The following is a 72,089-nucleotide window of genomic DNA, read 5'->3' as shown; positions in this document are numbered from 1 at the left end:
TTTCTTTCTTTCTGTTCCCTATTTGTTTTTGTATTTATTTCACTTTATAGATTAGTGTTTCTTTTTTTTAAAAAAAACCTCAAAATATGTGTCAATTTAGTTCAGTATAAATTCATTCCTTTATAATTGTACTTATTTGCCTTTCTTGTGTTTCCACTGTTTGGGGTGTGTACAAGTGGAACATTCTGCTCATGTCTACTCGGGAGTAGAAACATGTCAACTACTTCTCTTTTGTTAGTTATATATCATTTTATGATTAAGCTCAGTTATGCAGAGTTTGCCATATTTAGTTACAACTTGAGCTCCCTTACTTTTTGGCATACATACATACTAATACTAATCTGTAACTCTTTTTCATTTTGAAAGCTATTGGGCTAAGTGACTTTCCCAGGGGCACAGAGCTAGTGTCTGAGGCTGAATTTGAACTCAGGACTTCCTCACTCCAGGGCTGGTGCTTTATCCACTGTGTCACCTAGCTGCCCCCTAATCCATGACTCTTATGATACTTATCACATTACACTTTGAGCTATGGTTAGTTATGTATATGTCCTCTCTCCTGCTGGATTTCATCCATGTGGGGTGTGATTAGAACACAAACCTAGTAGACTGTTGTGCACAGAGTGATTGCTTGATGAACACAATATGTCCTTTAAAAATGTTGTGGAGATATTTGACATAGTGGAAATGGTACTAGATTTGGCATTAGCAGATTCACATCCCAAATGAATTCAAATCCCAACTTTGCTATTTGCCAGTCATGACTTAATCTTGATAAACTTCAGTTTCCCTCACTATAACAGGGAATAATGGAGTTTGTCGTATGTACTCCTGCAGGTCTATCATGAGAATCAAACAATATGTGTGTAAAGTTGATGGAGAAGTGAAAGGTTAAACCCAGAATTACCCAATTGGTCAATATATGACAGAAATGGATCTTTAACCCAAGTCATCCTGACTCCAAAGTCAGTTCTTTGCCCACTACACCACACCATCTCTTGTGTATGTATATACACAAACACACATACATTATTTATTTTCCTTATGAAATATACGCAAATATACGTATTTATGTAACATTGAGCTGTTAAAAAATTTCTTTTTGGATGTAAAGCATGAAACTCCTTTATCCTATGTATCTTCTTGTCACTTGTCCTTTGCTTTTGAAGAGGACCAATAAAATCATGGTGTGATGTTTGGACTTTCTTGTGAATTGGATTAATTAATGAATTTGTTCATTTATTTATTTATATTTTTGGAGGTGCGTGGTGAGGCAATCCACGTTAAGAGGTCACACAGTTAATGTCAAATGTCTGAGGTCAGACTTGAACTCAGATTCTCCTGACTCCAGGGATGGTGCTCTCCACTGCACCACCTAGTTGCCTCTGAATTGGATTTAAGTAAGGCAGAATTGCACAAAGTCATCTGCCTCACTCTCTCTTTCAAGAGTCATTGAAGACCAGCAGTGGAACAAGTCAGAAAGACCAGTGAGGACATGAGATGTGTGGATGACCTTGGTGACTTTGATGTCTGACCAGATTCTAAGCACTCCACAGTGCCTGCCTGACTCATCCACCTTCATGGCCATTATGACCTAATCCACGCGTTCTGCTGGGGGAAGTCTTCACATGTTTGGGCAGACATCCCCCCACTTCACTGACAGGTCTGAGGACCGTTGGTTACCCTTAACCTGGTTTAGCCCATCTGCTGAGATGGTTTTACTGGGATGTACTAGCTGTCCATGTTAAAGAACCCATGATGAAAAATGCTATCCATCTCCAGGAAGAGAATTGATGAGCTCTGAGTGCAGATTGAATTATATTTTATTTTTCTTGGTTTGTATATGAGAGTGGAGGTGGGGTGCGGAGAGTTTCTTTTGCAACATAGCCAATATGAGAATTTTATTTGTGTGACTTCACATATAATTGATATATTACTGGCTTTTTCAAGGGGTGGGGGAGAGGAGAGAGGGAGAAAATTTGGAACTCAAATTTTTTAAAAAAATGAATATTAAATTTTTTTACATGTAACTGGGAAATATTTAATGAAATAAAATATTTTTTAAATAATGTGCTGAGATCTCAAGATCATGGTTCTAAGGTTGGAAGGGACCTTAGTGTTCATCTTGTCCTATACTGAAAACAATATAGGAGGCAGATTATTGTTAAGATTTACATATTCACGGTTATGGGTGGTGACCACAAGATGTTGAACTAGAGACACGGCCCCATCCCCGCAAATTCTCATAACCATCCAAACAAAAAGGAATTACATGACAAATGTATAACACTTATGCCTGAATCTACAGAGAGGGAAAAAAAGGAGAACCCCGACGAGGCAAAATTATGAATTTTCAGCAGGGAACACTCATAACTACAGCGCTCCCTCAGCACCCCATGCCCATCACATTCTACTCTCCCAGCAGGCACCCACACACTGACCTGCAGGCTTGTGCCAGGGGGCCATATTGGGATTTCCTTTTGCATCAGAGACTTTGCCAGCATTCCTCAGTTTTGCCTACCTACCTAATAATTTAGTGACAGACGTGGATTCTATCCAGTCTTGGGAGGAAAAGCAGTGGGGAAAGAGATGTCTTTTTGTCTATGGCCACTTCTATGTTATGGACCCCCAAGCCATATTAGATACTGTGTAGAACACCCTCCCCATTATCCTCCCACTCTTCAGCTCAGTGAGAGAAAATGAGAGCCAGCACAATGACTATAACAAGCCTGGAGGAGAGAGTGATGAAAGCAACGTAGGGTCAGTCCAGTTCCAGCAGAATCTACAGAGGGAAAGGATCAGTAGAGAGAAGTTTAAATCCCCAATGTAGGAGGATGCTGTGGCAGCTTTGTAGCCCAGCCTTGGAGTTATACCCATCAACAAAGGACAGAAAAATCAGAAGGTGAGTGATGGGAGAATATAAAGGAAAACTAATTTGAAATATTAAAGATTTCAAAAGGGAAAAAAAAATGAATAAAAATCTAGAGGATAAGCAAATGAAAAGTGGGTATCCTAAAACAGAAAAAGATTACAAAGCTCTCCTGACAAATATTACAAGACAGAAAAGTTAAGGGGTGGCTTGGTGGTACAGTGGATGGTGCCTTAGAGTCAGGAGGACCTGAACTGAAAAGCAGCCTCAGATACTTGTCACTCACTAGCTGTGTATGTGACTCTGGGCAAATCACTTAACTCTGATTGCCTTGCCAAAAAAAAAAAAAGTTAATCTGTGCTTGGTGACACAAAATCCTGTGGAATACCAAGAGAATATGAATTCAAAAGAGAAATAAAATCCACAAGAAATTAGGAATGATTATATATCAGATTATTATATAGCTCTCCTTGCATAAATAAAAAATGGGCAGATCAGAAAAATAAATTAGTTTTGTGGTAAAAATTTCTCTAAAAAAAGTGAGATGAATATATTTGATATACAAAAAAATACCAAAGGGAAGGAAAACCTAAAAGAAGAGAAGCAAAAGATAACCGTATATATGTATATATATTTAAAAGATGACTTCTACAAAAGCTAAACCTATTAACCTCAAAACACAGGATGTGCATAGAGACGATTTAAGGATCATAATTCTCCCCTCAAAATAAGACAAAAAAACCATGAATACTAAAACAGGAGATACTACAAGAAAACCACCTGAGATTTCTGAATACAGAAAACAATACACCAGTCAAAAAAAAAAAAAATCCACAGATTATCTTCAGAAAAAAAAAAAATACCCTCACTTCAAACTCCAAGATTTAAATGTGCTAAACTAAGCAATTCTAGTGACAACTAATCCTGAAAGTGGCCAAGAGGAAGAAATTTATAAATAAAGGAAAAAATTCAAATAGCACAAGATTATTTTTCACTCACAAGATACCAGAGAAAGATGTGTTGGTAGCATGCATACATACACATACATACAGATACACACACAATACATATGTATATTTATACTTGTATATGTATGTGTGTGTGTGTGTGTGTGTGTGTGTGTGTGTGTGTGTGTATGATAGTTCTGTCTCTGGCACCTACTGGCTATGTGATGCAGAATAAGTCACTTAAATTCTCAGTGTCCCAGGCACCTTTCTACAACTCTTAAGTTTCAGAGAAAAGTGTTGACCTGCACTGATCATGGGAGTTTCTTCACCCCATACCTTTAAAATTACCCGTCTAGCCCCTTTTCCTTAATAGAAGGACCAAACGCATTGATTGTGTTTACTGATGCAAGAATTTTTTTGGTACTTATAATTTTTCTTTGTGTAAATGTGCTTTAAATACAAATAATTAAAATAAATATTAAAATTTTACTTTTAAATAGTCATTTTTATCCTACCATCTCTAGTCTAGTGTAAACGCACTGTGCAATTGATGTAGCTGGTATTTTGAATTATTGTTAAATTCTTATCCGTCTAGTTAATACGCAGAACACCTACCTCACAGGGCAGCTGACGTTGAATGAGATAATATATAAAGTACCTCAAAAACTCTAAAGTGTTACATAAATGCCAGTTGCCATCATCATCATCAGTAGGCCCCATCACTGTTTGTGTTCTGCAAGTCTAGGTTTTGAGAACCCATGGACACATTGATATGGAATAAGAGCAGGGCTTTAATAAAGGCCTTGTACTTATTAGAGATTTAACAGATGTTTGTTGCTGAATTCCCACCTGGGAGAACTGGGTTTATCTGGTGGAACAAACACTGGACTTGGAGTCAGGAGACCTGGGTTCATAACCCACCTATGCAATTGGCTGTGACCTTAAGCAAGCTCATTGATTGCTTGAGGCTTTTATTTTGTCATCTCTAAAATGAGGTTCTTAGGCTGACAGTCTCTGGGGTCCTTTTCACCTCTGACATTCTGGGAGGAGGATGGCATCTTGAAGGATGGGTGGGATTTTGGCAGGGGGAGGTGGTAGAGTGATGGGTATTCCAGTATGAGGGAAAGGCAAAGAAAGGGAGGTAGGCAAAAGTGAGCTTGGCTCAAGTTCAGGATATATAAAAATGAGACACGGCCAGATCAGGTAGGGTCTTGGATTCTAGGGTAAGGAGTTTGCTAAAGTGCTAAAGTGTTGATTTTGTCAGGCAGCTATTACAAAGGGGACAAGGGAGGGCAACTTAACCCCAGGATATACCATGAACCTGAAGAACTTCATAGCTACATAGGGAATGTGGAAGTCCATTGATCAGAAAGAGGATTGATTGATTCTCTGTGGGCTTTGTTACAAGTGCTTTGTATTTTCTTGTTAGGTTAGATAGAACTTGTCCTGCATTTGTTATTTTATTGGCCTGGATACTTAATGGGAACTAAAACGCTTTTGCTTTTCTCATGGAGGGCTATGGGACAGGGACAGGACTTGTTTCTCACTGGTTTAGGGTGAGGTGAGGAAACTCCTTCCAGTGCATGTAATGCCTTACCTGCGATCTGGAATCTTAGAGACTTTCTCTAAGAAGTTAACTGCCTTGTCGAGAGTCGCCTGGCCAGGCTGTGTCAGGAGCAGGGCTTGAACCTTGGCTTTCCTAAGCCATAGACTGAACCATACTGATTTTTCCTACCGCCATGAGATAAATTCTAGGAAAACCCTGATGAGGGCAAACGAAAGCCAAATTCTTATGTTCCTAGGGGTGGGAGGATGAAAAAACAACAAAAGTATATGATGATAAAAAAGCCACCAAGACTGAACCTAGTCCATTTAAAGCCAGAGAAATACTTTCCTGCCATTCTAGGCCATAGATTACATTTCCAGTTAGTTATGTGTTCAAAATGTCTTTAGCATCAAAAAAGCTAAGAATACAAAATTTAATGAATAAGCTGAGCACATTTGCAAGGTGCCTGGACTCTACTGATGTGAGTTTTCCTGCTCAGTAGCGGGATTTAACTTGTACCCCTCCCTCCATGGACTCCCCAGAATTTACAGCTTCCTTGCCCCCTACCTTCATCATGTGTGGTGTTGGAGAGGCAGCATGGAAGGAAACTCAGTGAACTAAATGATTTCTCAGAAAATGTCTAGGGCTTCCAGAGTAAATCCAGTACAATATAAGCTCCTTGAGGACAAGGATTGGTCTCCTTTTTGTCTCTGCATTCCTTGTGTCCAGCACAGTGCCTGATTTTAGAACTCATATTTAATAAGTGATTTTCACATTCAATTACCTCCCTGCCTTTGCTGATTTGATCCCCCTTCCATGCCACTGGAAAGGGCCCGTCTCCCACTTGTAGAGCAATCGGAGCTGGTGTGCATTGTGTTCACATCACAATGGGACTTGCCCATTTAGGTCACTTCTTTCCTATATGTTTAATAAGAAAATGCTTGCCCACCTTTTCCCCCTGTGCCTACAATTGTAGGTTAATAGTTGTTTAGCAAACACCCTGAATGAGCTGTACTCACCCTGTTCTCTGGCCCCCAGATTTCCCCAAGAAAAAGCAGATTCTTGAGTAACTTTGCAGGTACACTGACTAATGAAATGGACAGGCAGGGGAAGCTGTGGGGTGCTCCCTCCATTCTGGCCTCTGGAGTGTTCTAGCCTGGTCTTGCTTAAAAGTCCCAGCTTTGTTTTACCACAGTTGTTTCCCCTCCAGGGACACAGAGCATCTTCCTTACAGAGGAACTCGTGTTTGCAAGACAATGCTTGGGAGGGTCCCAGGTGTACACATAGATAATAAAGGACTTGAGCATGAAACAGTTCATAGGCTCACAGATGTAGTTCTGGAAAGGTTCTTGAAAATCAAGTTTAATCCACTCATTTTACAGATGAGAAAACTGAGGCCCAGAGAGATTAAGGGACTTACTCGGAGCAGTATGGGATTTGAGGCATGTTTTGAACCTAGGCCTTCCTGATTTCAAGTCTAACATATCAGTATGATCACTAATGGAAGTGAAAGGAATCTTTTAAAAAAAATGTTATATTTGTTTTCAGTTGTCTACAATCACTTCTACATAACTTAGATTTTCCCCCTCCCTCCCTGAGATGGCATGCAATCTTATGTAGGTTGTACACATACATTCTTATTAAATACATTTTCATCTTAGTCATGTTGCATAGAAGAATTAAAATAAATAGGAGAAACCATAAAACAAAACAAAATATAACACAAGAGAAAATGGTCTGCTTCATTCTGTGGCTGAATTCCTTAGTTCTTTCTCAGAACGTGGATGGCATTTTGCCTCGAGTCCACTGGGAATTTTTTAGGTGTTTGCCTTGCTGTGAAGGACTAAGTCTAACCAGAAAATCGCACACTGTGGTTGTGGCTGTGTACAAAGTTCTCCTGATTCTGCTCCAGTGAAAGGAGTCTTTGAAATCATCGCATCTAAGTCCCTCATTTTTTTTCCAGTTTATTAATTTTATTTATTTTTAGTTTTCAACATTCACTTCCATAAGTTTTACATTTTCTCCCCCTCCCTCCCCATGACACATGCAATCTGATATGGGCTCTACACATATATTCTTATTAAATACATTTTCCCATTACTCATATAAAGAATGACAGAAACCACAAGATTGGAAAACAAAACAAAAAAAGAATAGTCTTAAGACCTTCATTTTTAAAGGTGAAGAAACTGAGACCCCGTATGGGGAAGAGAGGAAGACAGAAAAACCGAAAGAAGGCTGAAAATGAATAGAGGAGAAAGGGAAAAAGAGGTGGAACAAAGAGAATCTAAGAAAATTCCTGCCTGGTTCTTTGCTTAATTTCTTTCTTGACATAGGTTTGAAGGCATATGCCCAGGACACTGTAAATTACTCTTATAGCTTTTTATTTTTTTGTAAATTTTTTTTAGACATGCATATTACAGGAGTAAGGTTGCAGCCAAGCATACCAAAATAAATATGTTTGAATTTAATAATCTTGTCTAACATGAGGATAGTCATAATGGATTCCCTTTAGGTAGGGCCCTAAGGCTTACCAATATTTCACCTACATTGTCTCATTGAAGTTCCGTGACAGCAAAAACCTGAAATGTATCTCCCAAGGCTGTTGTGAAGCTCAGATGTCTAAGGTATATACTCTCATTTTGTAGATAAGTAAACTGAGGTCCAGAGACAGGGAGTATTTGCATACAGTTCCATAGCTAGTGAGTAATGTTGCTAGGACTTTCACCCAAGCCTTTGGATTCTCTCCTGTGCTCTCTCCATTGTATAACTCTGTCTCTATATCACATAGAAGAATGCTCCCTATGATCCTTGCTGGAAACCCAACTTAGCATTTTCTTAAAAATTCTTATGTTTAGATTTGTTTTAGATTAGATTTTTTCAGCTACTACAATTAATATTTTTTTTCATACATGTCCTTGGCAAAATGAAGCCCAAAAGGTATCATAACTGGAGAAAAATAAAGAGATAATAAATAAATAAACAGAAAATAATTAAAAATAAATAGAATTAATGTACTAGAGAAGAAACCTGATAGGGCAAGGAATTACCTACATTTTGTTTTCGAATGGACCTACTTATCTGACAAAAGGCCAGGACTGGTGTTCAATTGGACCATGGCATTTGACACAAGGCTATTTTCTTGTGTATTTTTTCCCACTTTCCCCAATTTGGGACTCAGGAATAGCCTGATTCATAACCAGAGCTTAGCACAATGCTTGGTGCATAGTAGGATCTTTATAAATGCATGACTTGACTTGAAGTAGAACAAGCAGCTGTCTGCATTATAAGGTCTGATTCCAAGAATGCTAAGAAGACCTCTCCTCTCTAAGACTCCTCTCTCACCTGTCCACTGATTAAACTTTAATGTTTTGCCTTAAATATCCCCAGAAGAAGTCACACCTTAAGGTTTGTCATTCGTCACCACAATTCCTCAACAGCCAAGAGTGTTAGAGTTTGGAGGTTCTAATATTTAAAAATACTCAAGAGGAGACCCAGAGAATTGAAGCTACTAGCTTAAGGCTACATACTTGTTATGTCTTTTTGATACTTTGGTTAGTTTTGCTGAACTATTTTTTCTTTTTAAAATTTTTTTTGTTATAACGAGTGTTGCAGGGAAAAGGAGACAGGAAGGATATATTTAGATAGGAGTAGGATGTCAAAACAAAAGATGTCAATAAGATTTTTTTTTAATAGTAAGTAACTGTAAAATTTCCACTTAAAAAAATGATTCCTATCTTTTAGTTCTCACTCTTTTTTGGTGTCAGGACCAGCCCCCTCTCAAAGCTGCTTCCCACTCTAGACTGGTCACCTGATTCCAGATGGCCTGTTCTCGATTAATTCCTGACTTCTGGATATGCTAGATCAAGGATGGGGAATCTGCAGCCTTTAGGCCACATGTGGCCCTCTAGGTCCTCAAGTGTGGCCCTTTGACCAAATCCCATTCATTGGGTGAAAGGGCCACACTTGAGGACCTAGAGGGCCACAAGTGGCCTGAGCTGCAGGTTCCCCAGCCCTGTAGACTCATGAGATGGGATCAAAGATAAAATCTTTTGACTTTTAAAGTCTTTCACAATGGGATTCCTTCCCCCTCATTTTTTTATCTTTTCCAGTCTTTTACCTTACTCCCTCTCCTACATATATACTCTAGGATCCAGCCAAACTGGCCTTCTGACTGTTCCTAACACCCGATACTCCACTGAGCAAGCCCAGGCCTTTTCACTGGCTGACCTCTATGTCTGGAATCCTTCACTCTCCTCACCCTGGGCTCTTTCAAGACTCAGCCCTACTCTCCCTTCCTGCAGGAAGCCTTTTTTCTTCTCTGCCTCCCTCAGTCCTCTCTACCTTTCACTTATACTGCACATATCTTATATGTGTAATTATTTTTGCATGTTGCCTTTCCCTGGTAAAAAGTGATCAAGGACCATGTTTTGGCCTTTTATTTTGCATGCCCAACATGTAGTGCTCTGCCTAGTCCATAGGAAGTGCTTAATAAGTGCTTGCTAACAGTCAACAAGCATTCTGTTGTTGTACATTTTATTTAGTCGTATCCAACTCATCATGATACCATTTGGTGGTTTCCTTAGCAAAAATGCTGGAGTGGTTTGCCATTTTCTTCTCCAGATCATTTTACAGATGAGGGTTAAGTGACTTGCCCAGGGTCATACAGTTAATAAGTGTCTGAGGCCAGATTTGGACTCAGGTCTTTCCTCCAGGCCTGGCAGTATGTCCACTGCACAACTTAGCCATCTCCAAGAGACATCTTTTTAAGCAACCTGTTAAGTACCAGGCATTTCACTAAGATCATCCAGTCAAAGGACCTTAGATTTAGAAATGGAAGGGGCCTTACAGGCCATCTAATTCAATTCCCTCATTTTACAGTTGAGGAATAGTGACTTGGCCAAGGTCACATGGGTAGTAATCATCAGTCAGAACGTGAACCCAGATCCTCTGACTCCAGAACCAGTTACTTTCCGATGCATTATATCACTTTCCAGAATCTGATTTCTTCTCATATGAAATTTTTATTTAGATCTTTAGATCTAATTATTTATTTAGATTTTTTATTTATATCTAAGGATCTCCTAATTAATAATTGCTAGTGCTTATAGGTTTGCAAAGCACTTTACAAGTATTATCTCATTTGATTTTCACAACAACCTTGGGAGGTAGGTACTATCATTATCCTCATTTTACAGGTAAGAGAACTGAGGCAAATAGAAGTCAAGTGACTTCCCTAGGGTCACATGGCTACTAAGTGTCTAAGGCTGAATTTGAACTTAGGTCTTTCTGATCCTAGGTCCCACACTCTACATACTGTACCAGGTAGCTTCCTCTACATTCTAATTCAGACAGCTATTCAGTCATTCGATGTCCCAATTCCTTTTGTCCTCTCTGCTGAATCTGACATCATTCCCTTCTAAAATTTCTTCTTCCTTGACCTACACAAGGCCATTATACTTACCTCATATTCCCATAATTTTTTCATGGCTCTTCTCTTTCTTCTTTCTCTGACTCCTCTTTTTCCTCCCACCCCCCAACTGTAGGCTATTCCCAAAGCTCAATCTGTGACTCTTCTCGTAGACTCATAGGATTCTAGAGGGACATCAGGGGCCATCTTGACATCCTATGGACATTTTCTTTCAGAAATCTTATCCATGGTGCAGAAGGATCTATGTACATAGGATATGCTCAATAAATATTTGTTGGCTGAATATTTAGATTTAAACAGTATATTATCAACTTAAATTGATATCATAATGATCAAAAGTGAAATATGACCTCATTCTTTGGTGAAATTATCATTCCAAACCACGAAACACATTATGTTTTATTGTATGCTTTCTGCTTTAGAGAAAAATAAATTTTGAAATATCATCTTCCTTTGACAAGGCAAATAGTCCCTTCAGATACAAAATTGTTAAGACCATTAGGCAAGAATCAGAAATTGTTGTCAATTAATATTGTGGGCATCTATTATATGTGCAAATAAATCTTTGAGCTGGGTTAAAACTAATCTGTAAAAGTTTCTGGATAGTGTAAAAATTCTGCTCACATACTAGAGAAATGGGATATTTACTAAATTTTCAGATTTTATTGGGGGCTTAATTTTCCCTTAGATTTCTTTTTGGGCAAAAATAAAGACATTATTTAAAGAGTCGTAGTCTTCAATTAAATATGCACAGATATTATGAGTTAAAAGATATATATCCATCTCCCGATCTTATAGCATGTGAACTTGCTGTGTGACTTTGGGCATGTCACATAGAGTCAAGAGGCCTTCGTTTCCTCATCTGTACAATGAGGAGGTTGGGTGAAGATGACCTCTTAGGTCCCTTCTAGCTCTGGGTCTTTGATCCTATGGTATCAATTCTCTGAAAAGGAGTTGGCAATACTTCTGGATGCTACGAGGTAGAAGAGGATATGGAGAAACTTAAGAGTATTTGACTGCAATGGATACCATCAATTTTTAAATGTAGCAGAAACAGATAAAAGAGTATGGTGCAGGGAGCAGAGCACTGAACTTGAAATTAGGAGGCCTGAGTTTAAATTCCATCTTGAACCCTTACTAACTATGAGACCCTAGGCAAGTTATGGGGCAGCTAGGTGACACAGTGGAGAGAGCACTGGGCATGGAGTCCAGAAGACTCATTTCCCAGGTTCAAATCTGGCCTCAGGTACTTACTAGCTGTGTGACTCTAGGCAAATCACTTAACCCTGTTTGCCTCAGTTTCCTCATCTGTAAAGTGAGCTGGGGAAGGAAATGGAAAACCACTCCAGGATCTCTGCCAAGGAAACCCCAAATGGGGTCACAAAAAGTTGGACACAATTGAACAACAGACAATTTACAGCTTCTCTTGATCTTAGTTTTTTTTTATCTGTAAAATGAGGATTTTGACTCAATGACTTCTAATCTGTTTTTTTTTTCCAGCTCTATATCTATAAACCTATGTCTCCTCACAGGAACAGAAGGAGGAAAGTTGTCTCAGTGTCTAAGTAGATAATAGTCTAAATTCTCTTTAGGAAAGCGTGAAGATTCCACTCAGAGGCAATGGTCCATTAATTAGCTACTGCTCCCTCTAGAAATTATCTATTTCTACCCCAGGTATAAAATCTCTTCTCTCTCATTAGCTTGTGTTTCATTTTCATATCTTTATGCTTACCTGTTGCTTTTTTTTTTATTGGAATGTAATTCCTTGGGGGTATAGGCTTTCATTTTTATTTTTGGTTTCTGAGCATAACGTTCCTGGCACACAGCAGACAGTTAATAAATGTTGTTGAATTTAGTTGACTCAAGCACCTCACAGGAAGTAGATTTTATTCTTTGTCTGAGGGAGAGGGGACCAAGAGAGGTAATGGAAGGGGGAATATTCAAGGTCTGAAAAAAAAGGGTTTGGGGTTGGAATTCCCAAGACAAGGCTTAGTTCACCGAAAGCACCAGGCTATCTAGGGCACATAGACTATGCCATTTAAGTCAACGGAGTGAGGCAGAGTCAGGAATTGAGGATGATACCAAGGTTATAACCAAGGTTGTAACTGGAGGGATGGATGTCCTTGACAATAATCAGGAAATTTAGAAGAGGGAGGAAGTTTTTTTTGGGGAAAAGAATGTAATGAGAACTGTGGAAAGGATCACAAACCATTCATACCTGTCTACCCCACCCAAAAAGGAAAGGGAGGAGACAGGGTTCTTTCTTATCAGTCACTACCCTGAAACAGATAGCAGACACGAGGCTTTCTGGTAGGATCTGGGGGGAAGAGAGGCAAGGAAAGGAATTCATCCAAGGCACCTGCAAATTGCTATTGTGAATGCCTAAGTAGTGTTTAGGTCATAATTACCCTGAGGAGCCAATACCTAGCTCAGAAGAGGGGAGGTTAGGAGTTTCTATACCAGATGTAACAGGCAGATTGAGTGAGGTTCAGGGATGATGGAGATGAGCTCATGATTGGCCATTTCAGGGAAGTGTGGGATATGACTCATCTTCCAACCTCTGACTGAATGGACACATATCCCTTGGGTCTCAGTTCACACTTTGAAGACCACTAACTTAGCTGAAACTCTAGAAGGTATAGTTATTATAGTTATCAGCTTTGTAGATGAATGGAAGTTAGGAAAACTAGATAATATATTGAAAGACAATCAACATCCAAAAATATCTTGGCTGGCTAGAAAATTGGACTGAATTTAATATGATGAAATTTAATAGGGATCAATGTAAAGTTCTATATTGAGTTAAAAAATCAACTCTGCTAGATGGTGGGTGATTGGAATGTGGCTAAGCAAGGGGGTTTCTGTGAAAGGGGTCATGGGAACATAGTGAATCCTAATTTCAATATGACTGCTGGATATAATAGTTCATCTGTACCCCCCCTCACCCTCACTCCTCCAAAAAAAAGAAATCAGAAAGGAGAAATGAAAAACAGATTCTGGGTCCTTCCTATCACAAAGGGACTGAAGTTGTGCTCATTTCCTCTGTGACAAATAACATGAAAATTCAATTCAATAAACATTTATCAAGTACCTACTATGTGCTAAGCACTGTTCTAAGAGGACTGACTGTAATTTATAGCTTTTCTTTTGGAATTTTTGGTTAGAGCCAAGATTCGACCATAATGGCAGAAGAGAGGTAGTCTCCTTGGGGTTATTGTGTACAAGGAGAGAAGATTTCATGGAATGATCATCTGTCACAAGAGGCTGCTGTACGTCATGAGCTACAATAAATCCTGTGGAAATCAAGTGGGTGATTTGGAGTAGGGCTTTGTTTCCCCACCTACCTTTTTTATGTGATGATTACAAGAAAAGCCTCATTCACTATGAGACAGGGGAGGACATAAGGAAGTCCCTGGCAGGGAAGAAGAGATGGGAGAAAAGAGAATCGTGACTGTAGGACAGGCTTTTAAAAAAATATATACTTTTACTTGAATTTTATATATATTAAAACTGCAGTGATCCATATGCTTTTGGTCCTAAGAGAAGAGAACATGATAGAATAAGAGCCAATATAATTATAGTAATTACTATATTGAATATTAATATTTTTATTCTCTAGATTAGAATTGGGGAAGTAGGAGTGTATATAAGGGGTAAAAACTGCCATAAGGAGAACAGCTCAGACATTGAATACCCTCTAGTGGCCAGAAGGGATATTGCAGACTGCCAAAAGTTGCGAGTCCCACTCAGCTGTAGACAGGGAGGAGAGAGTTTAAATAAAATGTTGTCTGCTGAATCACTTGACTAGATTCTAAACTCTGTGACATCTGTATTCCGTTAGGTTTAAAGGAGGTAGCAAAATCAAATCAAACAAATATTACATGCAAAAAAGTCTACAATATCAAAGGCGATAATATTTGTAAAGCAGAGTGCCAGGTACGCCATATAAATGCTCATTGCATTCCCTTCCCTACAGTAATGCACACTAAGAGAATACTAAAAAGAAACTGGACTCTTGAGTAATACAATAGCCAGTCTCAGTCCCAGAAGACAGATGATCAAAGGTATTCTTTTGGGAGAGGGGTGAAGGCTATGAGTACAGAAGGTATACTATGAGTATAGAAGGTATACACATATACAGTCAGATGTGGTTCCTGAGTCAGTTGATTGTACTTAACTATTTTTTTTTCTTACAAGGGGGTTCAATGTGAAGGAATACACAAACACCCCCACACACACATCCAGAAAGATTGTGATATAAAACAAATACAAAAATAAAAAGAAATAAGACTACCTAAAGACTGCATCGTATAGTAATGAATATAGAAGAGTTTCTGCTGGGTGCCTGAGTACCCCAGCCTCTGACTATAGCACAATAACTTCTGAAATATGCCTGAAAGGATAGAGAAGGCTCAGAAGGTGTTATTAAGGATGTACTTGTCTGACCTGATGATACAGGAACCTTCCATGGTCTCTATGCCTAAGAATCCAGGCAGCTCTAAACATAGCTCAGCCTATGAGCCTTTCCTGAGGACAAATTAAACAAAGGAGCGTTGCCTTTAAAACATCAGATCCTTAGAGCTGCTTTGTTCTACTGTGAAGAAATCTCAATCATTTTTTCATCTTATTTCTTTCAAGATGATTAGCTTGGCAAATGCAGTATAATGCACTTATATGTAGCACCAACCAAAAGCTCTACCTCTTCCTGATTTTACCTTCTGCCTGCAGATAGTTTCAGAATGAGAGCAGTTGGTGTCCTCATGGCTATTGAAAGTAATAGCTCCCTTCCTGTCCCTACAGCTCAAATGCCAACCTCCTGTTGTGGTAATTGTGTCTACCACACAAATACACTTTTGTAATTGAATGTCATATGTGTTAGATATGAAATATACAGAGAAATAGGTTACCATTTCCCTTTAATTGGCAAATGGACAAGAGAATTGCTTGATGTAGGGATCCTGAATAGAGCCTAATTAAAGGTTACAGAAATTGACCCACTATGTGTTGTAGAGTCTATAATCTTTTTTAATAGATCCCTTATATGAGATCTTGCCTTGCATTTACTATGCAGAGTTGTTTAAAATCTATTTGACTATCCTGAGAAATACAAGAAACTTAGGAACTAAAGAAACAGAATAACTGGATCTCAAAGTTGCAGGGACTTCAAGAGGCCATCTATTCCATAGGTTCCCAAAGTGGGCAATACTGCCCCCTGGGGGACACTGGAACAATCCAGGAGAGTGGTAGTAGCCTCTGGTGCAATTGGGGGGCATTGAATAAAAATAAGGGGTGGTGGAAATATAAGAAAAGAAGAGAAGACAAAATTTTGAAAAACGATTTGTACATGTTTCAATTGTATAACAAAGTTAAAGTCATAGTGATTACATTATTTTCCAAGTAAACACACAAAATGCAAGTTATAACCTATCAGTGTTCAAATTCACTGACAGGTCTTAACAAACAAGTGTTGGCAGACAAGCGTGTCTTTGGGAAGTCCAGCATGCATCAGCTGAAATATGTGTGTGTAATGATTTGTTTACACAATATTATGTCATGAAAATTTCAATGCTGGAAAAATCCCACAAATTGACAATAAATTTTTAAATTTGATATGTCATTTAAAAAATTATATTTTTTGAAATGATGCAAATTTTTAAAAAGTTAAAAGATTAAAGAAAGTAGATTTCCATGGAGGTGCTGAGTAATTTTTTTTTAAGGTAGCAGTATGCCAAATAAGTTTGGGAGTCTATGATCTAGTTCAACCCACACTTGGGGCAATTAGCCCCTCTACAACATCCTTTGGCTAGTGCTCATCCAAGCTCTTCATGCAGGCCTCTAGTCATAGGGAAGTCACTATCTCTGGTACATATTTTGAAGGAATCATTGGTATCTTCTTTTTAAAAAGCTGGATGGCATTTACCATTTCCTGTTCTATGGTACCTCTTCTGTTGACTCCACTATTCCAAGATACTAGAAGATAACAGTTCAATAATTAAATCCAGAAGTTCTTTCAGTAATGTAAGTTGAAGTCATTGAAACATACCTAGGTATCCTATCTCACCTTCTTATTTAGCTTATGTTTTAAATATACATTTTTTTCTTAAAAAAATGATATTTTGCTTCCCTATCGCTTCTATTTCCATGTATGGAGCAGCTAGGTGGTGCAGTGGATAGAGCACCAGTGCAGGAGTCAGGAAGACCTGAGTTCAAATCTCACCTCAGACACTTGACACTCACTACTTGTGTGACCTTGGGCAAGTCACTTAACCCCAATTGCCTCATCCTGGGTCATCTCCAGTCAATCTGATGAATATCTGGTCACTGGATTCAGATGGCTCTGGAGGAAAAGTGAGGCTGGTGACCTGCACAGCCCTCCCTCACTCAAAACAAAGTCAAGTGCAAATCATGTCATCATTTCTCTGATGGCACAGTCTTCTTCGGCAACAAAGGACGAACACACACACATTTCCATGTATATTTTTACCCATCCCCTATTTATTAAGAATAAGAATGAGAAGAAAACAGGCAGCTACAATCAATCGACACATTAAACAAGTTTGACATTTATAAGTGATGGTCCATCCCCGCCCATAGTCCCACTTCTACGGGAAAAAAAGGGAGAGGGAGAAAAAATTTTCCTTCTTCTTCAGGACTAAGCTTGCTCATTATAATTATGCAGTGTTAGGTCTTGTTAATTTCCTTTTGTTCTTTCCGTCTCAATTTTTTTAGTCATTGTTTTCCTGGGTCTGCTTACTTCACTATGCATCAGTTTGTAGAAGTCTTTTCATGCTTCTCTATGTTCTTTATATTCATCATTTCTTCTGGTACAGTAATATTTCATTACCCTCATTTAGGAAGGTAATGAGCATTTATTAAGCACCTATTATGTGCCAAGCACTAAGCTAATCACTTTACAAATATCTCAATTAATCCTTACAACAATACTGGAAAGTGCTATTATTATCCTGATTTTATAGTTGAGGAAACTAAGACAGCTAGAGGTTAAGTGACTTGTGCAGGACCATGCAGCTATTAAATGTATAAGGCTGCCTTTGAACTCAGGTTTTTCCTGACTCAAGACCTAGTGATCTATCCACTGTGTCACTTAGCTGCCTCAATTTGTCACATTTTTTTTATCCATTCCCTAATTGATAGGGATCTACTTTGTTTCCATTTCTTTACTACTGCAAATGGTCCCATTGTAATTTTTTTAAAGTATGTGTGAGGTTTTTCTTTCTGTCTTTTTCCTCCTTGAAGCATATGCCTGGCAGTGGGTGCATGGGCGAAAAGGTACGGACATTTTAGCCACTTTTTCAACATCATACCAAATTACTATCCAGAATCATTAGGTGATTCCTTGTTAACCATTTTGTTCTATCTTTTTTTAGCCCAAAGACTCTGCATCATGAAGTAAACAGAAGCCATAATAGTTCTCAATTAAATTTGTATTAAGTACCTTCTGTATTCAGTACTCTGGAAAATGAGTCCTTGGAGAATATATATTCAAGTGTGTATATATATATATGTATGTATATATGTGTATATAGGTATGTGTGCATTGTATATGTGTATATAAGTATGTGTGCATTGTATATGTGTATATAAATGTGTGATGTGTATATGCACACATACATGTAGATACATATACTTAAAAATTCACTAAGACTTTTGGAACACCCTGTACAAGGAATTGTCTTTTCTGCCCTCATGGAGCTTACTGTGGGATTATGACAGAGAAAAAAATACTCTAACACAAAGGTACAAACAAAGCCTCCTCATGATATAAAAGTTTGAGAGAATTGTGCAGAGGAGGAATATGATGTCCATGTAGACCCAAACACAAAACACTTTAGGGCAGAGATCACACATCTTTTTTAGTTTGATAACACAGATGAAGATGAAAATTAATGTTAAAAGATCTAGATTTGAGTCCTTGGTCTGCACCTTAAATAGCTACATGTGCTATTTAATTCAGACTTAGTCAATTAATTAATTAATCACTATACTTCATTCATTAGTCACTTAATTCAAACTTAGATTAAGCATTTTGGTGTAAGGTTCAGTGCTTTAGTATACAGAGAGCTGGTCTTGCTCCCTGGAAGGTCAGGGTTCAAGTGTTCCCCCTAATACTTCCTGGCTGTGTGACCCTAGGCAAGTCACTTCAGAACCCCAAGACTCTAAGTTGGCAGAACAACAGCTGGTCTTATTGGTAGATGGAATTTCATCACTAGGAGTTCTGTTTTTGTTGAATCATTTTCAATAATGTCCAAATCTCTGTGACGCCATTTGGGGTTTTCTTAGCAGAGATACTGGAGTAGTTTGCCATTTCCTTCTCTAGTTCATTTTACAGATGAGTTAACTGAGACAAACAGGGTTAAGTGACTTGCCCAAGGTCACACAACTAGTAAGTGTCTGAGACTGGATTTGAATTCAGGAAGATGAATTTTCCTGGCTCTAGGCCCAGTGCTCTATCAACTGTACCACTTAGTTGGGGGGAATGGAGAGGAAGAAGAGAAGGAAAGGGGGGAACCTGTAGCCTTGAGGTGACATGTGACCTTTGACTGAGTCCAAGTTCTACAGAACAAATCCTTTTATTAAGGGGATTTCTTCTGTGAAGCTTGGATTCAGTCAAAAGGCCACACTTGAGGACCTAGAGGGTCACATGTAGCCTTGAGACTGCAAGTTCTCCACCCTGACTTAGTTGTTCATGGGAGTTTTCTTCATGAAATCAGACTTAGTCTTTAAGAAAAATGTGCAAGGTACAGGGCTAGACTATGGGCATATGAAGGTGAAAAAAATTCCATTCTGGTTCCTCAAAGGGCTTCCTATCTAACAGAGTGGCCAAGCTCCATACTGAAGTAAATACAATACAAGGTAGAATGCAAAAGGATAGAGGAGAAATTCAAAAAGATGCTTGTAAGAAAACTGAAAAAGAGCATCAGATCATCAATTTGGGTCTGGAAGAAGCAGGTTGATGGAGGGGAGCCCATTCGAATGGCCAGCTCTCAAGGAGCGTTTCTCTCCAGATTAGGTCCGACCAGATGCTCCTTCATGCTTTTGTTTCTTTTGAAGGGTTCATCTTCAGAGTGGTAGATTGGAAAGATCACTGGATTTGGAGTCAGGAGACATCAGTTAGAACCCCACCTCTGACACTGACTAATTGTGTAGCTTTAAATCAATCCACTTACCCTCTCAACTTTAATGCCGGCCATCCCTACTGCTCTTTTCCCCAAGTGGTTGTTGGGGAAGGGAGGTAGTGGGGCAGGGGAGTTGAGAGCCTTTGCTCCGGGTAAACTGGTGTAAGACTTCACTGTCCTTTGGTGCTCATTAATATCCTCTGTCTATTTGGGGCTTCAGAGTCCTGATACTTGATGTAGTCAATATTTCATACTTTTCACTGCCTGGTTTGAGGTCCTACCTAGTCCACAAACTGATGGTCCCAGGGAGATGTCCCATTTCAAAGACTATGTTAATGGAATACTATTCTGTAAGAAGTGAACGACAGGAGGACTTCAGAAAAACCTGAAAAGATTTATATGAACTGACGCTGAGTGAAATAAGCAGAACCAGTAGAACATTATACACAGTAAGAGTCCCGGTGTGCAAGGACTATATCTGATACGCTTAGCCGTTCATAGCAATGCAAGGACCTAAAACATTTTCAAAGGACTCATGAAGCAAAATGCCATCCACATCCAGAGAAAGAACTATAGAATCAGAATGCAGAATGAAGCAGATTATTTTCTCTTTTGTTATGTTTTGGCTTTTCTCATGGTTTCTCCCATTCACTTTAATTCTTCTATGCGACATAACTAATGTGAAAATGTGTTTAATAAGAATGTATGTGTAGAACCCATATAAGACTGCATGCCATCTTGGGGCAGGAGGGGGACACAGGGGGAAAAAATTAAAACTTATGGAAGTGAATGTTGAAAACTTGAAAACAAATTGTATTTAAAAAGTCTATGTTACAAGTGTGATGATTTTGTGAATGTTTTATATGTATAGTGTTGATAATCATATAGTTTCTATCAATAAGCTAAGGGCCATTTCTTCACGTCTTCGGAGATGCTCTCTCCTTGCTGTCACACATTATACCTCTCGGAGACCAGCTGCCTACTAGGCTTTCCATCTATGCTGGCTTTGTTAGTCATACCCTGACTATCAGCCCAGATTTCCTCCCAGCAACTACTGCTGCCTTCCAAGATTTTTTTGCCCTGCCTAAATGGGTGTGCCAAATGTCTGATTCCTGATCTGGTCCAAGCTGCTATTCAAGGAATACCAGCACACAGTGACTCAAAAATGCTTTAGATGAGGCATTCTTAATCTTTTCTGTGACCCCCTTGGCAGTGTGAGGATTCCTACAGGTCCTGTCTCAAAAGAATGTTTTTGAACACATAAGAGAAAAATATATAGGATTACAAAAGAAACCAATTACACTGAAATAGTTATCCAAATATTTTTAAAAAGCAAGCTCATGGGCCCCAGACTCAGAACCTTTGCTTTATGTCCTAACTACAGTACCTATAACTCCCATTCATGTTCACTAGGAATGGATGGGAATTGGAAGAGGCTGGCCTGGATGTCTGTCTTGTAAAGGAAGATAGATTATCACCAATCTGCAGGAGGAAGGAAGGGATGAAGGAAACAACATTTATTAAATGGCTACCATGTGCCAGGCACTATACTAAGCCCTTTACAAATATTATCTCATTTGATCTTCACAACTTTGTGACATAGTTACTCTTATTATCTCAATTTTATGGTTGAGGAAACTGAGGACTCTGCCACCCAGCTGCCTCTAGAAAGAAAAGTCCATCTTTACGTCTTCCCCCCTCAACTGTGATCGAAAATCTTACTCTGATAACTCCTGGTTGTAATTAATTACAATATCACTTGAAAGAGAGAGTGGAGAACTTAGAGTTGGGAGAGCCCTGGGTTCAAAACTGACCTCTGGCACAGTGTATGACCATAGACAAGTGACTTGCCTTTTCTGTTTCATCACCTGTAAGATGGAGATAATCCTGTCTGTGGTATTCTTGTGTCAGAGAGTTGTTAAGGCAATTGAGAGAATAGAGGTGTTTTATAAACTGGAAGGTACTAGGTAAATATCAGCTATTATTTTTTGTTATTATTATAGCTAACATATATCCAGCACCTACTGTGCGCCAGGAACTGGGATAAATACTTTGTAGATACGGTTTTCATTTTATCCTCACAAGAACCAGGGAAGGTGGGTGCCATTATTATTCCCATTTTACAGATGAGGAAACCGAGGCAAATAGAGGTCAAGTGACTTGCCCAGGGTCACCTAGTTGGAAAGTGTCTGAGGCTGGATCCAATCTTGGGTCTAGGGGCTCATAATCATTATTGTTATGGTTAAGTCTCTTGTCCCTCTCAGCCTCACCCTGCAACAGACAAAAATATCCAGCATTGCCACAGAGAATGGCAAGCATCACTGCTCCAGATTCCCAAAGATACAGCCTCTCTTAGTCTACCACAGAAGAGGCAAGACTTGCAGGGGCTGCCCAAACAAGACTAAAATATTTAATATTCCATATTTAACAAAAATGATTTAATATTTATCAAGATAAATAAAATACAATAGAGCACAGGCAATTTTAATATGTGGTTTTCTAAGTGAATAGGTACCCACAGGGATCCATATGTCTGGTTTAGTGACTCTCGTTTCCAACCAAGTTTGGCACCACTGGTTTACCATACTTACATAGCTTTACCAGCCAGACCCCATTATCCCCACCTGTCCTCCATGAAAGTAAAATGCAATATCTAGTCTAGTATCTGCCAAGGTGCTCAGGTAGCATCACTATAAATAGTGGACAAGTGAATATTCTGGTCTTTTGGGATACAATACCCTAAGTCTCCAATGAATACATTAATAGGTACCAACTCCTACCTCTCCACTGGGGACTATAGGTCCCAATCTTGTTCCCCATCTAGGGAAGGGGGTTCTGGTTAGCTCAATAGAAGAATTCCAGGGGAATTTCTCTCCTAAACCCAGGCTAATAGATAACTGAGTCCTAGAGGCTTCTGTTGTTGCCATAATCAGGGAGTAGAACAATGAATTGATCCATAGGGTGGTAAGGAAGCAGCTGTTCCCAGTAGCCATAGGGAGGGAATATAAAAGAAAGGAGAACTGAAACCTTTGGGAGTGGTTGGTGTTAGACTCCTCGCCTGTCACACTGGGGTGGCTGAGCTAGATCTTTTCAAAGGAGAAACCACTAAATGAGACGTCTCTGTAAGAAAGCAGTGTATCTTATTGCCTGAGTGATTTTTCCTGTGTATCAGTGTTTTGGCTCCTCTGCGTTATTTGCCTATTAGAAAAAAATCTTGGATGTTGATTGGGTTGTAAAGTAAGTTGCCTGAAACTTTAAGCAAAGGTTATACCAAAGGGTTTGGAGGGGAGCAACATTTTGAGTCACAATGCCAATGATGGTATTTCTTCTCTACTTCCATAGGTGTGCCTAGGTCAGAAGGCAGAAGACTCTTTTGGTCAATGCTTAGGTTATCTTTAGTGGGTCTAAGCAACAGCTTTCATGTGCAGACTGCTGCCGAGGCATGCTCAGCAATGGGTCAGGTACTACTGACTGACTCACCAGAGCTCCTTGTTAGGTCATAGAATGAGAGCTGGCAGGGAACTTCTAGGTCCTATCTGAGTAGGAATCCCCTCAATATTATTGTAATTTTGGCTGTTGTTCAGTTGTTTCAGTTGTGTCTGACTCTTTGTGACCAATGAGTGGTTTTGTTAGCAAAGATTGGAGTGGTTTGCCATTTTCTTCTCCAGTTCATTTTATAGAGGAGAAAACTGAAGCAAACAGGCTTAAGTGGCTTGTCCAAGGTCACTCAGACTCCATCTGAGGCTAGATTTTAACTTGGGTCAGCCCGAGTCCAGGCCCAGCACTCTATCCACTGCTCCACCTCACTGCCAATAACTCCTCTATAACATCTTTGATTAAATGTTGAACTATATATCTACTTGATCACTTCCAATAATGGGAAATATTTTTCCTCCTCTAACAAGCCTTTGAGTGGGCTTTAAGAGAAAGAAGACACACCAATGAAAACTTTACATCTAAATCCTGATCATGTTTTTCTGTTTTACCTTAACCTGCCTCTGATGCCCCTGAGTCTTAGAAGTTTATTATACTCCTTTGAATCATTGAGACCTAGCTTAACCCGGTATCCAGAAATGCCAAAATTAACTCTTCTCCTTCTTGAAACCTTAAAGTTTTCTAATAGTCCTTAATTCTGGAGAACTTCATTCTTGATGTTTTCTTTGTGCTACAGAAACAAACCCCAGTTAAACCAAACTCTAGAACCATTTAGCTAGGCCAAAACCTTTCTTTCCAGGGTTTGGTCCAGTTTCATTTTAATATAGAAGGGCAGACTCATTTTATTTTATTTCAACTGATATCTTTTGATTCTACAATACCTTTATTTCTAAATATATCCTTCTCCCTTCTGCTACCCAGAGAGCTAACCTTTATAACACAGAATTAAAAAGAAAGGAAAAAAAACCTGGCTCGGTAAAACTGACCTGTTAGATCTTGTCATCACTCACACAGACATACACACAGACACAGACACAGAGACACAGACACACACACACATAATGCTCAAAGAGCATAGTCCCCTGCCTCTGTAAAGCAGAAAAGAAGACAGTAAGAAGTACTTTCTCATCTCTTCTTCAGGGACAATATCACACAGGTTTTTTTTTATGTTTTTCTTTTCATGGACATTACTATATACATAGTTTCTAAGTCTTTAAGGCTTCTCTGAGTTCTTGCTATTCATCATTTTTTTTAGTGTATTCATTGCACTTAGGCACCACAATTTGTTTATCCACTCACAAAGCTAGAGTGATCTACTTTGTCCCCAGCTATTTTCTGCTGCAAAAAGTATAGGCACTCACAGGTAACCCTAGGTCTGAGATCCATTGATACGGAACTCTCCTTACTGGTGGACATCAATGCCCCATGCCTATGTGTGTAGGACAGCTCCAGCTTTCTTCAGTTCTCTTCAAATCTTCAAGTCTTACAAGTTGCTCTGAGTTGTCTTCAACCTTTGAGTTGCTTTGGACCCTGAAGTCACTCTGGGGATTTCTGGCTTCATTCTGAGAGGGAGGATGGATGAGGCCAATCCCACTTCAGGCTGCTCAAGGAAAAGACTGGGAAGAAGCCACCATGAGAGGAGTGGGAAGTCTCCATCATGTCCCTGTTCCCAGCTTGCTACACTAGAGACTTTGGGGAGGACTCTTGAGTGAGATCCAGGACTCCCCATTAGAGAATCCCTTCACTCTATTGTATAGTCATAGAGGTGGGGAACCTGTGGTATCAAGGCCACAAGTGGCCCTCTAGGTCCTCAAGTGTGACCCTTTGACTGAATCCAAATCATCCCCATCCCTGGTAGTATTCTCCCACATATACTTTCTTTGATTGGTTTTGCTATTTGGATAAATGAGTTTTCTTTGACAATTGCCATGTGTGTTCATTGTGGAGAAGGTATTTTGGGGAATGGAGTCAAATCCAGGACATAAAGTTTAGGGTTCTGCTCTCTACCTCCCCCCCTCAACTGTCTCTGGCTCAAAGAGTGTGGATTGCTAAGTTCCATTTGTAGCCAAGTGTCATGTCATAATCATAAAATAAAAGGAAGAAAGGAGGCATTCTCTAGACTTAATAATATTTAAGAGATCATGCCTGGTATCCTCTCCCTACAAAGAGAACAGAATGGCCAAGCTTCTGGCCTCAGTCTCCTGCTTCCCCTCTGGGCAATTAAAGGAATTAAAGTTTCCCTTGGAGAAATGGGGAAGGGGAGAGGAGAAGAGGCAAGAGATGTCTATTCTGCCTCCCTTTGGATGACACAATGACATTCTACAGGTAGCCCTAGTGGAGTCTTGTTATACATATATAAATAAGTTAGAATGACAGTCATTAAGGGTTCAGAGTAAAAAACAAACCAAACCAAACCTGGGTTTGTACTTCTAACATTTGATACCTTTGTAATCCTAGGAAAGCTACTTTTATTTTGAGACTGAGTCTCTTTATTTTACCCAAGTTAGACATTTAGTGGCTACTCATGGCCCAGTCTCATGAGTGATGTACATGAGACATAAATGATCTACTTAAAAACAAGATAATCCCAGCTCTCAAGAAGCTTAAATTCCATGAAGGGAAGGCATCTTCAATCCAACTCACACATTTAACAGATAGAGAAACTGAGGCCCAGAGAGGTTAATGAATTTCTTAGGATATGAACCCATAACAAAACTGGGTTTTGAGGCTGTCTTCTGACTCCACAGTCACTGTTCTTTCCTCCTGCACTAAAGGAGAATATTCCAAAAATGGCATATATACAAAATAATTTGAGACTCAGTTTCTGCACCATATATAAAGTGGAGACTGGACTAAGAGGCAGATTGATAACAAAAGAAAATGCATTGGCCCTGGGGTCAAGGGACCTGAGTTCCTATTCCATTTCCAATATTTATTACCTGTTTGATGGTGGACAAGTCAGTTAATGTCCCTGAACCTCAATTTCTCCATTTGTAAAATGAAGGGTAGTAGACAAAAAGTCTCTGAAAGCCTTTCCTCTAGAAGTTCTAGAATTCTGATGTTTAGATGACTTGTAAATTCTTTACTAGCTCTAAATCTATGATCCTACGAAATGATCCAAGAATTATTATTTTAGAACAATTCTTTAGCTAGGGGGATTAAATTTGTTTGGCTTTGATTCAGAGTTCCAATATAGATTATCATCCATTCTTGGTTTCAATTCTTGGTGTAGGACTAGTAAAAATGGATGGCAAAATCATTTCAGTTTTAAATTATATCTTAGTTGATATAAAAGAGAGATGCTTCTGACCCTTCTCCCCCTCAGAAAAGAAAAAAAAAACCCTCAAAACATGGCCTTTTCTATATTGGTAGAGTGGGACAAAAGTCAAGGTAAGGTTTTCCTCTAACATTATTAGTATTTTCCTTAGCTTTTTTTTATGCATCAACTAATTAAACAGGGTAGCATCCTACTTGATTATTTCACACCACCCCCTCCTCCCAAGGGGGCCGGGAGTCCCGTGTATGTTTCGGTAGATTGTTATGACTTTGGGGTATGGGTTTTCGAGATTCTGATTGATGTGCCACTTTAATGTATGTTTCTCATAATGTTGATTGACAGCTGATCAAAGACATTAATCTCTTCAAATTCAACAAATATTTGTTAAGTACCTAACTTGCACAGAGCCTTGGCTGATACTCTCTCTCTCATTTTAGTAACATCTTTCATCACAGTAACTTTTTACCCAGACTTTCCCCCTGGTTTGAAAGGAAATTATTCAAACATCTTTTAGACAATTCATCTTTCAGAGGGTTTAATTGGAGAAGGTAAACCTGTAGAGAATCTAACTGAACTAAGGATCTGAAGCATCCAAGATTATCTGTGTGTCACCCTATGACCCATTTCCTTCACACCACCTTTTAATTTTTGTTGCAGTTATGGTGTATATGGATAATACCGATTAGCATATTTATGGTCATTGCTTCATATTTATTGTCTGCACAACTCATTAATCTTCATCTAGTGTGTGTGGCTGACAGCTCAATCTATTTTGCAATCTCTGGGTAGCAGCCACATCCCCAAAAGCCTTTGTTTTCCTGTAAATAAACTGTGTTTAGGACCAGAGGACAATGGGGCATCATCCTGTGATTGACACAAGCCATGGCTACTAATCAAAAGTGGATTTTATTACCAGCTGAGTCAAGTGCATTATGGGGCCATTGTTCTAATGCTATCAGGGCAAGAGCATACATAGGCAGTCACCTTCTCAAGATGGGTTGATTGTTCTCCAAGATTAGACAGAGTTGCCTTATTATCCCACACAGACAACAAGGCATCTCACCCAAACAGACGCTTTTGCGGGAGCTGCCTGTACACTGACTCTATTTGAATTGCTAATTTATAATCTGTCCAGCACAGATGTGCAATGAATATTTGGATGTTGTTTTGCATGTCAGTGGAAGAGGCTGAATGATGAGGTGATGATTATTCAGTGATGGCTATTGGACAATCGCCAGTGATTGAGCTCGAGCATTTTCCCTGACAGTAATCAGATCAGCTCCCAAGGCTGATTTTCTTTAATTCTGCGACAATTTATGTTAGAAGATAATACATTCCCCCTTCTAGTTAACTGAACTGGCAGAAAGCTGCCTTCCATTTTATTGCAATTAGATTAAAAAAACACTTTTTCAGAGTTTAGACAGGTAGAAAAACCCCAAGCAACTGAAGTGACCTAACTGCCTGCATCATTTAGGATGATGAAAAAAATTATCAGAGATACAAGCACCTTATTTTCATCCTCTTCCCAGAAAAGTTAGTGGTGGTCATCTAAACAACCCATGGATATTGTTTCTAATACATGATGTTGGAGGATAATGGGTATCAAAGTTCTGGAAGGGGCAGTAGGTGGGTCTTTTTAATCTCCCTTCCTTCTTTCTTTCCTTTCTTTCCTCTTTGCCTCCTTTCTTCCTTTCATTTTATGGTTATGACATGACACTTGGCTACAAATGGAACTTAGCAATCCACACTCTTTGAGCCAGAGACAGTTATTTTGCAAGAGTGTGAACTCGAATTTGTGCATTTCAAAATGTCCCATTTTGCTCTTGTGGGGGCAGTGGAGTGTAGAGATGAGGACACAAGACTGGAAGCCAAAAGACCTAGTTTCAAGTCCTGTCTCTGCCACTTTTTAGTAACGTGATTTCAAGCAAATCTCTCAGAACTCTCAGAAACTCATAGGACCAACGAATCATAGATTTTAAGCTGCAAGGAACCTCAGGGGTCATCTAGGCCAACTCCACTCTATGCCCATCATTTTACAAATGAGGAAACAGAAACCCAAAGAGGCTATGTGACTTGCCCAGTGTCGCACAGGTCTAATCAGCATAATGGAAATTTGAATTCAGGTCGGCTTACTCTAACATGTGATATTCTTTCCACTGCACTATGCTGCCTTATAAAATGATGATAATAATTTTGTCACCTACCTCAGTGGAGAAAGTCATTTCTCTTCCCTGGGCCTCAGTTTTTGTTGCTTATTTGTTTGTATGGTCCAGAAATGGGATTTCCTCAATACTAAGAACTTCCAGAAATTCCCTTTATCAATGTACATCATTTCTATTATATATGTAAAATGTGTATAATACTGTAAGGGGAGGTAGGTGGGAAATTCATCCCCCCTCAAGCTCCCTGCTAAGTTTATGTAGTCATTAAATATAATTACAGATGATGATGTAAAAATGGGAAGATTTGGTCCCACTCACCTTTCCCTACCCACTTACTCCCCAATTTAGCTGATGCAGTCACAGGATATAATTATAGATGAGAAGGTATTGATATGTTAGTGAGATAATACCTTATGATCCCTTTATGAACTGTGAACACTTTTCTCTGATGAAATTAAAGAAAGCCTGAAGATTAGAAGAGTAAAAAAAATGGTTATCCTCTTCAAGATATTTAAATAGTTTAGCCTGGAGTCAGTTAATGAACTTGATAGTTCAGCAGTCCAGGCTTAGAACATGCGTAGTGTTACCCTTGAGATGGGGAGTTGTGGGGAGGCATGAAAGGAAGAGGCAGTAGATATGCTCCTCTTCCCCACCATTGAGAATGTCCTTTATCTGCAAAAATGAAGGAATTGGGCTGGATGACTTTTAAGGTAATTTGAGTTCTATATCTATGTTTCTATGATCTTTTGGGTATGAATGTAGAAACGTCTGTGCAAGCAACTCTTTGCATGACTTAAGCATAAGCGCTAGCAAACCCAATCTGATCTCAAAATATTCCTTCTATATACCAGATGTTGTTCTGTTTATTGAGTATAATCCCAGATCAATATTTATTAGACCTATGACTTAGTCTCTGCTTATCCACTTCTTACTTTCTGGATAATGACATAGGGCTTATGGTGCGGACCTTGATAAAGGGGTTGTAACATGTTATTCCAGGACTGGTTTCTGAGTGTTTGACTATGCCCACCCCCAGCAGGATGCAGCAGCAATAATGACTATGTTAGGGCCTGGAGGGGGGATTGCTATGCTGATGTTATCTCTGGTGGTACAGAGGCCATCAGGACTTGTGTTATCACCATGTCATACTTCATCACACAGTCTAGGAGAACCTCCCTTGGGACAATGAAAGGTGTAGACCAGGCAAATGCCTGGAACTCATTCTTAACACTATGAGGGGGAGGGGGCTCCCTTGGTCAAAGGTTTTAATTCTTGTAAGAAAGAAGTCCAAAAGACATTTAAAGGGTGCCACAAATTGGGCAGCCCCCATCACTACTGGGTAACTTCAAGAGTTGTGCTTAATGATCATTGGATTGTCAAGAAACTGCACTGTAAGTGGAGAATTCCACTTCAGAAGACAGATGTTCCAGATATATCGGTGGGTACAGGGGATACATAGGGCAATGGTATTGGGGCAGTGGAAAGGGCAGTAACAGAAGTGATGGCATTGGTTAGAATGTCTGTGGTAAGAGAGACAAGGGCATTCAGCGGGATTCATGTGAGCCAAGTTCTCCCATGGTTCTTCCACTACTTGATAGTAGTCAAGTCCCTTAGCCTCTTTAGGTTTTGCCTTTCTCATATGGAAAATATGGGGATTAGACTAGAACAGGATTTTTAACATAGGTTTCATGAAAAACCTATGGGTTTTTTTCAGATGGGCTTTGGACTTGGATGGGAAAATTTCATTTTTATTTTCATAAGTCTAAGTAAAATTTAGCATTTCCTTAAATTACGAATTTTAAAAAAAACACAACCCAAAACTTTACTTAGAGAAGGGGTTTGTTGACTTCACTGCTCAAAGGATACATGACACAAGAAAAGGACAAGAAACCCTGAACTGAATGATATCAATGTTGTATACAACTCTGCCTATGACTCTTATAAGCTATTCTATATTGAACAACTAGAACCTGAATCTTCCCAGAAATAGTCCTGAAGGCCTAGTCCATGTATAGAGGAACCCCAATTTAATGTGCCTTCAGAATATTCAATCTAGGGGACATCTTTTATAAAAATCATTTAGTGACTCACTCTCCATCAAAACACCTCCATATTCACCCTCAATAAAAAAATAGTTGATATTTACAGATGATACTTAAAGTTTGCAAAATGCATCATGTGTCTTTGCTTGATAAAACCAGCAGGTATGGCAGGAATATCTATAGGAAAACCTATACAGAGATTTCATCCATCTCTCCCAGTTGTCCGTCAGGGAACTGCTACTGTATGTACGTGTGTTGACTTTCTGGATTTCAAAGCTATGCCTCCATAGTAGTCTCATCCTTAAGCCTCCCTCAGTGCCTGGGGCATTCTTATCCTTGAACACCTATATGTCCCCAGAATCTTCTCATCCTGGAACATCCCTCCACCTGCTAGTCACCTTCCTTTATGGAGTTCCTCCCAGGGCTTTCATTTTGGGGAGGGATCCAGGATGACTTTCATTCCCCTTCCAATAGCAATTCTGACTTTCAATACTACACCCATATTCTGGTGCCTGGCTCCTCCCCCCTTTTTCAGATCCCTCTAGTGTGTCTTCCCCCATTAGAATGTAAACTCACTGAGTAGATATTGTCTTTCAGTTTGCTTGTATTTGTATTCCAAGGGGCCATCTTCAGTCATCCTGATGTATACCTTGCCACTGGACCCAGATGGCTCCAGAGAAGACAGTGAGGCTGGTGACTGCACAGTCTTCCCTCACATAAATCCAATTTACTTTTAAGTCATGACATCACTTTCCAGATGTCATGGTCCTCTTCATGAATGAAGGAAAACAACAGAAATCTGTATCTCTAGCACTTAGCACAATACCTGCCAAACAATCATAAATACTTGCCTGTTGAAGTGAGTGCTTTTATGGATTACATATTGGTTTGTATCCTAACATATCACTTCTTTTGAATTAAATTCTATAGAATATTAGGCCTTGAGTTTCTACCCATTTGTTGCCTAAACTCTGAAATCAGTTCCCACAAAGTCTTAGATAAAAATTTAATTATGTTCTAAGAAAGCTCAGGTAATTCCACCCAATGTTCCTATCACTTCTATTATATTAAGCTAGTTCCTTATTAGTTAGAATCAATTCCAGAATTGCAGGTCACTTGACCAGTTGGTCCACCTTCTGAAGAATTAAAGTTAATACTTTTTTCAGCTTTTAGTTTAGGACACAGACATCCAGCGGGTACAATGGTTGAAATTTCCCATTCCTAACAAGTCTTATCTCTGTACCATTTTTTTACATGCTTTCAGAATTTATTATCCAATTTCTCCTCAGCAGTCTGTAATACACTTCCATGAAAATATTGCTTTTATTCACCTGCACCATACCCTGTACCAGGCATTTTGCTAGGAATGAGGATAAAGACAAGAATTTCACAGACCTGCCCTAAACGGGGCTACCTGGAGGGGCTGGAGTCAGGTAGGGAAACAACTGATTTCTAAGGACAAAAGAAATGCCAAGTAAACTCAAGGGCAGAGGTGAGAGTGGGGCTGGAGTGCATGAAGAAGTGGAGAAATCAGAAAAAAGCCTCTAGAGAGATGTCAGAGACTACAAGGTGCAGAGGTAAACATTATAGTTATAGGGATAGCCTCTGAAAAGGCACAGAAATGTGAGATGGTTAGATGAGGGACTGAAGCATTCAGTATGTGAGTGGGAGTAGTGTATAAAGAATCTAGAAAGATAGGCTTCAGTCTGATAGCAAAAAGCTTTAAATGTCAAACAAAGGAGTTTTGAATTTTAACTGGAGGAAATAAGGAACCACTGAAGTTTACTGAGCAGGAGAGTAACGGCGAGATCAGTGCATTGGGAATACCAGTTTGGCAGCTGTAGGAAGGACTAATTGGAGAAGGGAAGGAGAGATGATTATCAAGGCTCTGTTCCAAGTCCTCGTCTCTCCTTTTCCTTCCTTTTAGGGTCAGCATGTAACAGTAGGAACGCTGGGTTTTTGAGTCAGAGGACAAAGACTTACTAATTATGTGACCTTGGGCAAACCATTCTCTGTGCCTCAACTGTCTCATCTGTGAATGAAGGAATCTGAACTAGGATATCTCTAAGGTCCTTCCAGTTCTGATCTAATCTCAAAACCACTTGTTATCCGCCATTCCAAACACAGGTTTTCTCCAGTTTACCCCATAATCAACCCTTCTCTGTTCCTAATTTTAACCTCTCCATTTCTGCTGATTCCTGTCCTAATGCCTCCAAATATGGTCATCCTTAAAATGGGGGAAACCCCCCAGACTCTTTACTAGATCCTGCCATTTTCTCTTGTTGATCTTGAGAGCAGGGACTATCTTTTGCCCTTCTTTGTATCCCTGATGATTAGCACAGTGCAGGGCACATAGTAGATATTTGTTGACTGTCACTGCCTTTGCAGAGCCAAACTGCTTCCTCTCGGCACTCTTGCAACACACTGCAATATGGCTCCTGACCTTGTCACTCAACTCAACTGCTCTTTCAAAAGTTACCACTCATCTCCAAACTGCCAGATCTTTTCTTCCCTTCTTGGCCTGTCTGCTACATTTGTCACTGTTAACCATTCTTTCTACTCTCTTTGGGTTTTCAGACCACTCATTCCTATTTGACTCTTCATTATACATACCATGCCCCATCACTGTGAGTGTTTCCTAAGGCTCTGTCCAGGGATCTTTTTGTCTCTCCATTTTCTCTAGTGACCTCATGAACTCTCATTGGTTTAATGATCATTTTATGAAGATGACTACTTATGTATGTACATACCTATCCTTTGTTTCCGTACCAAAATGCTTGTGTTCAACCCTCCTTTGTCCATTTCAAGTAAGAGGCTCTTCGGAGGCCCACGCCTTCCATGTTTGTAATCTTCTCTCGCACTCGAATTGTTAGAAATAGCAAATTCTACCCTTCTTCCTCCTTTCTACATTAGCACATTCCTCTCATCCTTCCTTGTCTTTATCCTCTTCAAACTTTCAGAAGAGAATCAATAGGATCTTTACTTTTATTTAACTCTTTCAACACCTTGTGAAGGAAGTAAGGGATTCTACATCTTTCTTTTCTGTCAGGAACTCCTTTGCTTAGGAGTGCCTATAGTGAAGACTATGGACACGTTCTTGGAATAATGTTTTCAAATACATAAATAAAATACATGGCAGCTCAAGTATACTGAAATGTTATCAAAATGTTGGGTTTTTTAAAAATAAGTTCAGAGACTCCAGATCAAACCCCCCTGCTTTAAAGGGATAGTTATTTCTTCTCCCTTAGTAGATCGAATATTAGTACTACATCATACAGCAACTTCAAATTGCCCAAATAAATTTACCTTTCTAGGTTTCTCTGGACTTGTATTTGTATTTTAAAAATTCTATTCAGATCTGATCTTTTTTTTTTAATCAGAAATGCATGAAAGCTCTCTATTCCACTAGAGGTTAAGGTTTTACGTGATCTTCATATTTTTTTGGTGTTTCAATTGTTTCTTTCTGGATAGTTATAGTAGTTTCTCTTTAGTATGGGAGCTCTGGATTTTGATTGACATTCCTTTAACTCCTTCCTTTTAGGAGGCAATCAACAATCAGTGGATTCTTTGTATCTTTACTTATTCCTCTAGTTCTAATTGATCTGGTCAGTATTGAGTTGTCATTTCTTAGAATATTATCACCAGGACTTCATTTTTTATGGTTTCCAGAGTTCAGTGATTCTTAAGTGCTCTTTCCTTGACCTGTCTAGGTCAGTTTTTTTTTTAAATATCAAATATTCTGTATTTTGTATTTTTTTCCAATATTTTGAGCTTATTCTAACATTCTCTTTGGCTAACGGAGTCATTGTTCTATTCTATTTTTCTAGGAATCCTTTCTTGGGTAAAATTTATAATTTTCTCATTTAAGCTACTAGATTCTCCTTTCAATTATTTTGTCCAGAAATTATCTTTTAAAAATTCTTGAGAGGTGGAGGAAAAATTGGGAAGAGAAATGAGAGCGAGGCAAGATAATCATGACAAGCAAGTCAACAGCTTGCTAAAGCTTTAAAAATAGGCTGACTCAATTGGCAAAAGAGGTCCAAAAAGCCAATAAGGAGAAGAATGCTTTAAAAAGCAGAATTAACCAAATGGAAAAGGAGGTTCAAAAGCCCACTGAAGAAAATAGTTCTTTAAAAATTAGAATGGAACAGATGGAAACTAATGACTTTATGAGAAACCAAGAAATTACAAAACAAAACCAAAGGAATGAAAAAATTGAAGACAATGTGAAATATCTCATTGGAAAAACAACAGACCTGGAGAGACAATTTAAAAATTTGATCATGAAAGCCATGACCAAAAAAAGAGCCTAGACATCATTTTTTGTGAAATTATTAAGGAAAACTGCCCTGACATTCTAGAACCAGAGGGCAAAATAAATACTGAAAGAATCCACTGATCACCTGAAAGAGATCCAAAAAGAGAAACTCCTAGGAATATTGTAGCCAAATTCCAGAGTTTCCAGGTCAAGGAGAAACTACTGCAAGCAGCTAGAAAAAAACAATTCAAGTACTGTGGAAATACAACCAGGATAACACAAGATCTAACATCTTCTACATTAAGGAATGGAAGGACATGGAGTATGGTATTTCAGAAGTCAAAGGAACTAAGATTAAAACCAAGAATCACCTACTCAGCAAAACTGAGTATAATACTTCAGGGGAAAAATTGGTCTTTCAATGAAATAGAGGACTTTCAAGCATTCTTGATGAAAAGACCAGAGCTGAAAAGAAAATGCGACTTTCAAACACAAGAATCAAGAGATGCATGAACAGGTAAACAGGAAAGAGAAATCACAAGGGACTTACTAAAGTTGAACTGTTTATATTTCTACATGGAAAGATAATATTTATAACTCTTGAAACTTTTCTCAGTATCTGGGTAGTTGGAGGGATTATACACACATGTATCTATCTGTCTATCTCTCTATCTATAGAGAAAGAGAGCATAGGGTGAGTTGAATAGGAAGGGATCATATCTAAACAAAATTAAGAGGTGACAGGAATATATTGGGAGGAGAAATGGAGAAGTGGAATGGGGCAAATTATCTCACATAAAAGAGGCAAGAATAAGCTTTTTCAATGGAGGGGAAAAGGGGGGAAGTGAGAGGGAAAAAGTGAAGCTTACTCTCATCACTCTCATCACATCCAAGGAAGGAATAACATGCACACTCAATTTGGTATGAAAATCTATCTTACACTACAAGAAAGTAGGGGAAAAGGGGATAAGCAGAGTGGGGAGGATGATGTAAGGGAGGACAAATGGGAGAAGGGAGCAATTAGAAGTAAACACTCAGGGAGGGACAAGGTCAAAAGAGAGAATAGAAGAAATGGGGGGCAGGATAGGATGGAGGGAAATACAGTTAGTCTTACACAACATGACTATTATGGAAGTCATTTGCAAAACTACACATATATAGCCTATATTGAAATGCTTGCCTTCTCAGTGTGGATTGGTGGGGAGGGAGGAGGGAAGAGAAGTTGGAACTCAAAAGTTTTAGGAACAAATGCTGAGAACTGTTTTTGCATGCAACTGGAATTTAAGAAATACAGGTAATGGGGTATAGAAATTTATCTTGCCCTACAAGACAAGAGAGAAGATGGGGATAAGGGGAGGGCAGACTGGAGGAAGGGGTAATCAATGCAAGGCATTTTGGGGTGGGGGAGGAGAGATGAGAAGAAAATTTGGAACTCGAAATTTTGTGGAAATGAATGTCGAAAACTTAAGATAAAAAAAATTTAAAATGTAATCTCTGTCAGTTTAAAAAAAAAATTCTCTTGCTTCATTGATGCTAGGCATTCATGTAGTCCATGTAGAAAATCCAGTTCTTCCCCTGAGTCTAGATCTCAATATTTGCAATAATTTTTGATACTGGTCAGTGTTAATGGGCTGCACTTTTAGGAGAGGTCAACCTTACTTGATTCCCCTCCTGGATCTTCTGGATTCTTACAATGATCTCCACCTCCTCAGATTAAGCCCTGTTGGATCTTGGAGGTTTAGAGTCCTGGATCTTCAGGTCCCTCTTTGACATTCCAAAGTATTAGGGACCTCAGATCCCTTGAACGTAGACTATCCTAGTCTCAACACTTCAAGATGTTTCTGACTATGTTAGACTTTCTCAGAATCCTCTACCTACCTCTATCTTAGGTTGTACCAACTCCCAATGCTGGCAGATTGTTAGATGAATCCCCTTTCCTACTTAAAAAAAAAAAGCTTCTGGCTTTTGTGCAGTCCTAAACTGGAAGAAGTCACTGTATTTTCTCACTGGATTTATTATTATTCCTGGTTTGAACTTCAGGGTTCTGCTTGAGTAGGAGTAGGGTTGTCTGCCTTTTTTATCTTGGTAGAACAAAATTTCAGTTTAACAGTTCTCCTCAAATAAGGAATTTATCATGTGTTAAGATCACATGCTATTTCATAGACATTCTAGGTAAAAGTCCACTCAAGAAAGATCACCCTAGTCATTTCCACTGGAAAAACAAAGTGAATAAAGGATATTGTTTAGACTACAACATAAATGATGGGCAATTCAGTGCCACAGATTTAAGTACTGAGACTTACTGAGGATCACAAAATGGTGATTTGAACTCGTTTTCTTGATTTTAAATCTAGTGAACTCACCACCATACCGTGCAGCCCTACATTATCTAGGAAAATGAAGCAAACAGATTATCAGAACATATCTCATTTGGGAAAATGCAGAGCAATTTCAAAGATCCTAAACTACTTGCTGCCACAGGAGCCATAGCTTTATAGTACTGTTCTGCCTCTCAGTGCTATTATCTAGTTGTGAATCATGATACCACATACAGAAGAGAAATAGGATAATCGATGGCGAGTGAAAACAGGTTACAACATATCATGAGTGATAACACGTATCTGATAAATGGCATAAAGGACATCACACTAAGGGCACGCAGGACTAGAAAAGGTTAGCTGATCATGTGACAAGACTGAAAAAAAGATGGACAATCCAAGCACTGGCAATGTAAAAGAACTAGAGGAAGGCCTCTAGTACACTGGATGGATCCTCAATTTACAGAAAGACATAGATAAGAATCACCCAGGATGACATCAGGGATCCACTGAAGTATTTTCTCCCATATCCATAAAGTGCTTTGCACATAGTAGGTACAAAATGTTTGTTGAATTAAGATTTTTTTTATTGAGACCTAATTTTTCTTCCTAATTTTCTTTTTCGATCTCATTGCACAACACTGAATTCTTATTTTTATCTTTTAATAAGGTTTGTTACAAATCTTAAAAAATGTGAAACAACGTAGACTATGCTGTATCTCCTTTATGATTTTTAAACTGCGATTTCAAGTTTTGGTACCAAGATGTTTCCCCTTATTGGCAATACTGAAAAATACAGCCCAAAATTAAAAAAAATTTCTAAATGCCATTTTATTTGTTTCTTCACACATATCTGCATCCACCTTTTGGTAAGCAAAAACTGTATACAAAAATATCAGTTTAAAATGTGATAATTAATCTTTTCCAAAAAACACATATTGTTCCACAAGCATGGCAGACCATGTAAAACTGACTAAGGTATATTTAGTGCAGAAATACGAAATGTTAGCGCTGATATTTTATGACTTAAGATTTAATCTTACATACTAGTTTAATTATGGTTAAGGAAAATTAAAACTACAAATTCTCTAGTCAAATCATCACACGTATGTGGTATGACCGTGTAGCTTAAATGCATACAAACCCTGATACTTGTCTAGATACAATATAATTAAAATACTATGAATTTTGTTTCGGGTTTTATGTCTTAATATTTTAGAGACAGTAATAATATGCTATGGTCTATGTTTTTTTTTTCCTTTTTAAAAATGTTTATAGGATGAGAAGGAGAAGACCTAACTAAGTCTATTATTTTTAACATATGATGAATCTACTCTGCACCAGATAAATTTTGGAGTGATTTCTTGTTTTGGAAGTACCATTGAGTCTAGAAACCGAGTCAACATATTTAGTTAATCTAATAATAATCTAATAATTTTCATTCATATGATGTTTTAAGGTTTGCAAAGCGCTTTACATGTGCTATTTCATTTGCTCCTCAAGACCCCTGTGAGGTAGGTGATATTATTATCCCTATTTTACAAATCAGGAAACTGAAGGTAAGAGAAGTTACATGAGTTGCTCAGGATCACACTAGTAACTGGATAAGGCAGAATTCAAACTTGGGTCTCCCTGACTCCAAATCCAGCATTTAAAACCTCTGTACCACCTAGTTGCCTCTAGAAAAGTTTTTAAAACTACGTAATTATTCTGTCAATTTACTTATATACTGGTATAGTTGATCTGTAAAAGCTTCTAATGAAAATTTTTCCTTCACCCTGGCTCTTCCTGCCAACCCCATTGTTGCTTTTAAGGAAGGATCTCTGATAAACTTTTCCATTGCTTTAGAAAACTCTGCTGGGTTGGGTTCACGTAAAAACCCTGTTACGTTATCTACAATAGACTCCAGAGGTCCACCTGAATTCACTGCAATGACAGGACACTGCATGTACATGGCTTCCAGAGGAACTATGCCAAAATGCTCATTGCTCGGTGTATAAAGTACACAAGTACAGTTATGGAGAAGAGAGATCTTCTGTGTGTCTGAGAAGGACCTCAGGAATGTGACATGGTGGCTAAGGTCAAACTGGCTGGCTGTATTCTCCAATTCTTTATAATACTCTACATTTTCCAGGACTCGTTCATCATAACCGCCAGCCATTATTAGATGAATCTTTTCCCATTCTTGAAGATCTAATCTCCCACGTAGTTCAAGTAATGCTTCTAAGGCTAGAGTCAGATTTTTCTTCCTTTCATATCTATTGATTGAAACAAAAACAAACTTCTTTCCTTTGGGAATTAAGTTATCAAGATCTGAAGGCATCATGTTGTCAAAGCTGCTGACATTCAAAGAAGGGTAAAGGACATCTGGGTTTATGTGGGCTAGAGACTTGAAGGTGTTCTTAAAAACACTTGCCGTGAAGAAGCTATTGACCACAATGCAGTCTGCCATGCCAGTAGTATACTCTTCCACCCAATCAATGGGGGCTCGGTAGAGTCGTTTAAGAAAAGAATTTCTCTGAGTGAGAAGTAAATCAGGAAAATGACAGTAAAACAATATCTTCTTCCGATGTCTGGCCAGTCTAAACACTGGGATACAAGCAGATACCTAATTAAAGCAGAAATGAAAACTGGTTAAGAAAATGACTTTTATTCACTATTTCAAGTGTTGTATATACTTAAAACCACAAATTTGATGAGGCTTTCTTTAGATTTTCATATCCCCTTCCTACATAAAAACTGCATATACAGAATCATAAATTTGGAGGTAGAATGAACCTTAAACATTGTCTTATCCAAGTCTCTCATTTTTATAAACTAGGACAGTAAAGGGAAGAGAGGATGAGTGACGTGCCCAGGGTCACGCTGGTAGTAAATAGCTGAGGCAAGGTGGGACAGAATGGCAGTTAAGATTTGGTGACTGACTTCTAAATTGATCCCCACATTCACAAAAATAAACCCAAAGAATATCCCAGTATTCCTTACCTAATTTCCTGTGGCATCAGAAATGTACTGCAAATGTCCAACTAATGTTGGGTTTAATTTTTCTATTAAAAAAATCCTTAAGCCTCTCATAATTGCACTGATCCTATTCACCCTCAAACGATGCTGTTTCTCACCACTACACAAAAGAGGGATGAGCTTATATCTATGGTAAATACACTTAGCTCTTCTGATATAGGAAGTATGGGAAAACCAAACAAAAATGTTTGGAAAGGAGGAAGGAAAAGTGAGACTATATGTTGAAACTGCATAAAAATCATCTGATAAGTACTATCTATCCCTTAGCACAGTGCTTGGCACATAGTAGGTGCCTAATAAATGCTTATTATCTGACTACTTTTGTCCTCTGGGCCTGTTATACTGCTTTCATTTTATATTTTTAAAAACTTCTCTTTTTACAGAATCACTTTCTAGAAAAATCACAGTACTTTAAAGACAAAAAGATCATAGACATCATCTAGTCCAATCTTATCATTTTAGAGAGAAAAAAAACAAGCCTAGAGAGGTTAAAATTCCAGCTCTTTCCATCATAAAAAGATCTACTGAAGGAACTCTGTATATTCAGTCTGGAAGAAACCAGGGACCAGACTATCTTCAAATATTTGGATAGTTTTGGGAAGGTGTTATTTTGAACTGAGAGGAAACGCTCACCTAGTCCAATCTCACTTTTCAGATGAGGAAATTGAGTCTGACAAGGTTATGACTTGCCCAAGCTCATTTAATACTCTGGAGATTCAAACCTCCATCCTCCGAATGAAACTCTGGTATTCTTTTGTAACTTGTAGAAGGTCTGCTTGGCATCAGAGGGAAGACTCTGGCACATAACAGGTGTAAAATATTCAGCTCAATACCAAGGAAGAACATCAAGAACCATCAGAGCTGTCCCACTGGACAATAAATAATCTGACACTGGAAGTCTTAGAGCAAAACCTTACAGAAGGAATTCCTGATCAGCTAAAAATATTTAAAGAATCTTCCAATTCTTAAGATTCTAAGAAACAAACTGATTTGACCATGAGTATGTATGTGAGGGTCAGCAGTAATTTTTGGTAAAAGTATCTCTTTGTAATGCAAATATATTCCCAATAGTTTATCTGTTACCTTATATAGGATTTTTTTTTTTTTTGGACATCAGCTTCTTTTTAAAGTGGAATCAAGATCACAAACTTAAGATTTGGAAGTGATTCTCTAGTCAATTCCCCCCCCATTTTACAAATGGGGAAACAAAACCTAGAGGGGATTTAGTTACTTGTTGAAAGACACAGTCAGTCCACAGTATTTATTAGATGCTTGTTATATGCTAGGCACTGTGCTACACTATGAAAAACAAAAAACAAAAATATATGGTCCCAACCCTCAAAGAACCACATTCTAATGGAAGAAACAGGTAAAACAACTATGTACACGTACAATATATACCAAGATTGAATCTAATCTCAGAACAAGAGCACTTGGGGTGGGAAAAGAGGATTAGGAGGTGGGAGGTAGGATGGTGAGAGGAACCTTTAAAAGCCCCATTGCAGGAAGGTGGGAAGTGAGAAGGCAGGGAGGTGAGGAGGACAGCATGTCATTATTACTTACAATTCATTTGTTTTCACAAAATACTGTTATTTTACTATGAAAACTATAGCAGGGAATCAATGGACACTTTTGAAGTCTTCTAGCAGTTTCTACTTTAGGTAATTTAGCCCTGCTTTAAAAAAAAAAGGCATACTGAAGTTCTCTTAGCAAAAAGAGTATCATTAACCTCCTCTGGCTTCAATTTCCTCATCTGCAAATAGAAGGGGTTGAGTTACATGATTCAGGTGGAATGCAAAAGCGTGGTAATAAAAAGTATATGCAGTATACTGCAAAGAAAGAATGAGAGCTAAACAGTGTCAATTTTCATGAAAACATCTAATTGTCCACTGTTTCCAACTTTCATCATTACTTATTGTGAGGTTTGGGGCAAATCAGAGAATCCTGTCAGAGGAGTCTTTGAAACCATCTAACCCAGTTTCCTCCTTTTACAGTTGAGGAAAACGAAGGGAAAGGAAATTATTTGCTCAAAGTCATCCCTAGTAATTAAATTAAGTGGCAAAGTTGCGGTCTGGAATTCTGGTCTCATCTCTAGTATAGGTGCTCTTTAAAACATATAGTCCACCCTGATCTCATCTCTAGTGTAGATACTCTTTAAAACATATATCCCACCCTGACCCACCTAACCTCACTAAGTCTCCTTCCTCACCTATAACATCTGTATAATGCACTTGCAAAGAGAATGGGTTTTAGGGGGCAAGGCTCTGGGTTCAAGTTCATTCTCCAATACTCCCTACCTGTGTGACTTACCATGAAACACAGCAGTCAGCCAATAAACAGTAAGAGTTAACATTTACCGGATGCTTATTAGGTGTCGGGCGCTGCGCTGCTCTAGACAGAATCCCTGTCCTCTAAGAACTCACTCACATTCCAACGGGAGAGGCAACTATGTAACTTACATGACATACACCGAGATGGAAATTGACCTCAGAAGGAAGGCACTGGAGGCAGGATTTAGGGGGAAGGCCTGGCACTGTGCCAATAGCGAGATACAATTAAGGGATATATGATTAGTCCCTGCTCTCAAGGAGCTCCCAGTCAAAGAGGGAGACGACCGCATACAAAAAGGCCGTACAAAGAATAAAGCAAAAATAATTAAAAGTGAAAAGGCACACTAATTAAGGAAGTAAACAAGCATTTATTAAGCTCCCTCTGGGTCCAAGTCACAATGGTAATTACCTTACAAATATTAGCTTCTTTGATCCCCATAAACGTTTATAGAATGAACGATCCTCACTACAATTCTGGGAGGGAAGTGTTATTGTTAGCCCCATTTTACTGGGGCAAAGAGAGCCCCGAGGTCCCACAGCTATCAAGCTTCTGAAGTCGAATAAGAACTCAGGTCTTGCAAGGGGAATCTAGAAGGGTGGGCTATTTTGGGTGGGCCTTGACTTGGAACGAGTCTCTGCAGCCCCGTCCCGGAGCTGCCTGCAGCCCCGGGCGGTGGCAGGCGTGCACGGCCCCTCACCTGGTCGCACACGATCACGTCCATCTCCTCGCCGCTCAGCAGCAGGATGTAGAGCGCCAGGTAGATCATGCGCAGGTAGGCGCACAGCGCCGCGCCGCGCCCGCCCCAGCCCAGGCTGCGGGGCAGCCAGTCGCCGGCGCAGTGGACCTGCAGCTCGCGGCTCTCCGAGAAGCAGTGGCCCGGGTCATAGTGAGCCGTCCACACCTGGACGCGGCAGCCGCGAGACTGCAGCGCCAACGCCGCGTCCAGCACCAGCCGCTCCGCGCCGCCCACGCCGAAGTCCGGGTGCACGAACAGGACCGAGGGGCCGCGCGCACGGCCCTCCAGCCCCCGAGGATGCATCGCAGCCTGGACTACGGAGTCCCCGTGGGCTCGCGCTTGCGCAGACCCCCTCTGGCAAAGCCGGGAGGAACCGAAGGCCCGGAGGCCGCTGCGGCGCAGACTCGAGGACAAGCCCCGCCCTTTCTCCCCCACCCCCACCCCTCCCAGCCGCGGCCGAGCTGGCGCTGGCGTGGCATTGGACCGATTTCTCCGACCCGAGTTCTCTGGGCTAGTGGCTCCGCCCCCTTTGGGGCTTGTGTGAATTTGGACACGTTAGCTAAAAGTTGAGGGTGTCTCCCGTATTGCCTGAAATCCTCGTACGTGGATTTTTATGTCTCTGTTTTTTCAGCGGGTGAAACCAAATTTCATGCACTTTTCCTTGTTCAGTTTAAGAAGAGAAACCAGAACCCGGCCATTTTTTGGCTCTCTTTGGAGATTCTGCCTATTTTTAAGTCAGGCATTTTCAGAATCACCACAGGAAGCGGTTGTCCCTCCGCCCCTTCCCCACACTGAGAAACCAAGCAAAGACTGACTCTTCTGGTTGCGATAAGTGGCGCAGCGGCTGGAAGGTCTGCTCCTGCTTGTGCTGCCGCCTCCACTGCCGTGATGGTATAACTCGCTACCCGGGCCCTACTCTGGTTGGCCTGGGTGTCCGGCCCGTACTGGGGGGTCCAGGGGCCTGGCAGGCTGCTGAGCAGACCGCGGGTGGAATCCCCGGGGCCGGGCCGGGGGCGGGCGGTGGTGCCGGCCGGGGCTGCGGGAGGGGATACAAGATGGTTTCTTATCTCTGTCCACAGCCGGGCCCTACTCCCAGTGGTACCAACGTGGGCGCCTCGGGCCGGTCCCCCAGCAAAGCTGTGGCCGCCAGGGCCGCGGGATCCACAGTCCGGCAGAGGTAAGGAGCGAGGCCCAGTGCCCGGGCCAGTCTGCCCCTGGGCCTCTCCTGGGTTGAGGCCTGTGGGTGTTGAAACGGGCTCTCCGGGGGGTCAGCGCTTAATCGTTAGCTCCGTGAGGTCAAGGCTAGGTCCTAATTATCCTAAAGTAGGGAGATTAATAGAGAAAGCTTTCATTAAGCTGTACTGTGTACCACGCACTGTGCTACTGCGCATGTCTCTTATGGTGCAACCAGTCAGCATTTACGAAGCGCCTACTGTGTGCCAGACGCTGCTAAGCGCTGTGGGGGTCCATAACAGCAAAGAATTTGGGTGTGTGAACGAAAGAGCTTGTCAGTCAATAAACATTTATTGAGCCTGCTCATCAATGGAGACACAAGAAAGGCCAATGACAGACCGTGCTCTCCAGGAGCTCATGGTCTAATGGTGAGACAAGCAAACAATTACGTACAGGTGAGACGTGGACAGAGGATATTGGAAATAACAGTGTAGGCGCCAGAATTGTGCCTCCATGGAGAAAGGAGCCGGGGGTGACCTGATGTGGCCCCTGTTCAGTTCGTCAAATATCTAATAACTGTATTAGACATGAGGGAAAACAATAAAAGGGAAGCAAGCCATTTCCACCCCCAAGGAGATTATGTTTTACTTGAAACAGCATATACAAAGATGAATAGATACAAGATAACTTGAGGAAGGGGGGAGCACTCATCGGGAATGAGGCTTCACAGGGGAGGTGCTAGAAACACATATTTTAGGTCTGTCTGTCTTTGGATTGGTTGAGTCCACCTGCAGTCAGCTGGCCTTATTGTCTAACTTAATCTCAATGACTTCATCAATTAAAAGTAACTTACTGTGGAAACAATGTTTTCTGTCTCTTACAATGGAGAGACAGAAATGAAGAGGGGACAGTCCAAGTGTGTGGGGATGGCTTTTTAACTAAGGAAGGTTTATAGGTGGAAGACAGATGTTAACTATTGTGTAATAATTTGCATGAAGGGGAGTCATGAAATAAGACCAGAAAGGTAAACTGGAACCAGTATCTGGAAGCCCTTAAATTCCAGACTTAGGAATTTGTTGTTTATCCTTCTAGTGGCCATAGGAAGCACATTAGCAGAGGAGTGACATGATCAAACTTCTGTTTTAGGAATATTTTTCTTTGTTACTTCTGTGGTAGCTGGATTAGAAAGGCGAGATTATCCAGGAGGAGGGGTGTCATTCACTATCAAAAACTGTAGAGAAGTCAGGAAAGATGAGTATTAAAAATAGGTGTTTGAATTTAGAAGTTAAAAGATTGTTGGTAACCTTGGATTCAGCAGTTTTCTTAGTGTGGTGAGGTTGGAGCCACATGGTAGAGTCGAGAAGTAAATATATGGTAGGGAAACGGACGTAGAAAACTTCTAGGTGTTTGGCAGTGCAAATTAAAAAAGACTATTAGAACCAAGTAAAGGGTTTTGTTTTTTAATTTAATAAAGGTAGGATTGAGGGAGGAGGGAATAATTAAAAGGTATCACTCCTAGAAGAGAGGGGATGTGATTGAGGGCACAAGTAGAATGGTTGAAGACGAAAAGAATGGGTACCCAGGGTAGGTGAAGGTTTAGAGGTAATCCTTACAATGGATGGTCTTGGATTTTCTGAGTAAAGTAGGAAGTGAGGTCATCAGAATAGAGCTGGGGAGGGGAGGTATTAAGATGATGAAAGAGGAGAGAGTTTGGAACAGCTGTTGCCGGGACAAGATAGGTAATCTGGGAAGAATAAAAGTATTGTTACATAGCCATGAGGATCCAGTTTGGATAAGGTAAAATTAACATTAATGGATATTCATTCTGCATTATTTTGTGCCTTTCAACAGCTTTTCAATTAATGAAGAAGATAGGTGGTGGAGATGATTGTGGGTTGAGGATAGTCAGAGAAGGAACAATGGAAAATGATAGGGGAGAAGAATTCAAGAGTGGAGGACAGTGAAAAATTGAACTGGTTAACAAAAGGGCCAAAATTGTGAAAGGAGGAAAATGAGACTGATGACCTGGGAGAAAAAGGAGAAATGGGGGCTGCAGGGACTCTCCTAACCACAGTGCCACCATTCTGCTACAGACCTTAATCACCTCTCACCTAGACTATTGCATTCATTCTAATTGACCTCCCAAAACAAATCATTACATTGGCCAGGTCTAAAAATGATAGCACATTCCGCATCTTGAGTCTTTCACCTCTGAGCAGGTGAGTAACGTAGTTCATCATCACTCTTTTGGAATTATGGTTAGTCATTGTGTTGATCAGAGTTCTTAAGCTGGCTTTCAGAATTGTCTTTACAGTGTTGTGATATAATTGTTATGGTTCTGTGCTCTTTGTTCTGTATCACTTCATATCAGTCTTCCCAGGTTCCTCTGAAACTTCCTTTCTCATCGCCTCAAAATAGTATTCCATTACGTTTATTTAATATAATTTGTTCGACCATTTTCAAATGCGTGGGCATCGCCCTTAGTGTTTTCTGCTACAAAAAAAATGTCCATAAATGTTTTTGCACATGTGGATCCTCTTTCTGTGACCCTTGTATTTGTATTACTGGGTACGTATAACTGGTGACTTAGAACATAGTTTCACATTGCTTTCCAGAATGGCTAGACCAGTTCACACCTCTGCCAATAGTGCATCAGTGTTCCTGTCTTTTCTTTCCTTTCTTTTTTTTAAATAATTTTTTATTTAGTATTTTTTTTTTTACCAGTTAAATATAAAAAGTTTTAACATTCATTTTTAAACTTTTTAAAAATTCTCTCCCTTCCTCCCTCTTCTCCCTCCCTCATTGAAAAGGCAGGGAGTTCAATATAGGTTAAATATGTATAGTCATGCAAAACATTTCTGCATTAGTCATGTTTTGAAAGAAAACATAAGACCAAAAAAACCCTCAAGAAAGTAAAGTAAAAAAAAGTATGCTTCAGTCTGTATTCAGTTCTTTTTTCTGGGGATGGATAACATTTTTCATCATGAGTTCTTAAGAGTTGTCTTAAATCATTGCATTGCTGAGAATGGCTAGATCATTCACAGTTGATCATCTTATAATATTGATGAATACATAGTACATTTCACTTTGCATCAGCTCATGTAAGTCTTTCCAGGTTTTTCTCAGGGCATCCTTCTCCTCATTTCTTTATCACAATAGTATTCCATCACAATCACAAACCACAGTTTATTCAGCCATTCCTCAATTGATGGGCATACCTTCAATTTGCAATTCTTCACCCCCAGAAATGAGTGACTGTAAATATTTTTGTAACTATAGATCCTTTTCCTTTTTATTTATTTTATATCACATTTTGAATATAGACCTAGTAATGGTATTGCTAGATCAAAGGGTGTGCATCGTTTTATAGCCCTTTGGGCACAGTTCCAAATTGCTGTATACAGAATGGTTGAATCAGTTCACCGGTCCACCAACAATGCATTAATATCTCATTTTTCCCACTTCCCCTCCAGTACTTATATTCCTTTTCTATCCTATTAGCTAATCTACTAAGTATGAGGTAGTACCTCAGAATTGTTTTAATTTGCATTTCTCCAATCGATAGTGAGTTAGAGCATGTTTTCACATGGCTATAGATAGCTTTGATTCCTTCATTGGAAAACTTCATATCTTTTGATCATTTATCACTTGGGGAATGGCTCTTTATAAATTTGACTCCTTTCCCTGCATATTTAAAAATGAGGCCTTTGTCAAAGAAACTGGCTTCAATTTTTTTTTACAGTATCATTGCATCTCCCTCCATCCTCTCCAGATCTGCCCTCCTGTCTCTTAACCCCAGTCCTCCAGCCCCCTGCTTCTTTTATCCTTTCCCCTCTTATTTTCCTATAGGGCAAGATAGATTTCTATACCTAATTGAGTGTGTCTGTTATTCCATCTTTAAGCCATTCCCCCCATCTTCCCCTCCACTGTAAGTTTTTTTCTTGCCTCTTTTATGTGAGATAATTTACTTCATTCTGCCTTTCCCTTTCCCCTTCTCCCAGTGCATTCCTCTTTCTCACCCTTAATTTTAATTCTTTAGATCCCTCTGTATTCAACTCATGTTTGTGCGGTCTGCCTAGGTATACTTCTTTAACCTGCCCTAATAATGGGAAAGTCTTTATGAGTAACAGGCATCATCTTCCCATGTAGGTGTGTGAACTGTTCAATCTTACTAAATCCTTTATGATTTTCCTTTCCTGTTTACCTTTTTATGCTTCTCTTCAATCTTGTGTTTGAAAGTCACATGTTTTATTCAGCTCCGTTTTTTTTCATCAAGAAAGTCTAATATTTCATTGAATGCCCATTTTTTCCCCCCTGAAGGATTATACTCAGTTTTACTGGGTAGGTGAGTCTTGGTTATAACCCTAGCTCTTTTGCCCTCCAGAATATCATATTCCAAGCCCTCCAATCCTTTAATGTAGAAGCTGCTAAATCTTGTGTTATCCTGACTATGGGTGAATGGTACGTGAATACTTTCTTTTTGACTGCTTGTAATATTTTCTCCTTGACCTGGGAACTCTGGAATTTGGCTATAATATTCCTGGGAGTTTTCTTTTTGGGATGTCTTTTAGGAGGTGACCAGAGGATTTCTTGAATTTTATTTTACCCTCTGGTTCTGAAATATCAGGGCGGTTGTCCTAGATGATTTGAAAGATAATGTCTAGGTTCTTTTTTTTCTATTATAGCTTTTAGATAGTCCAATAATTTTTAAATTATCCCTCTTGAATCTATTTTCCAGGTCAGTTGTTCTTCTAGTGAGATAGTTCACATTGTCTTCTGTTTTTTTCATTCTTTTGGTTTTGTTTTATTGTTTCTTTATTTCTCCTAAAGTCATTAGCTTATGTTTGCTCAATTCTAATTTTGAAGGAATTATTTTCTTCAGTGAGCTTTTGTGCCTCCTTTTCCGTTTGGCCAGTTCTGCTTTCTGAAGCACTCTCCTCAGTGACTTTTTGTACCTCTTTTACGATTTGGCCTATTTTGTTTTTTAAGGTGTTATTTTCTTCTGTACTTTTTTGTGTCTCTATCAAGATGTTGACTTATTTTTTATGATTTTCTTGCATCACATTTCTCTTTCCAATCTTTCTTCTGTCTTTCTTACTTAATTTTCAAAATCCTTTTTGAGCTCTTCATGGCCTGCAGCCAATTCATTTTTTTCTTGGAGGCTTTTGGATATAGGAGCTTTGAGTTTGTTACCTTCCGAGTGTATGTTTTCATCTTCCTTGTCATCATAGTAGCTTTCTATGGTCAGAATTTTTTTTTTCTGTTGTTCACTCATTTTTACAGTCTATTTCTTCACTTAGGGTGGAGGGTGCACTGTTTCAAGCTTCAGGGATTTTGTATAGCTGTTTCAGAGATACATCTAGGGACCTGTAAGTTTTTAGTTCTTCCAAGGTGGGATGATCTAAGGAGAGGTGTGTTTACTACTCTCCTGGCCTATACTGTAGTCTATAAGTGACCGCAAGCACTAGAACTGAGAGGAAGGTTCCCTTCCCATTCCACTGTTATTGCCACAAGCTAGGGTCTGCCAGTGCTCCGCCCCTCCCCTCTCTGGGACTGCCACCCAGGACTGCAACCCAGATCTGACTATGAGCAAAACAGCAGAGTCCTCCCCCAGTGCCAGCAAAGAGATCCCTGTAATCTCCTCATGAGTTATTCAATCCCCTTCCCATATGGGGGTTGAGAGCTCCTGCTGCCGATGCTGATTCAGTGGCTCGCAAACCCTACTCCTGGTTTGTAGGGGCCCAGTCTTGTTGGTGTAGCTGGTGCTGGACTGTGCTCCACTCTTACCCAGGTGCAAAAGACCTTTCTTTCCGACATCCTAGTTTGTCTTTGACTAGAAAATTATTTCATCTCATATTTTTGTGGTTTTTGCCACTCCAGAAATTGTTTTATGGTGTTATTGAAAGGTATTGGAGGAGTTTTAGGGAGAGCAGAGGTGAGTTCCTGCCTTTTCTCTGCCATCTTAGCTCTGACTTCCTGTTTTCTCTTTGCCCTTCCAAAATTGGTCATTTACCATGCTTTTGGTCATATTTGCCAATCTGTTCAGTTTGAAGCCAAGTGATTTTTCTAAAATGCAGTTTGATCACGTCATTACTCTTCTCAGTAAATTCTACTGACTCGCTTTTACCTTTATGAGCAAATATAAATTCTTTCTGACATTTAAAGCACTTTACAATGTTGTCTCAAACTACCTTTTTAGCCCTATTACACATATTACTTCTTCCTTCATATACCTTATAGTTCAATCAAACTGCTCATACTGTTCCTCATAAGTGGCATCATTCCTACTCTTTTGCACTATCTTAGAGCTGGAATGCATTCCCTACTTTCTTTAAGTTTCTAGGATCTCTGTTTTCCTTCAGGATTACTTTGGGACCTTCTGTGAATTGAATGATGGGTTTGGGGAAAGAAGAAGACCAAAGAATGAATGAATGAACGTGGCCTTGTCTACTACCAGCATACACATTTGGAGTGCAGTGAGAAGCAGACCTCAAGAATAAATTCTTGTCTTCCTTGTTCAGCTTCAGAATTAAATTTGGTTAGCTTTAAGGATTGGAGCTTAAACTCTCCTTTAAAATTAGGGTTACTGTAGTTGGGAAAGTGCCAGTTTATTTGATAGAAATGTTTTCATTTTTATGATGCAACTGTCCTAATTCATTGTTGTTTGAATTAATTCTTTAAAAATAAAATAGGACCTTCATTATATTACTAATAGGTTGTAAATTTTTTTGGAGGAGATTAAATAACTAAATTAATTATATAAATAAGTAAATAGCTAAATTTTAATTTTTTTGTAGGAAAAATGCCAGCTGTGGAACAAGGAGTGCAGGCCGTACTACTTCAGCAGGCACAGGAGGGATGTGGAGGTTCTACACTGAAGATTCCCCTGGGCTCAAAGTGTAAGTTAAAGAAATATAAAAATAGTGGATATAAATGGAATTCTACCTTTCTTACAGTTACTGCTTATTGCTTTTGATAGTCTGCATGATAGTGTGGTGAATGCAGAAGATATAGTTTGTATCAAGTGGACCAGTTTTACTTTGATCATATAAGGTTATAAAATAGTCCCAAGAGTGACTGGGAATCAATTCTTGAACTCTGCAGTGACTTTGCTCACAGTTTCTTATGCCTCATTTGGTTGAATTTTCTTGTGTGTTCTTTAAAGCCAAACTCAAATGTCATGTCCTCTAGGAAGAATTCCCTGGAAAGTAATAGCTTTCTCTCAAATAGCATTTTGTTTTATAATTTCCTAATGGCCATACTTGTCCTAATGTCCATTACTGTCATGTAATATTATTGTATTGTAGCCATTTGTACTGCTTTCTTATCCCTCTAGTAGACTCTAAAGCTCTTTGAGGACAAGGACTAAGTCTTAATTTAACTTTTTATCTCCTCCAGTGCCTAGCACAGAGCTTTCCCTACAGTAGGCACTTAATGAAGGTTTATTAAATAGAACTCTGCCTGACTATTTTGAGGTAATTTATGGAATAGAAGAGAATTGGAGGAAAACTTTATCAAATTTCAGTGTCTTTTCACAAACAGCATTTGGTTGAGGAATGGAAGTGATCATTAATTCAGTAATTGGCAGGGTGGGGAGGTGGGTGAGGGCTTATAACAGTTACAGGTAGATGTGAGCGTGTTTCCAGCTTTAAAATTTAAAGTACAGTATTGAATGTCAAGGTTGAAGTTTCTCCAGCGATCTTGAGGCCAGAATTTCACTGCTCATGCTTTTCTTCCGTGTGTAGTAAATAAACGTACATTCAAATGTGGATTCTTTGAGGCTAGTAAGCAAACGAGGGAGTTCAGCTGGGCTTTAGAAACTGTACTGCCTTGTAAATGCTTCGACCTTTTGCTGACCTTCATGCTGCATATATAGAATGAAGCTGGCATGTTCTATACGCATTCCCACGATGGAACCAAAATGACTTTGTATTAGAGAGTCCTGATGAGGTATTCCATGAGATGATGGGTGTAGGAATCAGCAGTCTCTGGCTGGTAGTTAGTGGTTGAGACATAACAGTCAGTTACTGCTTCTGTTTGGCTCAGTGTTTTTATTAGCAATGTGGAGAAACATGTAGATGGCTAACTTAGCAGATGTGCTGGTGACACAGTGCAGATGGGCCAGATGTAAGAAGGTGAAACTTAACAAGAAATACTTAGTCTTTGACTTTTGTTCAAAACTTCAGCTGCATGAAAATGGGAGATGTTAGAAGTTTTGTGGGGAAAAAAAAAGACTCAGTTTGAGGCAATCCAATGAGCAGCCATAAAAATCGAATGTTATCTTAACAGGATTAACAGGAGCATAGTGTCAGAAGAAGGGAATAGTCCAGTTGCATTCTCTTCTAGTGGGATCATGTCTAGAGTCTTAGGTCCACTTGAAATGCCATATTTTAGGGAAAATGCTGACCAGCTAATGCATGCTTTTGCAGAGCAGGGTAATCAGGATAGTTAAGGGATTGGAGTTCATGCTGTAGTTCGGATGGTTGAGGGAACTGGAAATATTTAGGCAAGGGAAGAGACAACTTGGGGATGGACCAGTAAAACCTTACTGTCCTCAAATTTTGGCAGTGAAAGAGAATTTAACTTTTTTGTTTATTTGATGTAGGGACCAATGGGTAGAAAATCAGATTTTGGCTCAATATAAAGAAAAACAACAGAATAGTTGGAATTATTCAAATGTGGAATGGGCTTATCCTCCTTTGAGAGGAAATGATTCCCAGTCATTAAAGGTCTGGAAGCAGAGCTTGAATTTCTGCCTGTTTGTCTGTAGAGAAGACTCATGCTTTTAGGTGCCTCCGAGGGATTCGACAACTTCTAAAGGTCTGTCCAGCCTAGAGATTCAGTGTTTTGCATGGAATAGTGAAAAGAGACTGGATTTGTAATCAGAAACCTAAGTTTCTCTACCACTTGGTACCTGTGTGGGTACACACTTACTTACTTACACAAGTCACTTCAGTTTTCTGGGCCTTAAGTTTCCTTGTCTAGAAAATGAGAGAGCTGAAATAGATGACCCCAAAGGTCACTTGTAGCCCAATAATTTAACATCCTGTCAGCCTTGGTAAATGACAAAGATTTAAAAACAAATTTAGAATTGGAGTGATTCAGATGAAAAAATCCTCATCTAGTCTCCTGAGAAGAGCAGTTTGAATTTTGAAGTGTTCTGAATAATTTGGTTTTGGATTCTAAGATTTTGTTTTTTGAGGTCTCATTATAACTTTATGAAAAGGTAATAATTTGTGTCTGTGAGGTTAGTGTTAAATAATTTAACAGTGCAACAGACATGGTGATAGAGCTGTAACCGTACGTGCGTACGTGTGTGTGTATACACATACATAAAATAGAATTTACCTTATTAAGCAGTATGTCATATGAGTCTGCCAACTTGCCATCTCCTTACATCATATTTCACCCCTTCCTAATCTGTTAGTTATAACGTATTTGAACCTGACATCCCATGTTAAATTTCTTTTTTTAGTTCATTGTTATCTTGTGTACTCACCCCTGCTAATCATTCTGTCTTGATGATACTTATTCTTTATTTTTACATTACAGATGGCATATGTATCTTTGTGTGGTGAAGTAAAAAACTGCACATTTTTATTTTTGATAGCTACTTACAAAATGATTTTTTAGTATTTTATTAGCTATATGCATTAGTCATTTAATACTGACAGTTGGTTTGCCTTTTAAGAAAATGTAATGTTGATACTGTTTCTGAATCTAAAATAAAATTTGGGAATGAAGTATTTATTGAATTAATTTTATTCTGATTTTACAAATTAGAACTATTGCTATTACTTCAAAATAGCATTTTAGTTTGCTAATTTTTAAAATTTCATTTACTTAAAGAGTTTTGATCATTTGTTGTTTTCCTGCAAGATGTACATAATAATATTCCTAGTTTTGGCATGTTTTTTTCTGGGTGACTGACAATTTTTTTTATACTGCTAAAGGTAATCATTACTTTTTCTTTTTTATTTTCAGTGGTCCTGTTCCCGTGTTGGTAATGAGTCTTCTGTTCATTGCTTCAGTGTTTATGTTGCATATTTGGGGCAAGTACACACGTTCATAGACTCAGCTGCCTCCATCTTTCTGTCAGCAATTGTATTCTGGACCAAAAGCGTGGTGGACTTTATGTGCATGGAGAGAGTTTTTTGAAAGCTTACTGTTTTATAAGAAACTTAAAAAAGAAAATACAAGTTGATTTTCAAGACCTTTTTTAATTTGTCTATGATAAACTTTTAAAATTCCTTTGTATGAAGTCTGTTTTCTGAAACCCATCTGTCACAGGTTTTATCTGCCTAAAGATATGTAGGTTAGGCATTAATAAAATGGCAAGTACAAGTGGAAGTGTTATGCTTTTTCATGATTTCTCCTCCCCAATATAGCACTGATTCATTTATTGTACATTGCTTCACATGGTGTAAATTATTTGAAAATGCATACATTTGTGTATCTCAGCCATAATAGTATCTTTATTAGATAGTTGTATCAGGAAAATTTTTTTAGATTGAACTGAGATTTTCTGTGCTGCATTGAAAATTTCCTATTTGCCTCCATAAACTCACTTAAATATATTTGATCTAGTTGATTATGATAACCTTTTATGTGGTTTTCCAAAGCAGAGATAATGTAGTTCAGAGATTGTTAACCTCGTATTAATGTTAGTACTCTGTTGAAGTCCATTCCACTGGGTGCCTAATTTTTCTCCATATTTCTGCTTGGATAATGGGAGTGTTTGGGGGTCTTGACTAAATGGCAAGAAGATGCAAGTCCTGCTCTGAATCCAGCAGGGTTTCTTTCCTATTTTTTTCTGCTCTGTTACAGGCTTAGTGATATTAAAATGTTGTTGGTGTGTGAAATAATTTGTGTTTACATAATGCAAATCATTGTTTAAATAATTTTAGTACAAATTAGTCTATTAGAAAACTTATTCTCTCCCTCAAACTATAGGAAGTACTTGAATTACTATTCATGCTGAAGTGAATCACTGAAAATTTAATGTTGTTTATCATGTATACTGTCACTTTTTTAATTTGAGTAACAGACTCCAGCACAATCTTTTATTGATGAAGGTATAGTGTTCTGGGCCAATCTCACTAAGGCTGTCCAGTGGTTCAAGTTTGAGATTGAAATGAAATGAGACACTTGTAGATGGACCATCTAATAAGTAACAAAAGAGGTTTACTCTGCAATAGCATGGAAAGGATATTCAGACAAGATACAGCAATGATGCACTTGAGTGTGGTCCCACTGTGTCTGCATTTGCCGAGGTAGCAGAGAAGCTGGAGGGGCTTCTTATTGCCCCAGTGCTGGAGATTAGTACTTATAATACCAGTACCAGGAAAATACGTCAGTGCTTCAAGCTTTAGTTTCCTGGACCAATTAAGTCTCAAATGTAATTTTGTTGACTGTTGCCAAGAGAATCAAACATGAACTCTTTTGGCATTTAAATCCTTTCAGAACCCTGTCCTTTCCTACCTCTCTAACCTTTACATGTTATTCTTTCCAATTTGGCCATTCAGACCACATGGCCATCTTCCTCACCATTCCTGAGCACGTGACATTTTTATCTCCTTTGTCCATGTCTTATCATTGGCAGCCCCTCTTCCTTGGAATCTACTTTTTCCTCACCTGTTCCTCTTGGAGAGACTCAGCTCAAGTGCTACTTTCTCTGTGAAGCCCTTCCTGATCATCTAACTGCTGGTGTTGTCTTTATTTTGTAACCGTCTGCATGTAGATATGATGTCTTTGGTATTTGAGCATAAACCTTTCCAGGGCAGAGTTGTTTCACTTTTATCTTTGTTTCCCAGCATTCAGCAAGTGCTTTATAAATGCTTGTTGAATGATGGATATTTTTAGAGAAAAACTATCGTAGCTTCTATGTGGCAATTATCTGAGTAGGTGTCACTCCTACCGTTACTATCTTTATGATATTTTTCAGTACATCTATTTTCCCAGTTAATTTGAGTTATTTGTTCAATTAAGATGTCTTTCAAACTCCTCACATTACTCAATTTCAGAATCTGCCTTTAGAAAAGCAGTGTAAAAGGTACAAAACTTAAGAGGTTTTAAGGTTAGTTTTTAAAATGTAAGTACATTGCTCTTGAATTTCTCTGTACTGAAAAGGGAAAAAGTACGTTTAGGTTTAGATTTTGTTGCAAAAACTGTTGAAGAAAGTTATTCAAGAGCTGTGTTAGTCTTCAGTGCACTTAAGTCCCCCTTGCTAGTTGTTAACCTTTTCTATACTGAACATTTCTTTTCTCTTGCCCTCTGTGGTACAGTATTGTGCTGGTCCTCCTATTTCTAGGACAGTTTTTAACTCAGAGGTTATCTTCTTTACCGGTTGGTTCCTGGCTGTAATCTGTATTTTTGAGACAAGCCACATGTGCATAGATTATGTTACTGGAAATGTATCAGCGAGCCTTGGTGAGATGCAATTCATAATGCCAGTAGAAAAATATGCTTTGAATGAATGAAACATCCAAAAAGAGGATCATGTGTCAACAATGTATTCAACAGAAAAGCATGAACCTTACAGTACAAACACAGAAAGTGAGTACAAGAGAATCCAGAGTAATAATTGGAGATTTCCCAACCAGATGGAAGGTAAGAATATTTGCCTAATGTAGATTGTGAAACAGATATTTTAGGTACTTCCACCAGCATAAAAATTCTGAAGTACTGCTATGTTAACATCTGTAGGGCAATTCTGTCCCTTCATCTGTTGATACTTCACTCTCAGAAGACAGAAAAGGCAATGAAGAAAACATTTTGTCAAGCAAGGAAGAAATAGCCATTGATATGGAAGTGGCAGGAACCTTAAAATGATGAGGTTCCAGTGGACTTCATAGCAGGGATGATGGATGCACTAGCTTTTAGGAAGTTTTGTAAAGTTTAGGGAAAATAGTATGACTCATGAAGAATTGGAGAACTCTGAAACTGACATTTTGTGAATGGTCTCAGAGAATATGAGTAACCAACTAAAAAGCGAATGAGCTCAGATTTTAGAAGAGATCTACAAAGGATGGAAGAAAAAGCTAATTATGAAAACAAAGGCTAACAGGAGTTTGTAAGTAGGGGGTATGAGCTTTGTCTTGAAAATGCTTCCTTACTATTATGAATCTGGGTATTCCATTGATATATATTAAAGTCTATGCATATCTTTTCATCCTCTTTAATTCTTTATTTCCCTGTTGCTGGGTATAGGTGACCTAAGTCTATGGGGGTAGTCAAGTTAGCTTTTATTAGGGGCCGCTTATCCCTTGTCAGCTCAGGATCCATTTACAATTTACTTCATGCTACATACACAAGGGAATTTTGTTCTCTCAGTGACTGATGCTGGCCCAGAAGACACCTCAGATATTCTTGGTACAGATGAAAGAAGGCGTGACCACCAAGTCCCTTGTGGAAGTGAAATTCTTCAGGAGTTTTCAAGTACTAAGTGATGCAAAAAACTCCCAGTTACCTCTTGGGCTCCCAGGATACCTACTTCTATCCACTGTCTTCTTGTACTATCTCACATATCTTGTGTGAATAGGCTGGAATGTAAAGAATCAAGAATTTTCAGGAAGCCTGGGAACCTTAGAGACCATCTTGTCAACCCTATCTTTTTGTAGTTGTAGTTACTGAGGCCCAGAGGATCATTTTGTAAGATATCCCAGATTGCCTCACTCCAGTGAACTTTGTATTATACTATATTGTTTTAGCATGTTCTCTTAAGTCACACTAGACATTGCAGATCCTTAGCCAGACTATCAGCAGACACAAAGTATTCTTCAGGGTTTCAAGAGATCTGCAGTTCCCCCAGTACTGATGGGAGTCCTTCCACACCTAACTAGATTGTCAAATTTAGGGACCACTAAAAATTTATCACCTGGTGACAAACTTGCTTCTTACATACTGAAAGTTTGTACAACTTGGTAGGCTTTCCTGGAGAGTGTAGTTGACTGAGATGACTTTTGAGACTCGGGGTTACCGCCTCATCATGGGATAAAGGAGGAGAACTGTAATGGAGCAGACTATTTATTAACCAGGATAGGTCCCACCTCCTCCTGCCTCTCCTGTCTGTAGCACCTGTGCTCTGGGACTTCTGGGCACGGTGCCATCAGAACCGATATATCTGTTCTTTGAAGGAAATGGCTTCCATATACTTTTCCTTTCCCTCCCACTCCCACTTTGCATTCTGTATTTTGCATTCTTAGTCACCTCTGAATTTTCCACCAGGGCTTTATTTCCTTTTCTTTCCCCTTTATAGTTCCTTCCTACTCCTACCTATTTTTCAGTATTACTGGTTTTAATTTCATTTAACATTGCTTTTTCCAAAGCTTCTCCTTTACAAATTTAATTACTATTTCTCTTAATTTACTTTTCTTGGATGTAGTTAAACTCAAGGTGTCTCTCTTAGAATGGAACAACTTTTTGCTGTTTTTAAAGATTAATTATACTTATTTTTTCTTTAAGCACTTGCTCTTTCCCCTCTTCAATTAACTTTGTGACACTGAAAGTTACTGGACCTTGCCCAAGGGCTGTCTGAAGATAAACACTTTTTAGATCATTCTCTCTTGTAGGAAAGAAAGCAAAATCTCTCAAATCTTGTTTTAATCTCTTACTTTTTTTAGTAGTGTGCCTCAGTTTCTCCAGAAGAGAATGATACTCAGGGTATTACCCTAGTACTTTTAGATTATGTAAAGGATATTAAATGTGTGATGGAGGTGAACAGGGGATCTCCCTCTCTATCTGTTGGAACAGGGCACTTTTCATGGACTGGGCATGCATTATGGAGAGATGTGTTCAACACTGAAAGACTGGTGCTTTGTGCTTGACCCCACATTTTCTAATTGGCCCTGATCAATGGTCCCAATCACTGGAAACATCTCAGATATTTAGTGACTGAGCAGTAAGAGCCACCTATTCACGAGGGTCAAAAGGAAAAAGAACTTTCATTCTTACACTCCTTTTTTTCAAGCATGTCCAGACTGAACGCTTCCTTAGACTTCTGAAAAAAGAGTAGTTGGATTTTCCTCCCTCTTCCCCTTCTCAGCCACAGCTAAGGAAGCTATGTGCTCATGATAGCAAATACATGTGTCTGCCTGCGACTGTATGTCAGGTCCCTTGCTGCGTCTCCTACTTCATGTTTCTCTCCTGAACACAAATGATTGGACCCCTGAGAGGTTTCCAGCCTTGTCAGCTATCTCCTGAGCTCAAGAGACCCAGGGTCATTGAGGGGTTCAGATGTTTTCAGCAGGAAGTGATTCCTGTCACTGCCCTTCCCGGAGATAGTGTCTTGTTTCTGTATGTTTATGGGCTCCTGTGAGTTCTTTGTTATATATTATTGTTTCAGGTTTTAAATATTTATCAATAAATGCCTAGGAGTCTTGTGTTTCTTTTGCTGTGGATGAAATAAATAGCTAGATTATTAATCCTTTTGGGGGTAATTCTTTGACAGGTGCCAAAACTAAGTTATAAGAGCTTTGCCCTGGTTATCTCGAGCTGGGTCACAATAAGCCAGAAAGTGTGAGAAAAGCCTGACCCCTTTTTTATAGGTCAAACTCCCCTACAATTGAGTCCTGGGTCTATGTGAGCCCTATATCCAGGGCCCGGTAAGAGCTAAATAATTGTATAAGACAAAAAGGCCATTCTCCAATGGATACGTGATAAAATGATATTAACAAACTATCATCAAAAAAAAATGCAAACTATATGAAACATTGCTTTAAATTGCTGATAAATACAAATCAAAGCAAACCCTAGGTTATGCCTTACACCCTAAAAATTGACTTAAGGGATGAGGAAAGATAGGGAAAGTTAAGGGTAGAATGGGTACAGAAAGATGGATGCAATAAATGACCTTTGATTTAAAGATCATGCTGTTGGATACATACCCCAAGCAAGTCAATGATTAAAAAAAAGAGTCTTAAATGTACAAAAATATAGCGGTTCTTTTTATATTAGCGAAGAACTGGGAACAAAATAGATGCCCATTGACTAGGGAATGGTTAAACAAGTTGTAAATGTAATATTACTGAACTGAAGTAACCAAAAGAATTAATACAGAAAAAAAGACAAAAAGGGTACTTACATTATAACTTCTGTTATCACCAGATCAATATGTCGGTATCTCTCAGAGTTAAGGGGCTCTCCACTGGAGTACAGGGGAATATTCTGTGTGTTGGGTCTTGAGCCATCAGTAAGCATGGATAAATTCTATTATCAGAGATTCAATAGGCATTCCCATCAGGTTTGACCCTTCAGTATAATTGTCTGCCAGACTTGTCATCTGTATACTTCCCTAACCTCCACAGGTGTGTCTACTTCACCACTCACCTGTGGCTTCAACCCTGGTTCAGACTGAGGAGTTTGGGTGTGGAGAAATTTAAGAAGTCCTAGATACGTAACTCAGTTTGACTTCTAGTTCCACTCTTAACTCAGTGTCCTTATTCCCCAATAACTAGGTCCCTGCCTTGTTCCCACATGACTAAGTATACCCCTCCCCAACAAAATAACAAAACCTAGATTGTCACCAATAACTTGTCGCTTAGCCCTTCAGCAATCACCTCTGTTGCTCCAGCCCAACTGGAGAGCCTGAATCTTAAATCAGCCATTTGGTCCTTTTTGCTTTTGGAACTCATGCCCACTTGTCCCTTACCCTATGAGTTAATCTCTTGTTTGGGATGTGCATTTAAATTAATCTCCCTATGTGGTTGGCCCCTGAATAAGCTACTTTCCTTTCGTATTCAGCTTTTTTGACCACATCAGACCCAGAAGGTCTGCCTGACCCTGACCTTTTTCAGTTTGGTCTGAACCTCAGTTCTGACATACAGATGTATTTCAGGTTCATTATGGCTGGCTGTGGGGCTCAGAGAGTTCTGATGTTCTTGCCTCAGACTTGAGAGTACAATATCCTTGAAAATGGGGTTTAGAATAGAACTAGGACTGCAACCTTGAGATTATTTAAGTCTCTAGGACTCTAAACATATGTCCTCATGTTCCTTTCTCAGTAAGTTCAAGGATAGAATGTTCGCTTCCCACTGTTAATGGAAATAGTGCTAGACATGTCAGCTGTAACAAAAAGATGAGAAAGGAATTAAATGGAATACACATTGGCAAAGATAGAGAGAAATGATTCATTTGTAAATAATATGAATATTTACCTAGAAAACCTCAGAGAATTAAGTGAATAAAGTGGTTGAATGGATTAATAGCTTTGGTATATTGGCAGAATATAAAATAAATACATAGAAATGGTAAGCATTTCTATTCACTACTAACAAAAATCAGGAAAAAATGACAGAAAAAGAAATTCCATTAAAAATTACTACCAAGTCCATATTTGGGAATTAACCCACCAAGACATATAAACATAATCATAAAACACTTTCTAGAAATAAAAGAAGACAAACTGGAGTCATGGTCATTGTCTGTGGTTGGGTTGGGCCAATATAATAAAAATGACAAGATATCCTAAATTAATGTATAGATTTATTGCTATACTAATCAACCTACCAAGGAATGACTTTATAGATCCAGACAAAATAATAATATGTCATTTGTAGGAACAAGAAGTTTAGAATTATAAGAGAAATTCTGAAAAAAACAGGAAGAGGACAGAATTGCCATGTTTCGATTTATAAAGAAGTAATTAAGTGGTTTGATTTTTTTAAAAAAATAGAAAAGTGAGTGGAGTTGACTGAACAATCATGATATATAAACAAACAAATGTCATAGCCTAGTACATCTTAAACTATATGCCATGATAGACTCCAAGTGGATAATCAATTTACACATAAAAGATCACATCATAAAACATGTAGAGGAGGATACAAGGTCATTTCTGTAACAATTGTAGTTATAGAAAGAATCCATAGCAAGGTAAGGAATTGAGAAGATTCCAAAAGGCAGAATAGACAATTTTGATTACATATGTAGTGTGTGTGTGTGTGTGTGTGTGTGTATAAAATCTGGCTTCCTTTAAGTCTCAGCTAAAAGCCTACTTTCTTTTTTTACAGGAAACCTTTCCTAACCTCTTTTAATTCTAGTGCCTTCCCTCTGTTAATTATTTCCTAATTATCAGAGAGATAGAGTTTGCTTTTTATATATTTGCATGTTGTCTCCTCCATTAGACTGTAAACTCCTTGAAAGCAGGACCCATCTTTTGCTTCTTTTTGTGTCTCTAGTTTTTAGCATGGTGCCTGGCATAAAGTAGGAGCTTAAAAAATATTTATTGTTTGATTGGTTCACCTTTATAAACTCTGGGGACCCTTGTCTCAACTTCCTTTCTCACTGGCAAGTCTAGTCCCCAGAATATGAAGCTGGCCACATGTCCTCCTTAGGGTTTTAGGATTATCCCTGAACGGTTGGGGTATCTTTTTTTTTTAATGCTATAGGCTTAAGCCCCCATTCTCCTGTTACTTGTTTCTTCCTCACACAAACATAGCTAGGCAAGAAAGAAACCAAGGTCAAGCTGTTGGGCTTTTTTTTTTTTTTTAATATCTTTTCCCCAATTATAGGTAAAAAGAATTTTTAACATTTTTTTAAAGTTTTGGATTTCATATTTTATCCCTCTTTCCCTCCCCTGATGTGAAAAGCAATCTGATATGGGTTAAACATGTAATTATGTAAAACATTTCCATCTTAGTCATTTTGTACAAGAAAACTTAAGTGGAAATAAAGAAAAAGAAAGAAAGGGAGGAAGGAAGGAACATAGTAGTAAAAGAAAACAAGTAGAAAGAAAGAAAAAGAAAGAATGGAAAGAAGGAAGGGGGGAGGGAGGGAGGGAGGAAGAAAAGAAGGAAGGATGGAAGGAAGGAAGGAAAGGAAGGAAGGAAGAAAAATAGTATGTTTTCAGTACATATTCATACAATATCAGTTCTTTCTCTGGAGGTGGATAGCATTTTTCATCAGGAATCCTTTTTTTGGATTGTCTTGGATCATTGCGTTGCTGAGAATAGCTAAGTCATTCACAGCTGATCTTCATCCAATCTTGCTATTTCTGTGTACAGTGTTCTCCTGGTTCTGCTCACTTGCCCTTCTTTATCATGTCATGTAAATCTTCCCAATTGTATTGAAAATCATCCTGCTTGTCATTTGTCACAGCACAATAATATTCCATTACAATCATATACCTTACAGCCATTGTGCAGTCTTTTGTATGCATGCTCGGTTCTGGCTCAGAAACAAATCAAAAAGCCCTTTCTCACCATGTGCTAAGTGGATTGGAAACAGTCGCTTGAATACCTGCTCATGCTCTGAAGTAGAAAGCTAAGCTTCCATTATTCCACTTCATCAGACACTTCCAGAAGTATCTCCCCAAACACTAATGTCCCCAGGACTGAACCTTTATTGGCCAGTGCACAGGTATATATAAAATAAAGTCTTTTCATGAGCTTATAAAACAATTTTGTGTGTGTGTGTTTCAAACCTTGTGAACTCATGTGCTTGTAAGGAAATTAGTGGCTACCTTCTGGAGTTTAGGGACTAAGTTTATGGTTTTATTGTTACAGAAAATTCCCTTGTGAATTTAGTTCCCTCTTCTAATGCTGGATGGTACTTTCTTGGCAACTTATATTTGAGAGTCTGAGAGTTGCCTGGAGAGTAAGGGGTTTCCCTGGGGTCTCATAGCTAGTGTGTATCAGAGGTCAGACTTCAGTAGAGGTCTTCCTGACTTTGAGTCTGGCTCTCTATCCATTATGCAATGACTTCCTTTCACTTTTTTGAGGCAAGGTGTCAAATTCTGACATTTCCAGATCATCTGGATGAATACAATGAGCCACAGAGGTGAAAGATCCCCCAAATTTTTGTACTTGACCTTTTGTGTGCAACATGAGCCTGACATCAATGTTACAAGTATATTCTGTCTCCAGTCTGCCTACTGAATTCTGGTCTATGGCCTTGCTGTGACCTTCACTGTCAGGATTAGTTCCCACTGGGTACTTGTTCATCTGTTCTGAGATTCCAAGTTCCACTCTGACCAAGAACTTTTTGTCTCTGTCTTGATCTCTTAAGTCTTATCTGAGCAATCCTAGTCTTGGTTCCTCACCCTAAAATCGCTAATAAGAACTCCTAACATTTATATGGAGTTGTACAATTATACTGTTAATGAATTACATTGTTAATTAATTAATTATTCTACTTAATGTTGATTCTCACATTAACCCTATGAGGTAAATGATATGGATACTATTATCCCCAGTTTTACTAATGAGCAAATGAAGTTAGGAGCTTTTCAATGAACTGCCCAGTTAGTATGGCAGAGACCGGATGTCTTCTTGATGACATGTCTGTTACATCATACAGACTCATGTAGTTAGCTCTGTTACCTCATTTTATCCTCACAAAGCCCTCTGAGGTGAGTGCTATTATTATCCATCCTATGATGATTGTGCAGATAAGCAGGTTGAGGCTAAAGGATGTTAAATGACTTAGCCAGGGTGAAACAGCTAGTTAGCGTCTGAGGTAGGATTTGAATTCAGGATGGTTTGGTACTATTGCCATTATGTCCCACAGCTGCCTGATAAACTCACTTCAGAGTCTCCTGGCTTTCTCTCTTTTTCCACCTTTATGTCATTATCTGTCTGCTCTGTTTCATTCCTACCCCTTTGTCTCTTTTTCTCCCTTTACTTAATATGGAAATGAAGTATAATTGTTTGTTATATTTTATGTTTTTGAATACTTTTTTAATGTCCTTGGTCCTCAGAAATTTTTTTGTCTTAGAGAAAAAGTTACTTTTTTACAGCTTCATATTGTTTTTTATGGGCCTCAACTATTCTTTTGAGGATTGCTGAAGTGGTTCATATAGGATTTATTACTTTTCTTACTGGGAAAATATTTTTAGGTCACAGACTGGCCAGTGGATAATGACTCATGGACAGCTTGAGAATGAGCCAGACTTAAATGATTTACCTTTAGAAAAGCAGAAACCTCTCTGGGATTACACTCATACTGTCAAGGATTTACAAGTAAAAAAAAAAAAATTCTGAAACATCCTGGTTATTTGGCCTGATTTCTGTTTTTCAGTGAAAATGAATACTGTGCCAAGCTGAATTCTGAGTTTTCTCACTTCAGCTGCATGACTGAGTTATCTGAATCTCCCTCTCTACTCCTCCCCACCCTTGGAGGTACATGTTTTTTTCTTAAGTGTGGGAAAAATGTGTAATTGTTCTCACATTTGCATAACTCCTGGCTGCCCTAAATTTCAGCTAGCTGGACACATCACTGAATGGACCTATTCTACATCCTTCAGTAACAGAGATCATTCAGAACGATTCCAAGAATTATTTGTGGTTATAGTATGTTTTAATACCTAATACAGAGATAGAATGATACATGGCAGAGGGAGGAGGAACCTAATTCTTTTTCTTAAGGGATGATATAGAGTTCATTTTCACATTATACATTTCATTAAGAGTGACTGCCAAGCTCTGTAATAAGCCAACAACATGACCAAGGCTTAGAACCCTAAGCATTCGCTGGAGGGCTCAAATGTACAATTTTTTTTTTTTAATCTTTGGCTGCTGCAGCTGGCTGCCTCTACCAGAATCACAAAATATTAAGAACTAAAAGTCAGTCAGCATTGTTGTTGCTCAGTCATGTCCAACCCTTTTTGACATTTGGGGTTTTCTTGGCAAAGAAATCCTGCCATTTTCTTCTCCAGCTCATTTTACAAATGAGAAAACTGAGGCAAACTGGGTTAAGTGACTTGTCCAGGGTCACCCAGCTAGTAAGTATCTGAAGTCAGATTTAAACTCATGAAGATGTCTTCCTGATGCCAAGCCCAGTGCTCTATCTAGTACACCACCTAGCTGCCTCAGTTAGCTAGTATTTATTAAACACCTACTATGTACCAGGTACTGTGCTAAGCACTAGAGACAAAGAAAGGCAAAATACAGTCCCTGCCCTCAAGGACCTTACAGTCTAATAAACTCTAAATGGTATTTAGTCCCATGCCACCGTTTTGCAGATGAAGAAACCAAGATCTAGGAAGGGGAAATGACTTTCCTAAGGTCACAGAGCCAGGATTTCAACCCAGTCAGGGGGTTCTAATTCCAGTGTTCTTTCTACTTGGGGTCTTCTATGATGTTAGAACTTGCCATTCATTCATGTATGTATCTACCACTCTTAAGATCAGGTAAATGCAATAGTCTATATATAAACTGAGCATTCACTCAGCTGCTGTGTATGGGCCCATACCAGAAGATGTAGAAGATACAGAGGAAATTTAAGATATGGTCTCTGTCCTCAAAATATTTAACATCTAGCTGGAAGGACAGGAATTATACACATTATATAGTCAGAAAATATAGTAAAGGATGTTAGTATTGTATAGAAACAGTGCTGGAAGAATGCTCAGGGAAAGAAGACTCATGGTGGGCTAGAGCTATCTAAGGACAACTTCCTGGATGAGGTTGTGGGACCTGAACTGCATCTGACCTTGAAGATGGTATTGAAGAAGCAGTGGAGAGAGAAATAGCCCAAACAAAGGCATGTGGATGGGAACAGGGAGATGGGTTGGGAAGACTGATCTTCTGAGAGTGGAGAGTGGTGGAAAGATTGGTCTAAGGTTGAAAGGATGAAACAGACCCACTGAATGAAGTGTTTAGAATGCTAGACTCGGGAATCTGGATTTGAATTCAGAGAAAGGAAGAAGTCATTTCAGGTTAGGAAGGTAATGCAATTTTTTTTTTTTTTTGAGGCAGTTGGGTTAAATGACTTGCTCAAGATCGCATAGCTATTAAAGGTTTGATGGCTCATTTGAACTCAGGTATTCCTGCTTTCAGGTCTGGCAGTCTGGCAATCAGGTCTGCCACCCAGCTGCCCTCAATATAACCATTTTTAACATTTTCTCCCTTGCCATGAATCTAGTCACATAAATATTATCTCCTCAAAGAAGCACCAATTACAACTTTGGAAATAACCCAGTGGATGCTGCTGTTGGGGCAAGCAAGACTTGTCTTATACTGTGATCATTTTCAGACTGGAAAGCTGAACAGAAAAGTTGTAAGGTAGGCCCTCAAAGTCCAAAGTGACTGATTTAGGGATAGAAGCACGTCCTGTAGGAAGGTGAGCAAAGATTAGAGAGGACTTTGACTAGGCTTTTCCTAAAAACCTCCAAAATAGCTTGTTTCAATCAAATATGAAGGGAACTGAGCTGCGTATAGCTGTCTTTTTAACATAGGAAAAAGTATCAGATCCATATGGAAGATTTAATTAGCAGGAGGCTGTTAAAATGTACGCACTGCCCCATCTTGTGGGGAAACCAATAACAACTGTTAGTTTTGGCAAAGGTGAACATTTCTTAATTATATGGGATCTCCTTGACTATCTTTCCCCCTCCCCCTTTTTTCCTTTTTCCTTTTGTTTCCTTTTTTTTTTTTTTTTTTTTGGTCCCATGGTAAGGCTTCTTTTTGTATACTATATACAAGGGAGAAAATGAAACTACCATTTGGATGTAAAGTTTATGTATTAGTAGGTTGCCCCAGTGATTAAGTATAATTCATCATTCTTAACATTCCAAACTTGTAAGTTTGACTGAATTTCCAGATATCAGAGTGTTATTGCAGAACTCATATCTATCTCTGACTTAGTAAGTTAAAGTGACTGGATTTCTGGATTTGTTGGCCCAGTCGCAGAATTTGCCTTCAGAACCCCTCTTTCTGGATATCCATACAAACATATCCATTTGAGTTTTTAGCTCCTCCTAGAAGTGGAAGCATCCCAATTGTAGTAGAAATCTACATCCTTCCTAAAAACTGACAGGGATGCTAGAAAAAGAAAACAAAGGGCTATAAAAATGAATCATTCAGCAAGCAGGTCTGGATTAACTGTATGCCCTATTCTGGATGTCTCTCTACCTTTCTACCTATCCACCTATCCATCTATATATCTATCAATGTATCTATATATCTACCTTTCTATCTGTCTGTCTGTCCGTCCATCTACTTCCATAGATAGCTATCTGAGGATTCTTATCATAGCTTTCACTCTCACTGACAAATCTAGACCCCAGAATATAAAGCTGGCTACATCTCCTCCTGAGGGTTTTAGGACTACCTCTGAGGGGTTGAGATATCTTTTGTTTTTTTTGATGCTATAGGCTCAAGTCCCCTTTCAGCTTACTTGTCTCTTCTTCACTCAAACATAGCCAGGCAGGAAAGAGACTAAGGTTAAGTTGTGGGGTCTCTATTTCTCTCTCTCTCTCTCTCCATCCCTCCATCCCTCCATCCCTCCATCCCTCCCTCCATCCATCCATCCATCCATCCATCCATCCATCCATCCATCCATCCATCCATCCATCCATCCATCTATCTATCTATCTATCTATCTATCTATCTATCTATCTATCTATCTATCTATCTATCTATCATCTATTGAGTTATTTTAATGTTAAAAAACTTTTCTCTTCCAGTCTTTCCAAGATTAATTTGCTTGGGCTACACCTAAGAATCTTCTTTAGCCCTAGCCTTTTTCTTCTAGTCTGATTATACAAATAGGTGTTTGCATTCTTCTTTCTAGAAGAAACAGCCAAAATTGCATTGTTTATATAATAATGGTTGTATTTGTGACCGGAGGCAGGTGCGGGAGAGGGAAGTGGGGATGAATATAGTGTTAAGTTTGGAATTTCAAGGCACAGTTCTTAGATGTTAACTAATTCTTTTGTCTGCAATTGAAACAGCTACCTCTAGGTAGTGCTAGAAATAGAAAAGAAATGTTCCAAATGAGATCATATTGACAAAGGATGTAGACTCATAACTTATTTGTGCTGAGAGAAACCTTAGCAAAGATAGATTTAGAGCTGGTTAGGGTTACCCATCTCGTCATGTCTACCTCTCCTCCTTTTGCAAATGAGGGAGCTGGGGCCTAGAATGAGTTAGTGATTTGCCAAGGATTACATAGCTAAATTCGTTGAGAGGAAAAGCACAGGGCTCTAGAGTAATGGGCCAGTGTACATTGCACTATATCATATTGACATATATAGAAGAAATCTCACAGGATTGTTGAGAGGATTAAAAGCAGTAATATTTGTAAAGTGTTTAACACAGTGTCTGACTTGTAGTAGGCGCTGTATAAATGCTTATACCTTTTCCCTTCCAATCTCCATGGAACAAGTGCGAATGAATGGCGTAGACCTATAAGATAGTGTCTGAAAGGGGAAAAACATAGACAAAATGAACTAATAAGGCTATCATAAAATGCTAAGGATAACAGAAAGAATCCAAGTGGGAGTGGGGGCAGATGAGAGAGTTGGTGTGGCAGATGGGCTTGTCTTTGTGTACTTTTGGAGCTGTGTTGTATTATATTTTTGAGAAAATATGAATTTTGTTTGTATTTCTTTGTCTTTCCCTTTGTCAGGGATTGCATTGGGGTAGGAAAATTAGAGTGATAATGTACAACATAGGAATGTACGCTGAAGACCCAGAAACCCATGAAAGTATTGACTTTTCCTTCATGTTTTTCTGGGAGACCAAGAAGTCCTAGGTTGTCTTGCTGAACTCCGCCCTCCAGTTCTAGTACTCTCATTTGTAGAAATTTCAAATATTTCTCCAATTATACTGTTTTCAAAACTTGTTTAATTATTTGTTCTCCTCCCTATCATTTTTGTCTTCCATCTGGACCATTTTATTCCTTGGAAAATTCACCGTTTTATTAAGATTTTTCACTGGATGTTCCCAAATTGTCAAGTCTTGTCTCCATTTATTTCTTCTTATTGATGGTTTCCTTGGGGCATAAATAAGCCCAGTAATGGAATCTCTGGTTCAAACAATTTGAAAATTTTAGTCGTTTTATTTGCCTAATTCCAAACTGTTTTCCAAAATGGCTGTACTACTTAATAGCTTCACCAACAATGCATTAGTGTGCCTTTCATTCCACAACCCTTCCCACATAAGACATTGAAATTTTTCACTATTTTGGTCAATTTGCAGAGTGTGGGAGAAAAACTCAGTTTTTTTAAAATTTGCATTTCTCTTATTTTTAGTGATTTTGAACATTTTTTATGTGGTTGTGAATACTTAATAATTTTTCTTGTGAGAAATGTTTGTTTATATCCTTTGACCATTTATCTGTAGGGGAATGGTTATTAGTTATGTGTATTTATTAATTGTTTATATATCTTGAATACCAAAACCTTTTGAGAAAAATTTGAAACTGAGATTCCCTGTCCCCCATTCAACCAGTTTCCTTCTTATCCTAGGTGACTTAATTTTATCTCTGCAGAAGCTTTTCATTATCTAGTAATCAAAGACATCTATTTCAACTTTAGTAATTACCTCTATCTCTTGCTTGGGTTAAGTATATATCTCTACCCATAACTGTGAGAGGTATATGATTTGCTTCTCATCTAATTGTTTTATAGTGTGATCTGTAACACTAAGGTTGCATATTCCTTTAGAATATATTGTAAAAAATGGTGTAGGGTGTTGGTCTAAACCTAATTTCTGACAGACTGTTTTCAAGTTTTCCTATCAGCTTTGATTAAATAAGTTTTTTTTCCCTAGGTAATTTCTGTTTTGCATTTGATCAAATACCAGGTTATTGACTTCTTTTCTTCCTGATTCTCTCTTGTCTATTCTGTTCTCTTGATCTATCTCTGTTTTTTAACCAATGCTGGATAGCTTTGATGACTGCCACTTTTTAATATAGCATGAGGTCTGGAAATGCTATTTCCCCTCATTATCTTTCCTTATTTTCATCATTTCCCTTGATACTGTAGATCTTTTGTTTTTCCAGATGAATGATGTTATTTTGTCAAGTTCTATAAAGAATCTCCATGGTAATTTCATTTGATATGGCATTAAAAGTGTAAATTAATTCTGGTAGTATTGTCATTTTTATTATATTGACACAGCCTCACCATGGACACTGAATATTCCTCCAGCTATTTAAGTTGTTCTTTAAAGTGTTAAGGAATATTTTGTAATAGAATCCATTTAAGACTTTTGTGTGCTTTGATAGGTCAAACCCCAGATATTTTATACACTTTTAGTTATTTGGAATGGAATTTCCCTTTCCACGATTTCTTATATTTTGTTATTATCCTATAGAGATGTTTTTCAGAGTTTATTTTGTAGACTGAAACTTTGCTAAAGTTCTTGATTGTTTCAATTAATATTTTTACTGATTCCCTACCTTTAATTTCTTTCTTTTGTCTTATTGCTGTTACTAGCATTTCCAGAAATACACCAAATAATAAGAGGAAGAGTAGACATCCTTGCTTCCCACCGGTAATTCTTGGGAAAGGTTCTAATGTATCCTCATTGCAAGTATGATGCTTGCTTTTGGTCTTGGATAGATGCTTTTTTTATATAGTAAGAAAAGATCCTCTATGCCTATAATCTGAAAGATTTTTAGCATTAAAAAAAACCTATTGTATTTTATCAAAAGCTTTTTCTGTATCTATTGAGATAATAATGTG

At 38.8% G+C, this 72,089-nt stretch overlaps 2 protein-coding genes across 2 annotated transcripts; one reads left to right on the top strand and one right to left on the bottom strand.

Annotated features, from left to right (window-relative positions):
* Positions 1 to 38,225: 38,225 nt before the first annotated feature.
* ALG2 (ALG2 alpha-1,3/1,6-mannosyltransferase) lies at positions 38,226 to 43,891 on the bottom strand. The gene is made up of 2 exons (XM_072604688.1): positions 43,469 to 43,891; positions 38,226 to 40,027 (listed from the first exon to the last, which is right to left on the bottom strand). Exons 1-2 carry the CDS (start codon positions 43,808 to 43,810, stop codon positions 39,125 to 39,127), a joined length of 1,245 nt encoding a protein of 414 aa, XP_072460789.1. The 5' UTR covers positions 43,811 to 43,891; the 3' UTR covers positions 38,226 to 39,124.
* Positions 43,892 to 44,015: 124 nt separating this feature from the next.
* SEC61B (SEC61 translocon subunit beta) lies at positions 44,016 to 55,030 on the top strand. The gene is made up of 4 exons (XM_072604700.1): positions 44,016 to 44,398; positions 44,587 to 44,684; positions 51,478 to 51,579; positions 54,665 to 55,030. The coding sequence occupies exons 1-4, from the start codon at positions 44,396 to 44,398 to the stop codon at positions 54,750 to 54,752; spliced, it is 291 nt and encodes a 96-aa protein (XP_072460801.1). The 5' UTR covers positions 44,016 to 44,395; the 3' UTR covers positions 54,753 to 55,030.
* The last annotated feature ends 17,059 nt before the right edge of the window (positions 55,031 to 72,089 follow it).

This window comes from Notamacropus eugenii, chromosome 1 (assembly GCF_028372415.1).
Source record: "Notamacropus eugenii isolate mMacEug1 chromosome 1, mMacEug1.pri_v2, whole genome shotgun sequence".
Taxonomy (NCBI): Eukaryota; Metazoa; Chordata; class Mammalia; order Diprotodontia; family Macropodidae; genus Notamacropus; species Notamacropus eugenii.
The sequence above is the reverse complement of the archived record's forward strand: the minus strand, read 5'-3'. Positions and strand labels throughout refer to the sequence as shown.

Coding starts and splice junctions, on each gene's coding strand:
- ALG2 (XM_072604688.1), bottom strand. CDS start 43,810: ATGCATCCTCGGGGGCTGGAGGGCCGTGCGCGCGGCCCCTCGGTCCTG. Junction 40,028..43,468: donor ACGTGATCGTGTGCGACCAG/GTGAGGGGCCGT, acceptor TGCTTTAATTAG/GTATCTGCTTGTATCCCAGT.
- SEC61B (XM_072604700.1), top strand. Junction 44,685..51,477: donor GGATCCACAGTCCGGCAGAG/GTAAGGAGCGAG, acceptor ATTTTTTTGTAG/GAAAAATGCCAGCTGTGGAA. Junction 51,580..54,664: donor GATTCCCCTGGGCTCAAAGT/GTAAGTTAAAGA, acceptor TTTTATTTTCAG/TGGTCCTGTTCCCGTGTTGG.